This window comes from Carex rostrata, chromosome 7 (assembly GCF_964058835.1).
Source record: "Carex rostrata chromosome 7, lpCarRost1.2, whole genome shotgun sequence".
Classification (NCBI taxonomy): Eukaryota; Viridiplantae; Streptophyta; class Magnoliopsida; order Poales; family Cyperaceae; genus Carex; species Carex rostrata.
The window spans coordinates 12786786-12858354 of NC_135924.1; the positions used below are offsets into that span (position 1 = coordinate 12786786).

The 71569-nt window shown below is 35.0% G+C and overlaps 4 protein-coding genes and 2 long non-coding RNA genes across 10 annotated transcripts; 4 read left to right on the plus strand and 2 right to left on the minus strand.

Annotated features, from left to right (window-relative positions):
* Positions 1-645: 645 nt before the first annotated feature.
* Positions 646-1973, plus strand: LOC144557478 (uncharacterized). The gene is made up of 3 exons (XR_013512675.1): positions 646-990; positions 1248-1314; positions 1629-1973. It is a non-coding gene; the product is annotated as an uncharacterized LOC144557478 (long non-coding RNA).
* A 10360-nt stretch (positions 1974-12333) lies between these two features.
* On the minus strand, positions 12334-32679 carry LOC144556545 (callose synthase 3-like). The gene is made up of 44 exons (XM_078304920.1): positions 32532-32679; positions 31832-32046; positions 30948-31048; positions 30694-30818; positions 30502-30595; positions 30094-30204; positions 29766-29915; positions 29559-29651; positions 29387-29478; positions 29132-29258; positions 28902-29039; positions 28733-28809; positions 28487-28580; positions 27659-27799; positions 27302-27416; positions 26085-26419; positions 25634-25686; positions 25490-25550; positions 25294-25375; positions 25166-25215; positions 24984-25070; positions 22331-22465; positions 21813-21910; positions 21628-21715; positions 21316-21476; positions 20711-20834; positions 20085-20182; positions 19849-19978; positions 19596-19747; positions 19372-19481; positions 19087-19218; positions 18936-19004; positions 18369-18555; positions 16792-16948; positions 16583-16702; positions 16372-16490; positions 16178-16261; positions 15900-16012; positions 15453-15682; positions 14403-14673; positions 13414-13937; positions 13276-13326; positions 12988-13173; positions 12334-12799 (listed from the first exon to the last, which is right to left on the minus strand). The coding sequence occupies exons 2-44, from the start codon at positions 32019-32021 to the stop codon at positions 12551-12553; spliced, it is 5904 nt and encodes a 1967-aa protein (XP_078161046.1). The 5' UTR covers positions 32022-32046; positions 32532-32679; the 3' UTR covers positions 12334-12550.
* A 12373-nt stretch (positions 32680-45052) lies between these two features.
* Positions 45053-46112, plus strand: LOC144557021 (uncharacterized). 2 transcript variants are annotated; one of them, XR_013512533.1, is made up of 4 exons: positions 45053-45144; positions 45380-45430; positions 45701-45767; positions 45909-46112. It is a non-coding gene; the product is annotated as an uncharacterized LOC144557021 (long non-coding RNA). The 2 variants fall into 2 exon arrangements; XR_013512532.1 differs by lacking the exons at positions 45053-45144; positions 45380-45430 and having other exon boundaries at positions 45513-45767.
* Positions 46113-48568: 2456 nt separating this feature from the next.
* LOC144557538 (uncharacterized) lies at positions 48569-53545 on the plus strand. 4 transcript variants are annotated; one of them, XM_078306121.1, is made up of 9 exons: positions 48569-48961; positions 49310-49419; positions 49504-49554; positions 50445-50588; positions 50675-50764; positions 51339-51445; positions 51537-51621; positions 51715-51805; positions 51891-53226. In XM_078306121.1, exons 1-9 carry the CDS (start codon positions 48766-48768, stop codon positions 51896-51898), a joined length of 882 nt encoding a protein of 293 aa, XP_078162247.1. In that variant the 5' UTR covers positions 48569-48765; the 3' UTR covers positions 51899-53226. The 4 variants fall into 4 exon arrangements, 2 of the variants coding, with proteins under 2 accessions (XP_078162247.1, XP_078162246.1); XR_013512694.1 differs by adding an exon at positions 53257-53545 and having other exon boundaries at positions 48571-48961; positions 51715-51952; XR_013512695.1 differs by lacking the exon at positions 51891-53226 and adding an exon at positions 53257-53545 and having other exon boundaries at positions 48571-48961; positions 51715-51890.
* Positions 53546-57002: 3457 nt separating this feature from the next.
* On the minus strand, positions 57003-59285 carry LOC144557388 (histone-binding protein MSI1-like). Its single transcript, XM_078305952.1, has 5 exons — positions 58575-59285; positions 58079-58228; positions 57819-57943; positions 57596-57691; positions 57003-57394 (listed from the first exon to the last, which is right to left on the minus strand). Exons 1-5 carry the CDS (start codon positions 59136-59138, stop codon positions 57208-57210), a joined length of 1122 nt encoding a protein of 373 aa, XP_078162078.1. The 5' UTR covers positions 59139-59285; the 3' UTR covers positions 57003-57207.
* Positions 59286-64890: 5605 nt separating this feature from the next.
* LOC144557220 (outer envelope pore 21B-like protein) lies at positions 64891-67426 on the plus strand. The gene is made up of 5 exons (XM_078305762.1): positions 64891-65035; positions 65436-65510; positions 65754-65906; positions 66968-67066; positions 67176-67426. Exons 1-5 carry the CDS (start codon positions 64943-64945, stop codon positions 67257-67259), a joined length of 504 nt encoding a protein of 167 aa, XP_078161888.1. The 5' UTR covers positions 64891-64942; the 3' UTR covers positions 67260-67426.
* The last annotated feature ends 4143 nt before the right edge of the window (positions 67427-71569 follow it).

Below are 71569 nucleotides of genomic sequence, written 5' to 3' on the forward strand. Positions count from 1 at the left end.
ACGGTCCAGATTTACTCTCAGCCGGTCCTTGCTCGGGATGACAGAAGGAGGCAGTATTATTTCTGCTTCGAGATTCGTGCCAAGTTAAAAAAGGACAATTTTGGATCATCCGATTCAATTGTACTCAGTCCGGTAACTGAGGATGTGAATTCGTCAAAATGTACCCCAAATTAGGCGAAAGTCAGTCAGATCTCAGATCTAACAGATCCGATCGAAGCGCACTAATTATAGCTAATATTAGGTAATGCAAAAAGAAAAAAAAATGTGTTTTATTCTGTTTGCGGGAATCTACGGTAACACCGAGGAGCCAACGTGTTCTGTACTGGCATTGAGCTAGACTACCTTTTTTTTATCCATAGCATTAATAATAAAATAAAATAAAACCTGTAGCCCCTGTTTGGAAAACAGTGGTACATGTAGGGCTGTCAAAAAAGCTCGGAGCTCGTGGATCGCTCGTGACTCGCATGTAGCTCGCTCGCTAACAGCTCGCTCGATAGTGGACCGAGCTGTTAACGAGCCAGCTCGGCTCAGGCTCGGGCTAAAATAAACAAGCTGAGCCAGAGGTCAGCTCAGACCGAGCCAGCTCGGCTCATAACGAGCTATATACTGTATATAGCCTATTAGCCCCGCCCCCGTATAATTTAGGTTAAGTCTCATTTTCAAAGAGCGGCGATTCAAATGAAATCTCTCCTCAGTCCTCTTCCCTGCCCGACTGGCGACTCCTAGGTTAAATCCCGACTCCCGAGTACTCCACGTCTCCACCGGACAACGGACTCGCGCCCCCTCGCGCCGCCTCGCTCAGTCGCGCCTCCTCACGCAGTCGCGCCGCCTCGCGCAGTCCCACCGCCTCACGCAGTCGCGCCGCCTCGCATCTGACCCGAACTCGCGTCTTCATTGTCAGTGCTTTTCGTGGTAACTCGCGCAGCCTCGCCTCCGCCTCGCATCTGACAACCAAGCACAGACTAGGCTCTCTGCCTCTCTCTAACTGTGGTAAGTGCTCTTCGTTCTGTGTGCTAGTTTCTTTAGCTGCTTTAAATTTAGACCTGAGTTCTGTGCCAGTTTAATTTTTATAGACCTGAGTTCTAATATTTGACAAGTGACAACTAATGTTCTCAACTAATTTATTAAAACTGATACCTGATATTTACCGTATTCGTACCAGTAGAACAAAATTTTAGAGACCTTGTGTTAATCCTAATGGATCTCTACATGGAAATTGTTTTCTTATATTACAATGGATATTCCAGGCCACCGACTGATGTATCGAGTGATCTCACAGTCAAAGTGGGTACGTCAAGCTTCGCACTTCACAGGGTAATAAAATGCAAATACTTTTAATTGACTGTAGTTATTTCTTTTTATTGTTATTCAAATTGAAATAATGACTAATTAAGTAGAATATTTACTTGAGAGAAAATAACATTTAGATTCATTTGTGTTTGATTTTAGCAAGTAATGATTACTTAGATACACCACTGGCTGTGCATGCAAGTGACTAGTTAATATTATTCACATATTTACTAGTTAATATTAAAACTACAAGTGAGTTCTATATATCTTATTTCAATTTCTGTTTTTAGATTCTATTAATATGTTGAAAAGTTTGTTATTGCATTTTTCAATTTCAGCAAGCTTCAAAGGCAGAAGAGTTTGAAAAATAGAGTTGTGCCTCATGATGTTTGTTTTTATTCTAGATTAAGCATTTATTGAGTGGCTGAATTGGGTGTTTTTTTGCTTGGCTGAATTGGGGTATTTTTCCTTGGCTGTTGGGGAGGGGGTTTTCTGCTTGGTTGTTGACTTGTTGGCTGATAATTTAATTTTGGGGAATTTCAGCTTGGCTGCTGGCATGATGCCTGTTGGTTCTAACTTCTAAATTAAACATGTATCGTATGAATTTGTATGAATTTTTGTAATCTTAATCATGTATGAATTTAGTTGTATGAATTTGTATGAAGTTGTGTGCATTTCTGTTATTTTGTGTGAATTTGTATGTTTAATTGTGTTTATAATAAATTAATTGCTATATTATGTATGAATTCTATCATATTTGTGGCTTGAATTATGCAAATTGATTAATGGGCTTTTTTATTTTATATTTTTGAATTTGTATAACAGTAGCCCAATAAAGCCCAGTGAGCTAGCTCGTCAGCTCGCGAGCTAGCTCGGGCTGGCTTGTCACAAGCTGAGCCAAGACTTTTGGCTCGGGACCTCTAGGTCCAGCTCGCTCGGTCCAGGCTCGGGCCAGAATTAACAAGCTGAGCCAAGGCCCAGCTCGGCCCGAGCCAGCTCGTTTACAGCCCTAGGTACATGTTTAATTTTATTTTTTTTTAAATGCTGTGTAATAAATTAATCGGGCGCTCTACGTAGTAGCACGGATACGGACGCAGTGTTTAACGCGAGGATATCCCGAATTTTTTATTAATAGAAAATAAATTATTAAAATATCGAGATTCAATACCGTTTGAATTTTTTTTTTAAAACTAAGAAGAACGGGACTAGATAACCCGTCCCTGCGGACGGACCAACTGAACCCGTCCGGTTAAAAACAATTAACAGTAACCAACTAAACTAACTAACCAACTAAATTAATCGAAAAAAAAGAAAAAAAAAAAGCTGGACGGGGAAGTCCAACCCGTCCCAAAAAAAAACCGGGACGGGAAGGTCCAACCCATCCGAGAAATCAAAAAAAAAGGGACGGGGTTGTCAAGCCCGTCCGAGAAATCACAAAAAAAAAAAAAAAAAAAAAAGAAGAAAACACGGGACGGGGATGTCAAGCCCGTCCGAGAAAATTCTGCAAGTTTCCAAAGATCATGATCATGATCATTATATTGAAGGCCTAAAAAGTATAGAATAAAGTCGTCCTGAATGCCTAAAAAGTATAGAATAAAGTTGGGACGGGAACGTCAAACCCGTCCGAACAAGAAGTTTACCTATTAATATTCAACCATGGTCTGAATAACAGACAGAAGCGCCTGAATAACAGACAGAGACAGACAGAAGCGATAGCAAAGTCGAAAGACAGAAATAGAGATAGAGCTTAATAGCAGACTGAGACAGAGACGATAGCAAAGTGAAATTTTAAACAGGTAACTCTTCAATTAATTTTTCTGCTATGTTATTTAGTAATTGAAATGAATTATTTACAAAGATGCAAATGGAATGAAATAATTTATATTTACACTTTTTTTTACAAGTATTTGGCCTGTGTAGTTACTGTCAATTTCATAGCATTATATAGAGTATCAAATGTTTTATAATGACTACCAACAGAGACATATAACATACGATTCATACTCTGAATATGATTTTCATGACCTACCTGGTTAATTTAATTCATTATGTTGTACCGACTTTTGTAAAATAATTTAATTTAAATTAATTTTTATTATTGTAATAATAATAATATGTAATTTATTCATTATTGTGTAGGTTAATTTTAAAAAAAAATTAATCATGTTGATGCTGAGGATTTATTTTGGTGGTGAAATACGACACGGTCGTAAAGGAGTAGAGTATAGTATTAGTCCTCGATTCTCTTTGAGTGTGACTGATGAATACGGTTGGTATGATGTGAAAGGTGAAATTTATCGCCAACTTGGATATTCTGAGAATGAGTATAACCTAAAAGCACATGCACGGGTTAATGTTGGTACAACAGCCCGACGTTATTATGAGAAAATTGAAATCGTGTGCGATCAGAGTTGGAGAGGTATTTATATCCAAAGTATGCGTGCCCAAACCCAGTATACTTTTCTTGATTTATACATTGAGTTAGTTCCAATCATCGGTGAAATACAACTGCAGTTATTCGTTAATAGTATGGTACCGGAAACAAATCCAGAACCTCGACAGACCCAATATAGTGATAACTATGCGGGTCCCAGTTTCTTCGAACCGTATCAGACACAACAAACACCGAGGCAAGACCCTCGACAGACCCAATATAGTGGTAACTATGCGGGTCCCAGTTTCTTTGAACCCTATCCGACACAACAAACACCGAGGCGAGACCTTTATTTGCATCCTTATCCCAATATGAACGAGTTGTCACCGTCTGTTCAGACAGAATACAGTAATCATAATAGCCCATGGATCGATCCACCGGAGGCAGCTGATCCTAATACTGATTTTGATGATGTGCCGCAAAGTGATGATGCTGACTCATGTGAGGATGACGCCGACTCATGTGAGGATGACGCCGACTGGGATAATGAAGCTGATTCAGAATGGGGTTGTCCGGGATGATACCTCAACACAATCACACCAAACACCACGCGTTCAGGCTGAACATTTTCCCATAAGTGACCGCAGTGTAAGTCACCCTGTGGCAAGCTTCAATGACACCTCAGCATTTCAACCCGCATATGTCAACTTCTTCAGTAGGCCGAAACATGTTCATGATACACTTGCTGTAGGTAATGAGTTCTCTTCAAAAGAGGCTCTACAATTGAAAATAAATAGTTATCACATCAAAAAGAATATTGAAGTAAAAATCACATCAACTGAATTTTTTTAGAGAAATGTTCTGCAACCCCAAGTCATCATATCCTATTTAGTCTCCAAACTAATTTAATCAAAACTTTTTTAATTTTGAATAACGAATAACTGCCGATGATTTTCAGTTTTGATTGCTGAATAACATTTTAATTAGTTTCGTATTATAGTTAAAAGTGTCAAAAATGTCAGCCGTAAAAAATTAACTTATGTTTGAGATTCAAATGTTTCAACGTAATAGATTAAATGATAGAAATCATAGATTTAAATACTTAAGAATTGAAAGTGTTCATGGGCTTTACTTTAGAAAAAATGACAACTTAAAAATAACTCAAAAATATTTCTTCATGAATCTCATTTGAAAGAAAAAATTGAGTATAAAACGTTCGTATTTTTAGATTTGCAAAATTCATCACAAATTGTCAAAAAAATGAACGAGAATGGTCAGAGAAAAAAAAATAAGAGTGAATGAAAGGAATTTTTCTTCTTTTGGCTTGAAAACAAAAGTAGTTAGGAGTTAAAAATTATTCAGATTTAGAATTTAAATTCTTGTAGATAGAGTTTTAAAAGCTGCGAGTAGCATCATGAATACTTATAAGCATAGATTTAAATGCTTGAATATGAGCATTGAAAATAAAAGTTAGACATTAAATACTTGAGGGACTCGTTTGGAGATTTGTTTCCATTCTTTTATTTGTTAAATATTTATTGTATTGGACAACGCGGCTATAAATACAAATTTTATTTGCCGAATAAGAGATAAAAAATTGTTAGCTTATTAAATAAATTAAGAGTATATATAAAAGTTATTTTATATCTGCTCCTTATAGAATTATAGATAATATAAAAATTATATATTTACGAGTCTAGCTACTATAACAACAGTTTACTTCAACCATAATGACACTAATCTTAAAATTCATCAAATAGACTTCAAACAATGAATTCAAACCACTCTACCTTATAAGTGATGTGTCCACATTCAAAATTAATAAATTTTGAAATCATTATGTATGAAAATGAATTTATAAATTAATAATTTTAAGAATAATCATTTTAGTACCCGTGCTACAGTGTTGCGCTACAGTACCCGCAATATAGTAATCGTGCTACAGTATCCGCACTTAGAGAAATAATATATTATGGTCTCCACTAATTATTATTCTAAAATTCCAGCAGCATTATTTTTGTATGGTCTCCACTAATTATATAGTTTCTCTTTTACAATCTCTGCACTCATTCTCGCGTCAACCTTTCTTTAACAAAAATAGTTAACTTTATAGGAATAAATACTTCAATGCATAGATATAAATACTTTTAGTACTTAAATATTAATACTTTCAGTGTCATATGTAAAAAATACTTTCAGCGTCATATGTAAAAAATACTTAGATATGTATACCTTCACAGTTATAGATACTTAGAAGATAAGATATTAACAGTTAAAAAATATTAATACTTTGATGCGTGACTTGTTATGATTATCCTTTTTAGAGTTCTCCAATCATCCTCACGTCAGCCTTCCTCTAACAAAAATAATTGATCTTATACATATAAATACTTTCAATACTTAGATATTAATACTTTCAGTATTATATGTAAAAAATACTTGCAAGTATAGATATAAATACTTGTACGGTGAGGTATAAATACTTGCGCGATGACGAATCCGAAAGTACGTCATCATGGATCTTATTTGAAAGAAAATATTGTGTAGATATTAATAATATGGAAAAAAAATTAAAATTTTGGAGATTTTGCAGTCCCTGCGGGAAGTTACTTTTCTGCATTTAATTTTCGGTGGTCCCCCCGCGGGTACAGTGATGTGGGTACTATTATCTTTCCACTACAAAACCCGCACAATAAATAATTGTTCACCTCATAGGTATAAATACTTATGTACATAGGTATAAATATATCCGTGCATAGATATTAATACTTTAGAAAAAAAATTCAAATTGTGGAGTTTTTGCGATCCCCACAAAGTTATTTTTTCATATTTAATTTTTTATAGTCCCCCTGTGGGTACAGCGCTAGTACTGTAGCGCGGGTACTGTTATCAGCTTCTTAATTTTAATGTATTCATTTTTCATCATTTTTTACCGCTTGACTTCATACGAAATGAATTTATAAATTTTGCATGTAGAAGCATCACGCGTAATGTAAATCGGTTTGAACAGTTTAGATTCATTGTTGAACCCTATTTCATGAGTGATAGACCTAAATTATATACATATTCGATCTGATTTTTATCACGAAATAACACTAAATATCTTGTATTTTGAATATAAAGTGAATAGAATATACCTAGGATCAAGTTACTGTGTTTACTTGGTTTTAACTTGTAGGAAATGAAGAAAAATGAAGAAAATCGAAGAAAAATGCTCCGTGCCGACACACGGTTTGCGATATGACCGCAATAAGTACTTAGATGGATTTCTGGACGCGCGGTATAATAAGGTATACATCAAAATCCGTGCGGATGCACGGATATCGATGCGGATGCACGGATATCGATGCGGATGCACGGATCTCGATGTAGCCGCACTCTGGTCGCACAGAAAAAGTCCGAGCCTAGTGCGGATCTCGATGCAGCCACAGTGCGGATGGTACTATAGCAACGCATAACTGGAGCCTGATCTTAAAATAGCCATAACTTTTGACTCGTAACTCCGATTTAGGCTTGCGACCACTTTTTGGAAAGCTAGGAAGAAGATCTACAGCATGAGAAACTAAAAAAGGAAATTTGGAGTCAGTTGGATGCACTAATTCGCAAACAGCCAAAATTACACGTTTTCAACACGGTTTCTATTTTTGGCGTACCAAGGACACGTTTTTACAGCCATATGTGGACAAGGCAATCCTGAAAAAAAATCCAAATATAGCACCCACTAACTCCACTTTATAGCCTCTAAATTGGACATGGTCTTTAGTTATAAAAGAGGGGGTTCATTATCCATTCAAGACATCTCTTCGCAAAGATCAGAATCATCCATCATCTCTCACATCATCAATCAATTCTCATTCACTCCCTCCACACACACAATACTTAGCGATAAATTCTGAAGTAAGGAAAGCTTTTCTAGAAAGGAGGAGAAGGAGATTCGAGCAAGAAGTCGGCAAGATTGAGGACTTTGATCAAATAAAGGGTGTAATCATTTTTTTATTTCATTTCTTCTTACTTTGCCAATTTTTGTAATGGATCTCTCCATGAGGGAGTAGTTCTCTCTCTAGGGGTTTAGGTCAATGCATGAACTTGTTTAATTGTATCTTATTCGGTTATTTGTTTTTGTTATGATTGTTTTATGTGATTTGATGTTAATTTCTGTGATTTATCATTTGTGTTAATTACATAGTTAGTACTTGAAATCGCAGTAGTCCCGTGTTGGATTCGAAAGAACCAATATTGCTAGGATGAGAGGAGAGTACCAAATTATGAATGCAAATACCCTAGGTTTGGATTAGGATCTAACCAATTTGTAATCTAAGCCGGAACTACAGAAATTAAGGTTAGGAATTTGGTGAAAAACCTAACCGTGAAGGCAAACCCTAATTAGGACATCTCAAATCAAATCGGGTATTGGTATGAAGGACTTAATCGTGAAATATCAATATTTGAGGAGAGGAGAGACTAACGAGAGCTCAATGAGTCTAGGTAGCTAAGGTGGGGGACCTAATCGAAAGGTCTAAGTTAACTAGACACGTTATTAATTCATGAAAGTGACCCTTAATAACATATTAGGTTAGAAACCTCATCAAATCATACATGAACTTAAACAAATACCGAATAGATAGAGTTAGCAAGGGATTGTAGACCGAATGCCCCTAGATCTTCTCAAACTAGAAAGCAAACCAATCTTTATTTCTTTTATTTACAATTATTGTTTCAAACTCATTTCTTTTGGGTATTGAACCCAACCTTAGGAATTGTTAGAACAAACCCCTCATTTACTTTTATGAGAAAAGGTTCTTGTCCACTGGCTTTTGTCCACCATTTGTCCACAGCAACTTATCCAACTCCCGTTCAACTGTCGGTCTCCACCTCCACTTCGTCTTGCTATTTAAACACCCGATCTCTCTTTCCGATCTCTCTTTTCTCTCTCTTTCTCTCTTTCTCTTTCTCTCTTTCTCTCTTCTTTCTCTCTTCTTTCTGATCTCTCTTTCTCTCTTCTTTCTCTCTCTCTTCTTTCTCTCTTCGTTCGCGAATCGCCTATTCAAATCCAAATGAAATTCTCGATCGCGAATCTCATTTTTGTTTCGTTCGCGTGTCTCAGTCGCAGGAACCGAGGAGATATTCACTAATAGTGAGCTGGTTCGATTTGCTTCAATCAAGTATCTCCGATCAGGGTCACAAGGGCTTCGATTAACCTGGTTCGATTTGGTTCAATCGTGGACCGCGATCGAATAGAAGTTGTTTTTGTTGAAGAGCACGGTAAAATTCAAATCTAGTAAGTTTTCTGTTGAATTTGTTGTTTTCATTGTATGCAGTAACAGATCTAGCATTTCAAATGAAATCTGGATGAAAGAGATGATAGAGAGGCGATATGGAGTATTGATCTGTTAATTTTACTGTATTGCCCCGTTAATTTTACAGTTTTCATCTTGTGAAAATCTGGAGGAAATAGATGATAGAGAGGTGATGGAGTATTAATCTGTTAATTTTACAGTATTGCCTTGTTAATTTTACAGTATTCGTCTTGTCATTTTACAGTATTCATCTTGTGGAAATCTGGAAGAAAGAGATGATTTGTTAATTTTACAGTATTCATCTTGTAATTTTACAGTATTGGTTCGATTTGTCTCTGTCCTTCATTTGTCTCCGTCCTTCAATAAAGCCCTTCGCTCTTCATTTGTCTCTGTCCTTCATTTGCTTCAATCAAGTACTGGTTCGATTTCGGCTCGCTACTCCGAACAGTGAATGCATTGTTTCAAGCTTTGGTAAGAAATATTGTATATTTCTGATTCATTTTTTCTTTGCAATGTCGATTTTAATTGAGATTACTTACTCGATCTCATTTTTTATACATGATCGCAATGGAACCTTCAATCGTGGAGCGCGGTCGAATAGAAGTTGTTTTTGTTGAAGAGCATGGTAAAATTCAAATCTAGTAAGTTTTCTGTTGAATTTGTTGTTTTCGTTGTATGCAGTAACAGATCTAGCATTTCAAATGAAATCTGGATGAAAGAGATGATAGAGAGGCGATATGGAGTATTGATCTGTTAATTTTACTGTATTGCCCCGTTAATTTTACAGTATTCATCTTGTTATTTTACAGTATTCATCTTGTGAAAATCTGGAGGAAATAGATGATAGAGAGGTGATGGAGTATTAATCTGTTAATTTTACAGTATTGCCTTGTTAATTTTACAGTATTCATCTTGTCATTTTACAGTATTCATCTTGTGGAAATCTGGAAGAAAGAGATGATTTGTTAATTTTACAGTATTTATCTTGTAATTTTACAGTATTCATCTTGTAATTTTACAGTATTCATCTTGTGAAAATCTGGAGGAAAGAGATGATAAAGAGGCTTCTTACTCATCTGAACAATGAACACAGGAGGTTTTTAATGTAAAAGTTATTTGTCCATAGTTTTTTTGTTGTTGTTATGCTATTCTGAATGTTGCAGTGAATATTTTTATCTTGTGTTGAACAGATGTTGTTTGTGGTGAACAGATGTTGTTTGTGGTGAATATATTTTGTGTGTGATGATGGATGTATATATAGATTTAGCAATTTTATAGTATACATGGTATTATTTTATGGTTTATATTTTGCAATTTTACAGTATACATGATTGTTTGCAGATTGTAGTTTAAACTGAAATGTAGCATTTTTTCCATTTAGCTTACAGTATAGATGGTAATATTTTATGGTTTAGTTTTAGAAATTTACAATATACAAGATTCAATTGAAAATTTACAGTATTATGTAAAAATTTTACAGTATAGACGATTCAATTGTACATTTACAATATACAAGATTCATTTGTAAATTTTACTATGTAGAAGATTCAATTTTACAGTATACAAGATTCAATTTTACAGTATACAAGATTAAATTGAAAATTTTACTATATACAAGATTCAATTTTACAGTATACAAGATTCAACTCAGTGCCAATAACCGCTAATAACTAACTCTAACTGCCAATAACTTCCTATAACTGTAATTTCCGAAAGTACAGTTTGAAAGTACATTTATTTTGTCATGTTGTGCAAGTTGCAATCTTTTTCTAACTATTATGTGATCACTTAAAATAGTTGCTGAATGTATTGTAGTTAACTGATATATTTTATGTGATATATTGTATAATTATACAGCATGTAGAAGTAATTTTACAGTATTCGCGCAAGTCAAAGCTGTGGACAAATGATGGACAAAAGGCTGTGGACAATTAGACGCTTCCTACTTTTATTGCACTTTACTTTCCTTTTATTTTCTGAAATTTATTACTAAAGTTTAAACTAAGTTTTTATCATACTCCCTGTGGTTCGACACCTCAAATACTACTTTGATAGAATTGTGCACTTGCAATTTAACTCAAACGCGTGTTAAAGGTTTAAAAGGTACATCTTATTGTACTGAAACTTTGCACCATACCCTTTGGACGCATCAATGAGATTTTGGAATCAATGTCACTACGACTGAAATAACACAGATATCATAGTAGTCATACTCATATACCTATAATTATATGAATTTTTATTGATATAATTGAATTAATTTATACAATATTTATATTATTATTTTTGTTTAATAATTTATGAGAAAATTAATTTATTAAAAAATTTATATAATTTCTATCATACAACATTTTATACTATTAAAAATTAATTTCCCACATTTATATAGTCCATTTACAGAATTAATTTATAAAATATTTATATCAAAAATTATAATTATTAATATATTTATTTATTTAATTATTTGTTATATTTTTTGGTTTAAATTATATAAGCTATCAATTATTCGGTATTGATTTTAAAATATATTTTAATTAATAAACAATAAATACTTTTAACTTAAGCCTTCGTAAAAATGAATTTGATGAACTTATCTAGTCATACAACCAAATCGTACATTGAAAATGCGAAATAATTTCAGGGGAGGATTGGTGGCATAAATTAGGGAATGTGCTCAGTAGGTAACATATTCTAGTAACGCTATCTTTCGGTCTTCACAGCTAAAGTCGTCCACAGTGTGAGTGGTGTGCTCTAATGATGTATGTGAGCAACCTTTTCTTATTTGGAAATTACAACTGAAAAGTGATCACAAACATGCTAGTATGACACTGACACTAATTTTAAGATTGATTGAATAAACTTCAACGAATAATCCAAATCATTCAAACCAATTTAATTTATAAGTATGTGTTTAAATGCAAATTTTCTATATTTTCAAATTATTTCAGTATCAAATCAAGCAGTAAAAATGTTGAAAAATAAATGTATTAAAATTAACTTAAAAAGTCACACATTCGATAGCTTAACTTAATATCAAATAAATTCAAAAAGTTATAAATTTTACATGTAAAAGCACTAGTGAAATAAATCGATTTGAACGATTTGGATTCACCATTTTAGATTTTGAAATTTGTGTTATATAGACTGAAATGACACTGATATTATACGCCAACATGTTTTGTTTTAACTATTGCTTGACGATGTGGTATTTGTTAAACAACTTCCATCACACGCCTACAAGAACAAAAATTTACTTAAATACCCCTACAAAATCCCCATAGGAAATCCAACTAACGGGCGTTCACTAATCACTACTGCATAACAGATCAACAGGATATCAGCCTGACACCCACAAAAGAAAGGATACAGAGATTGAACAAAAGCATATCAAGTTAGATCATCAAGCCTTTAATAATCAGGGCACTAGTACAAAAATGGGGGTAGACTATCCTACAATGCAGGTACAGAATACCACGTAGAACATCAGCCAACAATACCCTCTCATATCAATTCACTGGTCAAACAGCATCCTACCAATGCCAAGGCCAATCCTGGTTTCCAATTATGTACAACAACACAAACAAACCCATTACTCCTTGTTGCGATTTGCTAGATCCTTCTTATGGCCACCAAGAATTCGAGAAATTTGGAGACCTCTGCTGAAGGCCTGGTTGAAGAGCATCCGGGTCTGAAATTCTGACACGAAGGGGAACCATGCCAAGAAGGCGATGGGGGTGAATAATAAGAGACCCATTAGTATTTCATATCCCCTTGCCAAGGCCTTGACTGAGCTCCATAATGAGGAGTTTCCGAGAATTGGCCTGCATGCTTGTGCAATCTGACAAAGGAAGATAAATGCAGTATTTAGAAGTAATAAATGAAAGCATCCTCTTCACATCAAAGAATTTTCTTTTTACTAAATATGCCTGCGTAAAAGTTCCCTAATTTATTTATCTTTTGGCCATTAGAGTCCAAGAGTAAATCACTTAAATCACCAAGTGCAAAAAGTTCAAGGTAATAATATACCTGGAGTATACCCCAACCAGTAGGTAGGAAAGCAAGAATGCACACAAAGATATCTTGGAGGGTCATGTGGGGGATGGCTATCAAAATTATCATAACAGAGAGAAATGTCAGAAATATTAGCCCTTTAATCAGCCGAAATACTAACTGGAACTCCGCACTGAATTTCCTCCTGCCGAGATCGACGGTCTGCACAACCAAACAACGAAGTTAGAGAAAACAGAAAAAAACATTGAATTTCTAGACAATATCCAACTATAGAGAATATTATTAAAAGAGAAAACCACATACTTTCATGACCATGAGTATTACAAAGATGACCAGCCACGATATACAATAAACCTACAACAAATTCCAATATCATTTTAAATCAATGAAAAGCCAGGTTAAATTTTTAAATGGTAATTAAAAAAAAAATGAGAGAATTACCAACACACTCTTGGTCTTCGTGATGTTCAAGTGATACACTAAACCATACTGGTAAATGAAGAACCGAAGTGAGAGCAATATTTCAACAATGGTGCCTCTTTTTCCAGAGTATTTCAAGTGCTCATGCTCCTTTTCCCACCATGACTCCCAGCTACTATCAGGATGCACACCGATACCACCTCGGTTGCCGATCCACTTGTTCCAGTCAGCCCAGTCATCAACAATCTTTTGCCACTCGAACCCTGATGGGTTGAACAAAAACGGAGCAAAGAGCCAAGTGCCAACCATGAACCACATTGAAGCGGTTATAAAGAGGTACGGTATTGCACTTCGGTACGACTGGCCAAAAATCTCATACACCACAAGGAGAATCAGGAGTTCAATTCCCTTGACAAAATGGCTGCGGGAGTATAGGCGGTAATTCTCAGCAAATTTGGCATGGAACACCACAAACCCACGACCCGTTGCACGGTACTCAGCACCACCATGGAGTAGAGTACGGCCATAGTAGTGAGTCTTTGTACCTGAAATAATTTGAGACATTAAGGTGTCGTCCAACAACAACAAAGTGCTTGTTTAGTAGTGATATAATTTTTTCTTCTTTTTCGAACAGGATTGTATTTACTTGTACCATTGTAATTCGAGTCAGTATACTTTATTCATTAGACCGTCCCATTCAGCCTGTGAATCAAGCTTGATCTGGACCATTCGATCAGGCAAAGGACAGCCCAAACCATCACAGGATGATCTAATGAAAGCCACACTATATTACATGATGTTCAGTGTGCCTTTTTAGATATAAAAGCTGTGTAATTAAGATGATATCATGATGCCTTCTCGGTTACAAAAGCAGAATGAATCTACAACAGACAGGATTGACCAAAAATGCCGGTTGTATGGATATGAAATAAGAAATAAGTTAACATTGTATATGAATTGCAAAAATGAAAAAATGCATGGAAGACTGAAACAAAGACCAACAATGATACCTAGAGAGAAAGTGAAGAAGACAGAGGCAAGTTGGAGCTGCATGAGAATGAAGTCGCTGAGAGCAGTGCGAAAACCACGCTCAAGGCCGATCTCCATCATCATGGGGAGGGCCATGAGGATGCCAAGCTGAACAAAGGACTGCGAAGCAAGTGCAACTTGGAGGGGTTGATTGTGGATGAAGCGCCGGCCTGTCGCAAGGGCCTTGTCTAGACCACTCAGCACCAGGTACAGACGCCCGTACAGGAACACGTAGACAGTCAGGACTGTTATCTGCCAAGGTGAGAGTACATACATGAATGCATGCATTAAAAGGAGTATACCAAAAAAAAATTATTATCATTTGGCTTCAAATTGCTCAGAGAGGTGCTAAGATTAGTTTCCTTCTAAAATTAAAAAGAATAAAAAAAGCTGGAACAAATACAAATAATAATAATAATAATAATAATGAATAGAACTAGGGTGTTCTTAATATCACCAAAGGATTGGCGAGCTGAACTCAAACACCTACCGGAATGATTTTAATGACAAATCCATACCGTTGAAGCCGATTTACTTTACGAGTGATTTCTTTACAAGAACAACCAAGCTTTTAGTCCCAAACAAGTTGGGGTAAGCTAGAAATGAAACCCAATCATAATTATATAATCAAGATAAGTAGTAAAAAAAAACAAGGTTTATAAGTTAATTTTAATACGTTCATTTTTCATCATTTTTTTACTGCTCGACTTTATACTAATTAATTCAAAAATTTATAGATTTGACATGTAGACGCATCCCTCGTGAAGTAGATAGATTTCAACCGTTTGAAGTCAATCCGATAAATTTTGGAGCTAAGCTCACTAAAGAGCTTGGTGAGCTTAAGAACACCCTAGTACTAAATAATAATAATAATAATAATAAAGAAATGGCCCTCACATACCATCACAAGAACACAAAGTTAAACCTATTGCCTGACCTGTATCTGCCAAAGTTTTAGTCACAAAAAATGGGGAACAGGGCAAAAACTTGGGATATTTTCCATAGTAGAAGTGATAGGATAAGAGTTGTACCATGGTGCTAAAGTAGAAGCCAACTGTGGTGAAGTAACAGGAGAGCATCCTGAAGAAATCGAAGCGATGCCCCAGACGGTAGATGTCCCGGCTGAGAGTCTGCTCACCATTACCATTCGCAATTTTTGCTTCAAAAAGCGAGATCTGGTTCAGACCCACATCACGTCCTTTCCCCACTTGCATGTATTCATGGTGTGTTACATTCCCTTCCCGCAATGTCGAGTTAAAACCTATGATAAAGCACACAAATAATTGTCTTTAGTCTGAATAATGCACGTCGAGAACGAAGCCATAATTAAACTGCGGATCAGTTGAGGCATCTTACACTCACACTTAATTGAGGCATAGATAAAGCTCGTATGCATAATTAAGGATGTGTATTAGTCTGTTAGAGGGGATAATATGCCATTCAACCATACAACAAAAACAGGTTATATTACAGCATACCAGCAAATATATCCTCGCTCAGATTAATAATCTTTGATGCCTTGCTAATGCCGCCCCTTGTTAGGTGGAAAAGTCTATCAAAGACATCAGGGTGACCATAGTGAAACCGAACCCTGTGAGTTAATACAAAAAGATTTAGAAGAAAGTCATACATATAAAAAAAATTCAGCTGCACAGTTAGCATTTGTTTGGGTTTACATTCCCACATATTATTGAAAGTTAAAAAGGAGGAATGAATCAAGAATGAAGATATAACAATAAAAAAACATAAAATAGACCTAAGAGGATTGGCAAGAACACGCTGGCCAATAGTCACAAAACTAGTCTCCTGATTTGACATAAACCACGCAAGAGAAGAAACACTGCACATGAAACAAAAGTGCAATTAAACAAGGCTATGCTATTTAGATGCAAGACTGCAACAACAAATTTATTAGTTTGGTCCTGTCACACCAGTGAAAATCAACTATACCTTCCAGTGAAAATATGTTCTCTCACACCAAGTATCGAGGGGTATCTTACACCATCATGCATCTTCAGGAATTCTTGCAGAAGATTTCTCATTTTAAATGCCTCCTCCATGTAGTGCTCCTATTTTGCTCCAATAGTTTACTCTATCAATTCAGCTCCGAGGCAACAAAGGTAACAAAAAGAAAATTATATGGAAAATGGATAAAGTTTACCTGGTTCATATCAATGGTCTGAAGACCTTCACCTCTTGTGAAAATAATAGCATGGTTTTGATTTTCAGGCTTTCCTTCGCCCAATATGGCAGGGCCAGGCAGCTTAATTTTATAAATTACCTATATACGTTTGCAAAGGAAACAAAGTTAACACTAAAATGGAAATGAAACAATAAAACTATACATAGCTAGAGAGAGAAATGGTTTACCTGATCGAGATTTTGAACCGGATCTGCTGAGTCGTCAGATTTGGAACTAACAGCAGCTTTGACAAGGCAAGAGTAATAAGCCTTCTCTATCTTTCTGGACCCAATCTCACTTGGCTCCTCCACCTCATCAATATAAGCAACACGGAGCGAAGGATATCTAGCCGGAGAAAACAATAGAATAGTTTATACATGGTCATAAGCCTCTTTAAAGAAATAATAGAAGGTTTAAAAATTTTCTGTACAAATTCCACCAACTACTTGACCTTTAAAAAAAAAACCCAATAATTATCAGATCTACCATGAACACCAATATATTCAGTGTCTCTGTGCAATTTGCAAAATAACATGAGGTATTAAAACTAGGCTTATATCAAACATAAAATCAGGCTCATTTTAGCTAATCCATTGTGCTATTCTGGCTTATTATAGAGAAGAGAACTCACTGTTACCCTGTTAGTATTGAATAGAATATATATATTTTATCCCACTGATTTCACAGTTCAGAAGTCCGTGCTGCATATAAAAAATTGATAAAGAACTTGCATGTCTTACATACAGAAATCTTGAACACTAGTTCCATATATGATATAAATTAGTTGTTATGTGCAACAAGGGCTGAAGTAGAAAAAAAAAATACATATATATATATATGTACATAGAGAGAGAGAGAGGTTGGCTAAGCTCAAAACGTTTTTTCCTAGCATCCGGAACAAAAGATTCGGTTTTCTGATTTTCAAAGTCGAAACAGTCGATAGTCGATCCAAACAGATAGGTGTTCAATCTTATATTAAAATGTGCTTGGAGACCAAATTTACATTTTTTGGAATTTTTTTACTATTTATTAAGGTGGTTTGAAAATCATTGTTTTTCAATGGTGCAGAAATTTAATAAAAACAACGATTTTCAAACCACCTTAATAAATAGTAAAAAAAATCCAAAAAATGTAAAATTTGGTCTCCAAGCACATTTTAATCTTTTAATATAGATTGAACATCTAACGGTTTGGATCGACTATTTGGACTTTAAAAATCTGCAAACCAAATCGTTTGTTCCGGGGGCTAGAAAAAAACATTTTGAGTCTCTCTCCCTCTATCTATATCTATATATATAGAGAGAGAGAGAGGGAGAGAGAGAGGTTGGCTAAGATCAAAATGGTACTTCCTGAGCCTTGGTGCTACCAATTTGTTTTTGCAATATACAAAGTTCAAATAGTCAATCTGAAGTGCGCAATGTGTTCTCCATATTAAAGTGTGCTTGGGGGCCAAATTTTACTTTTTTGAAATTTTTTTACTATTTTTATGGATTTTTAAAAATCACTTTTTTTAAAAAAAAAAATATTTATTTTTTATTATTCAAAAAATGATTTTCAAATATCCTTAAAAATAGTAAAAATATTCCAAAAAATGTAAATTTTGGTCTCCAATCACATTTTAATATGGAGAACACGTTGAGCAGATGGACTATTTGAAATTTGAAACCGCAAAAACAAATTGATAGCATCAAAGCTAAGGAACTACCACTTTGATCTTAGCCAACCTCTCTCTCTCTCTCTATATATATGGGGACAGCGGGCGTACGTGGTCATAAGCTGCAGAATATCCTGTGCCCGTTGATCACCACCACGCTTCTGGATACCATATTGTTGGCATGAAACAACATAAGTAAACTTCAAGTCAGCCACAGCATGACACTGGGCCAACAGCGACCGACCCACTTTGGGCTCTTCAGATGTCAGCTCAACAGCTTTGTACCCCTCCATTAGATCTAAAGAGAAGGAACAAAAAGTTCATCAATTCAACAATGCAATTGCGCAAGTTATTAAAAGAGGCTAATGTTTCTACCCCGATGTCACATGTGAACTACTTGTGATTTTTAAGTTCCTGATTTCCTATTCAAGAACCAAATAAACAGAAGACTTAATAACAGACCACCACAATAAAGAAAGAAAACAAGTGCACCAAGAAAAAATTGGGAATGAATTAATAATGTTCATTCCTTCCAAGGATTAAAAATGAATATCCAATGATTATTAAAGTTCGTACAGATTTTAGTTACTAAGAATTCTAAAGGAGACGCCTTTCTAAATTAAGTTGGACAAATAAGCCATTTACAAATTTTATTTTTTTATTTTTTTTAAAGGTTACCATCTTCTTTGGCCATGTCAAGAAATGCCTGAAGCATCAAAGCTTTCCTGTAGTACATCATACCTCTCACTGGAAAAATTAAACAGACAAAACAATTAATCAAATCAACATGTTGACTAAATATAATGATATACCATTGCATAAAACTTACCAGTCCTAGTAAGAGTTTGGCCTCTATAAGAAGCCCACAGGCAAAGCTCCTCTTCCAACTTGGGGTCCTCACTTTGACGTAGATCCTCTTCGCTTTTGCAGTCAACACGCTCTAGGAAGTTGTTCCATTCATCTATTACAAAGAACAAGAAAATAATAAGCTATACAAAAGTTTAATAAAATGCATACATGATACTTGAAAATAAGAAATAGCTAACGGTATGAGAACACAAGGAAAAGGAAAAAGATTAGAGCTGTTTGAATTGAGAATAAAAACAAAAATTACCGGGGTAAATTTTTTGCAAGTAGAAGAGGATAGAAACACCGTCTTCATTTTGATCTTCTAGATCTTTAAGAGAGAAAAGTACTTCTTCCTGATAATACGGGGTTAAGACACTGCACACAAGAACAGATTTAATCCTTTAGTTTTCATCATAGGGCAAAATTTTCAAGTAGAGCATTGTGTGGCATTTAGAAAAACCAATAATAAAATCAGATTGCGCAACTTACGAGAAAGAAAGCATGTGTCTGACTTTAGGCGCATAGGGCATATCCATGAAAAGTGAATTAGAAAAGAAAGATATTCGCCTCCGTGCATCTAAGTTTGCCGGCACATCCATAGCAGATTCCTTCTCGGTCAGTAAAAGGTACAGTCTATTGATCTGTATTGCTCAACAGAAAAACAAAGAACGAATGTTTTTGTAAGAATTGAAAAGCAAAGATATGATTATGTTCTCACTGAAGGAAAGCAGAAATTAGCCACCTTTTCTTTCCAAGCATCTGTGCTCTCAACAGGAAACTTGATTGCTTTCGTAAAAAGCTGATCTTGCTGGTCAAGAGGAGTTATTCCCTCGGGCCTTCTATTAGACCCGCCTTGTAGTGAATCCAGAAGGCTGTAGCCATTGAATGAACTTATCAACAGCTTCTTTTGTTTGTATAATCTCAGAAATGCAAAGTCATAATTATAACAACCAAATGTGAAACACACAAAAAAATTACCCAGGGAGTTTATCATCCATAATATCCCTTGTGACCACCTCATGCATATCTTGGAAGAGGATAATAACTTGACCCATGTCATCTTTGTTATTTGTTTTCTGCCACAACAAAGAATTGATAAACATACAATTAAACCTAAAACAAGAATACCAGTTAAAGTACCCACTAGCCAAAAAGGAATCCTTCCAGTAGTTTCGGCCATTTCCCCTACTTCCCTTCACCTTTATAAAATAGTCATGCCCAGGACAAAAACAGTCATGGATAATATTATTCACTTGTTATCAATAAAAGAAATATTTCGAAATAAAACAGCAAGGTACAAAATGAGTAATAACCCCCACTATAGAGTGCTATTCAATTCAAAATTTGTTCAGTTGGGTTTGATTGTGTCATAGCTCTCTAATTGGAGTTAGGTTTATTAGTATATATGAATTTGAATAATATGTATTGAAGTATATAATATAGGAAGTAGATTTCCTTAATTTTTCTTTCTAAATTTTTATTTCATATATCACAGCACAGCACAGAAAGAATCATCGATTATTAATGAATTTGGGAGATGAAAATACTGCTGAAAATATGAATTTGATCATGTAAGCTAGAAAAATTAATTCTGAGATTACTACCAAGAGGTCAAGCAACTTGACAAACTTGTGGTACAAGATGGGAAGGTATTTCAAATGCAGGTCCTTGATCAAAGTGTCCTCCCGGATATGATTATCAACCTCTTTAAAAATTTTACCTATGACACTGCAAATTCACATTACAGAAAAGATTTAATTAAACAATAAATAAAAATTCAAATGCACATAGTGAAACCAGTCTGGCAAAGGGGCAATGAGTCGGATCAATTTCAGGTCAGCAATTTATTTTTTAATTAGCATCTAGGATTGCGCCACAACAGGTCACATATAACAACATAGATTAAAAAAATTGAACAAAAGTGATCTAGGTCTAAATCGGGTTGGCTCAAATAAATACAAGCAACAGCAACCCACATACCAAATATAAAATGCAACTAGTGAACCTTTTGCTCCTACATTCAGTTTTCCCTTTCTTATCTAAATATTTTGAATGAGGAAATATTGGTGGATCAAACATTCGAACGCTGAACTCCTATTAGAAAAGTTAGCGGAGTACTAAACCAGGTCAAGTTGGATCACGACCAGCAGTCTGAATCGTCTGAATCCAACCTGACACATAAAAGGCAATAAAAGGTACATGTCCATACTCTCTTTCATCTGGTCCGATGACTAAACAGTTGATGATGTTTTCAAAGGATGCATAGCACTCTTTAATAGCCCAAAGCATGTATGGATCATTTTTAAGACGCTTTTTCAGATCACGGTCTTTTCCCTCACTGTCTGATGCCATGTCAAGTGCTATTGGGAGCTACAAAACATGATAGAAGTGGTCAGATCTATGTATGTGGGAGATTGTGTGCGTACAGTATTTTCTTTTTCTTTTTCTTTTTTTTGCTTTATTGTTATTCTGTAATGTTTTTTTGTAGTCATTTCATCAGCACGCAGGGCAGTGAGTTAACCTTGCTAGCAAGTAGGAAAGGCGGCCACTGGATGATGCCAGTCAAATCAGGATCTTTCGAGTATGGTACAAGTAACAAATCCCTTTCCCTACAGTCAAATTCAGACAAATAAATGCTCGTTCAACATTTTTTTATGAAATTTAAACATAACAAAGAACATAAGAAGATTGCTCTAGAGAGTATACTTGTCATTGATAAGATCTTCATTCCGGAAGCTCGTAATTATTTCATTCCAAATTTGAGCAAACCTTGCTGTTTCTTTTTTTATAACCTCAGGAGGTACCTGATAAATAAATTTAAAAGTGAGAATAAAATATATAACCCAACTGGTACTGGTTCCATTACTTTGGCGATCCATTAGAAACTCTGCTCGAACAATTTCTTTTCTTGATTAACGTGCTTGCCGATAATCAGTTTTTCTTTAATGGGAAAGGATAGATTACTTGCAATATTAATATCTCCCTAGGTCAGTTGTATGCCTGTGGATATTCCCTTTGCTTGTGATTTAACTTAATACAAAACAAACCACCAAGTGACATTTTATTTTGAAGGTCAGCAGGTATAATGCCCACTAAAAACTTGTATTAATGAATAAAAAGTTTACAAAGTAATTAAATATTACAATCTCAAACTGACATTTATTACTACATGTATTTGTTTGGGATATTGCTATAAAATCACATATAAAGGAAAAAGAACTAACATTTTCATTTTTTCCAGTGAGATTTCTAAGCCGCCATCTCTTTCCACCATCGGTCTTCTCAACTGGAATAAGCTTTGCACTGAAAGCTCGTGGTAGATCATGAAACCGAGACCGCAACATGCCCAAGGTCCGAATCTACACTTGCCAAGTCAAAAGAAATATCACACAACTAATTTGAGACCCTTACTCAAAATCATGTCCAAGAGAAGCCATTTCACATATAACCCCCAAAAGCAACTGAATAAATAGCAAATATCCAGCACAAAAAAGGTTAATTCTCTTTCTAAGATCCAAAGCACCCCCAACTCATAATATGCCACTTAATGAATAGGCAGACCTGCTTAGAGTAATTATCTGAAGAAGTTAGAAGCAAGAAGAAAATGTGATAATTTCTCCACAACATAATGTTTTCCAGATCTGAACCACTTGAAATTTTCCATAGAAAAATACAGCCTGGCTGCCAGCCAGCCAGAGAGAGAGAGATATTGCGGAGAATTTCATATCTACTCGAGAAATACTCCAACGCATATCAAACTTGGGTACAAAAGCGGTCTTTGCAAAAATCAATTTCGCTAAAGCATTTGACTCAGTTAACTGGCTATTTCTTGAGAATGTAATGGAAGCACGAGGCTTTCAGTTAAGATGGATTGAATGGATTAAAAGCCTTTTATACACGTCTGGTCTAGGGTGCTTGTAAATGGGGAGGAGACAGAATTCGTATTGCACAGTCGTTGACTGCGACAGGGTGATCCATTATCACCTATGTTGTTTATCATAGCTACAGAAGTGTTCTAGAAATTTGTGCAAAAGAACAAACTCCACTCTGTTAAAACTGCTGTCTAATAAGATAGAGGATTCCATATTAGCATTGCAATTTGCTGAGGACACCACAGTAATAGCAAATGCAAGCCAAGAGACCTTGATTACCTTGATGTTGATCTTGAGAATATTCACAAAGGTGTCAGGACTTCAAATTAATTTCGATAAAAGTAATTTTGTCCTGTTCAATTTGGAGGCTGCACAGACCCAAATTACCAAGGTGGTGTTAGAGTTTGCTCAAACTTAACTGCCGGTAACTTATTTGGGTATGCTGCTAACCGTCAAAAAGCCGGAGAAACAAGATTTGTTGCCATTGGTAGAGAAGATAGAGACCAGATTGGAGGGTTGGAAAGGGAAGGGAAGTTAATTTCTAGAGGGGGCAGATTGCAACTGGCTAAGTCAGTATTATCGGCTATTCCTATCTATTTTATGACTTGTTTCCATTTGCCAAAATGGGTCATAAATTCATAAATAGAATTTATTATGTTAGAAGAACATTCTTGTGTTGGTGGGGGGGGGGGGGGGAGGAACGGGGCAGAAAGGAGTTTCACTAATCAATTAGAGCACGGTAATCCTACCGATTGAGTGGGGACGAATGGGTTTGAAGGATCTAAACATACAAAACGTGGCCCTGTTATTGCGCTGGTTGTGGAGAGCATACAACAACCCCTGCAGCCTATGGACAACTACTATTACAATGATTCAATGGACAGGAGACTGCACAGGGACTGAGGTTTTGGTCAGTTTCAGGGTCTTTTTCTGAAAAAAATAATTGGCTTTAAAGCCCTTGTTTAACTCCTGTGTTGCATGGATTATTGGGGACGGACGGAGGATATCATATTTGTTCGATGCCTGGAAAGGGGCCCTCTAGCAAGTCTATTGAGAGAGAGGCAGAGACCAGTCCAACCTAGGCTGTCTTTAAGAGATGCGGATCCGATTAGATCAAATCTGCATGAACAAGGGCAGTAAGGGGAACAAATCACTTTCGGCAGCAAAGAGATGAGATAGAGTGGAAGGGAACCAAAGAAGGGGCATACACAGCAAAGTCAGCATATACAACAATAATAGGGGTGGGAAAAATCAGAGCACAAAACCATGATACCTGGAGTATGGTAATCCAGCCTACTGTAAGAATATTTCTATACCTACTTCTCAAAGAAAAAATATTAACTCAAGAAGTGATGAAAAGAAGAAAAATGGGAAATGACTCGGGCTGTGTTATGTGTGGGAATTGCCCTCAGTGCTGCACTTGAATTTCTTGTGCCCTGTAGCAATGGAAGTGTGGTACGAATTATCAACAAGGTTGGGGTACAGAGTAATGGTTATCCAGCCATCAGTAGTTCAAATATAGACTGAACCAAACGAACAGGCAAGAAGACACCCCGTCTAAAATGCTGTAGCAAAGAATGGAGCTCGCTCTTTGCAAGTGCTTGCTGACATATATGGAAGAGGCGACATGAAAGATCTTCACTGGCCATGCAGTCACATCTAAAATGCTGGCAGAGAGGATTGTTGATGGAAGGACGTGGATCACATTTTGTAACGCAGGGGGATGGAGACTGTTGGGCACCAACTTAATACAGAATCCGGATTGAGTGGATGTGAAGTGTAGTTTCTACTGTTTCTGTTGTATTTTCTTTCAATTTTTCTATTTGAGGTGTACTGGTAGTTATGCAGTTTCTGTTGATTGAGAGATGTACTCAGCATAGGTGACAATAGGAACTGATGTAAACTAAATTTCTAATTTAATACAAAATTACATGGCAGCTACTGCCAACATTTAAAAAAAAAAAAAAACAGAGAGAGCGGGCGGCGGGGAGGGGATTTAACAAACCTCTCCAAGACGGCGAAATGCCCCATAAACACCACCAATCAATGTGGAGAAAATAGCATACCAAATCTGGGTATCCATGAAGTAGACCTAAAAGATCCGAATTTAAAATACAGATGTAAGCATTTAATAAAATAGATGAGCATTTTTTAATAAGAAGACCGTATGAAAAGGAGAGCATATACCAGCATAATGGGAGACCACAAGGCAATGACAACTCCAATGTTGTTATGTGCTACAAACAGTAATAAATTAGAACTAGTATATTACTATATTATCAAGGAAAAGAGCGGCAAGGAAGTTAGCTACCTACCTCGAGGGAAAAACTCATGCCACTGAAATGTTGTAATAGGTTCTTTCATGATGTCTTTTGTAGGACCCACAAGGGGCTTAATCTGGGCATTCCAAAAACCAACTCCATAAGTAATATTTCTTTTGACGAGATTGATTATGTCTTACGATTGTACCAAACAAAAAGGAAAAAATAAGCGAAGGAGAAGTGCATGTACCTCCACATAGTAACTAAAAGCAAGCTTTGTAATTAGCAGAATAATCCAAAACATCGTATACCTAAAAGTTCCAAAAATTTGCAAGTCAAAGTGAGTGAAAAAAAGAGAAGAACTAATAGATTGTAGTTGGTTTAATATTCTTACTTGAAGAGAGAATATGCGCCTTCATGCATTCCTCTTCCAACAAACAGGCGAGGCTGTAAATTGATACAAGCGACACAACCAAGTTATATGTACAAGCATGGCATGTCTTTGCATTGTGTTTTACTAAAGTACATAGGTATTGAATAGTATACCACTACTGATGACATTTATGATTTATATGATTTTTTTTCTTTGCAATTCAAACTCAAACTTGCACAGGACTTGTTAATAGCACCTAAAATTTCTCAAATCAGCAACTAACACCTAATGCTTTCAGCTAATTTGAATAAAACCACCCAACAATCACAAAAAATTGCCCCTCAATTCATTACATTAATCCAACCAATATCATAAAATCATCGAACTGTAGACCCAACAAAATTGGTTGTCCAAATTCTAGTTAATATTGTAGGTGTAAAAACTCCAATTCAAATATATAACACAAAATTACCTGGGCCCACCACATCATGAAGGTAATTAGATTGTTCTCCGACCTCTCCAAAAACCTCCTTATACAAGGAAACAGAAATAGCACAGAGGCAAGAATATTTGGTGAGAGGTAAACCACCACAGCCAAGATGTAAAGAGACTGTTGACTCTGGCCATTGCCAAGCCAGCCTTTGATCATGCGGGACAGGCCCGATGGGTTCTCCCAAGAGTATGCATATGTGACAGGTAGGACCACAACCCATGCAGCTGCTGAGATTAGCTTTAGTACATATCTAAGCTTTACAGCAAGGGACATGCTTTTTCTCGCCTTCCAGCTGAGTACAATGTCAAGCATGGCTGCCATAGACAAGATTAATGGTTTAATTGTGTTGGTTGAACACTTCACAAGATTAATGGTTTAATTGTGTTGGTTGAACACTTGATATCAATGCCAACAGGAATCTTTTTCCTGATAATCAAACCATCTTAAATAATGAGTTAGTTCACTTTGCATTCCTAAAGAACTATGAGAGAAAAAAACAACAAGGACCTGGTATGGTTCTTGATTACTGATTTGCTACGATTCCAAATCTAGACCTAACAATATCGTACCAGAGAAACTGTATGCATGCTCAAATTTCGAGGGAAAAATATATTTATATATATATATATAGAGTACGGCTAACGCGCTTTCTCTAGCATATGGGCCGAAATACTTCCGGTGGAAATTTGAAATTTCAAAATCCAAAAAGTCGATCTGAACCATTCATCTTCTTCTCCATATTAATATCTGCTTGGAGACCAAATTTTACATTTTTCTGAAATTTTTTACTATTTATTAAGCCACTTTGAAAATCGTTGATCCAATGGTTTTACTGTTTTGTTAAGCCACCGTTGGATCAGCGATTTTCAAAGTGGCTTAATAAATAGTAAAAAATTTCAGAAAAATGTAAAATTTGGTCTCCAAGTAGATATTAATATGGAGAAGGAGATGAACGGTTCAGATCGACTTTTTAGATTTTGAAATTTCAAATTTCCACCGGAAGTATTTCGGCCCATATGCTAGAGGAAGCGCGTTAGCCGTACTCTATATATATATATATATATATATATATATATATATATATATATATATATATATATATATTTTTTTTTTTTTTTTTTTTTTTTTTTTTGAGAAAGAAAGCATCTAGTCAATATCCTCCTATATTTATATACACAAAACATTAAACAACACACCTCCGCCTAGCTTTAGAATGGCAGCAGTAATAAATATGCTCAAAACTTGCTTAAATACACCACTATCAAAGATATCGCTAGGGGTCCCACCATTCCAAGCAAGTATAATCATAGCCTGGAAAACAAAAACAAAAAAGATAGGCAAACTGAGAAAAAAATATTCAGGTGCAGCCCTGGATCTAAAAATGAACTTCCAAATCCCAGAAACACCAAAGATCAAATTAGGTTTGCACTGTAATAGTCAAGTATGTTACTACTACCATCTTCAGATCAGATCTCCAAACGGCTAATAGCCAAAGTTGATGCAGCATTTAGTTCAATGGAACCACAAAATAAGGAGCAAAACAAAAACAAAACCTGCAAGCTTAGGATAAAAAAGATCCACATCCTGTCAAAACTTCTGAAGATATGCCAAAAAGACCGAATCTCCACAAAATTGATCTTCCCCATCCAGCGATCACTTCTAGTAGATCTATTTTCCTGGTTTGGGTTCTGGTTCTGAATATAAAAGAAAAAATGTGTGACGAACAGCAGAGTAAACAAAATTATCATACCACCCAATACCTGTATATAATTCCACGGGTAAATTTCGCCATAGGTCACTAAACTTTGTTATTTGTCACGAATTGGTCATTCAAGTTTGATTTGTTCATTTTTAGTCACTCAACTTTGTTATTTGTCCCAATCAAGTCCCTCTATACTTTTCCATCCAAAATGCTAACGGAATATGCCCATTCCGTTAGTATTTTGGATGGAATATGCTCATTATGTTAATATTTTGGATGGAATGAGTATATTCCGTTAATATTTTGGACGGAATGGGAATATTCCGTTAAGATTTTGGATGGAAAATTATAGAGTGGCTTGATTGAAACAAATAACAAAGTTGAGTGACTAAAAATTGACAAATCAAACTTGAGTGACCAATTCGAGACAAATAACAAAGTTTAGTGACCTCCAGCGAAATTTACCCTAATTCCACATATACCAATTATGAACTTAGTGGGATCTCAACTAGGTGATATCTCAACTAGTATTCCAACAACATGGGGCCGTATTCCAACAGTATTGCATTTTTATGCTTTATTACCCAAAATTAAGCATTGGCAAACTAAAAAACTAGGTGATATCTCAACTACGCACATCAACGCATAAACTAAAAGCCAAACTAACGGAGAAGATTACCCCTTTTTTGCCACGGTTTACAATATTGGGAGGATCACAGAAGAAATCAGCATCGGCTCTCATAGGCCATCCCAAGCGAAAGCAGTCAACTGACCTACAGTTAAATGAAAGAATAAAACAAACAAGTAATCACTTCAAAAAGTGATTCTACAGACAAAATGAAAGAAAATGACTGATTATAATTATAATAGGAGCTTTTCAGTTTTTGAAATACTAATATCATGAGAATATTTGCTAGCTCATTACCAGAAATACTCATTCAAATCATCATAGTTTCTCCAATGAGAATGCTTCGATTTGATCGTCTTGCTCCTCTCAGCTTCCTACAATACTCACTTTCAAAATACTGACCACACAAGTCTTAGCACAATAGGAACAAAAACAGCACTGCTAAGCAGAAGAATTAACATGTAACCTTTTCTATAACTCTGTAAATTGGAGTTACAACTTTTTTTAGAAAGGCTTCTTTAGCACCTCCATAAGCCGGCTCGATATTCTCTCCAGTCACTGGGCTGACGTTTCCAGCTAGCATCCCATATAATTCGAATGCCATCTGTTTGACAAGGAAATTAAAAAACAAAAATACTCAACAACATAATTGTAACAGAGATAAAAGAAAATAAAAATGCTTATAAGAAGATATACATGGTGGTAGATATAGCAGAGACACTCCGGCATGAATCTCAAATTGGCCGCCTCACCCCAAATAAGTAGGTACAACCCCATGTAAAGAAGTTTGCGCTGTTGTACCTCTTGTTGAATAGTAGGCAACCTGCAAAAGGAGAAATGAGAAAAAAAAACATTCCATCAGTTTCAACTTTCAACCATACTAACCCCTGCTGGGTAAGATCAAGACATCAAGTAAAAAAGAAGCATGAGCAATTTAGACAGTGCACAAACCATAGACTACTTTTGCGATTGAGGTGCTTGCACCACTTCTTGTAGTTCTTGAACAGCTTTTTCATTACTTCATTTAATGCTCGGTCCTCCAACTAAAAAGTTGATTAGAATAAGAGACTAAACCATGCAGAAAAGTTATCAGATTATATTTTGAAAGTTCAAAATAAAAAACCTTAGGCTGCTGGTCAGGCTTGGGCAACTGTCTTATGTGAACATTGGCCAACAACAGAATTAGATGCTCCCTTTGATTGGATACGTTATCTTTCTGCAGACACATGTTTTAAGTTAGTTCAGCATCCCGGGAATATCTATAAGAATATAAATTGTATGAAGGTTACATTAGAAAAAGACCCTTAAAGTGCTTCTCAATATTTGTCACCTGAAATCCAAACACGGCTTGAAGCCAGTCGAGAAGATCTCCATTAGGCTTTTTCCCATTTGGCTTGCCAGGATCTTCATTGGCCTTCACAGGCTCCTTTGGCCAGGGCAAGCCTCGTGTATTCCGAAGAGCTAAAACAGAAGCTTGAATCTACCAAAGAATAACACAGCTAGCTAACAGAAGTTTGGGTACAAGTTTACTAACACAACTTTATGAACTTGACTTTGAGTTATTCAATTGCTTAACTGAGTCTCAAATAATGCTCACTTCTCTAGAAAGAATATCAAACAAGTGCTGTATCAAAAAAAAAAATTAGAATTGGTCTAACCTCTGGGTACCGCATGATAGCTTGGTTTTGACTGTCAGGGTCAAGAGGTAGAATATTATAAGGCACATAAATCTTTGACTTTTCCTGAACCTTGTCGTGTGTTTCCAGAATCTAGAGGGAAATGCTAAAAATTAGAAAACGTGAAAAAGAGAAAGTTTCACTTTACACCTTCCTCTAAATAAATTAAAAGGGAAATAAATCTGCTGTGATTCTAAAAGAATTGTAGGACCCTGTGATTCTAAATACACCCCTTCAGTTTTTGGAATGTACAAATCTCAAAATCACTTATTTTTTATGTACGAATCTCCAAATAGATGAATGGCTAGATTTGGAATAGTAGGGTCCTGTGATTCCAAAGAATCACAGCAGATTTGTATCCATATTAAAAGAAGTTCCTAAAGCACTTACTGATTTGTCGACATCAAGAGATTGTGTGAGATTGACAGCCTTTAAGACCTCAAATAAGACAGCAGCTGTTTGATAGGCTTTAGTAAGCTGAGCACTGGAAAGAGGTGTGTATTATATGTTAGGACAAAATCATAGAAGGTTCTTATGCCAAAGAATTTATGAGAAAAAGGGATCTTAGGCAACTGAACTCACCGATCAGCTTTGTCAGCTGCATTTTGAAGAGCTTGGATATATTTCTTGTAGTATTGCTGGTAGAAACTCTGCATTTCTCGTGCATCACTCTGCTTGACTCTTCCTTTCAATGTTGGGTCATTTTCCTAACATTTACAGACACACATATTCATATATAAATTAATGTTCAAATGTCATAGGAATAAATACCTTCAAGGACTACAATACCAGCATTGAATAATATTAGGAACAGGAAGAAGGTGCTTAATCATTACCTTTTCCAGTCTCTGCAGGAGTGCAGTTTTGAATTGTCGAACACCACGGCCACTTGACGTGGGATCAAGCCTATGAGCCTTCTCAAAGGCATAGAAACGACCTATTTTACCGATAACAATGAATTAGCAAGTGAACGAACCAGTTCAATAAGAGAAATGAAGCAGGGGCTCCTTATGCTTTCTTCTTCAAGTAAAATACCCAATAGTAATTATAAACCAAGGAATCTTTAAGACTAATTTTGTGCCTTTTGGGGCAAATGCACCATGTATGTTTCTTCTTATGATACACCTTTATAATATGTATTAATACACAACAAAAATTCTGGCTAAACTAAATAGTGGATATTTTATTAGGGCAAAATTATTATAAAAAAAAAAAGATTACTTGATTACATGCACATAGCATAAAGGCCATTAGACAATTAAGTTAATTGACAGGTGTACAAAATTCAAGGGAAGAACATCACAATTCAAATGAGATTTTAGGCATTCATTTTCTACCATATTTGCTTGCATATACTAGCAACTAAAAGTAAAAAATTAACAACAGTCAAACAATTTGTACAAAACATACTAGAATCCAGTTAAGATGCCTATGAACCCAGTTATTAAGTAAAACAAATTCTTAATCTTATTGGATAGCGCAGTCATGCTCATACAGGCTGCCAATAATTTCAGAACCACAAAATTACAATTTGCCGCATTGCTTTCACAGCAATAGAAATTTTAGAATTTGAATTATTGACCTTTCCAAATTCCAATAGTTATCGCACCAAAAATAGTATAGACAAAATTACAATTTGTTGCATTGCTTTCACATCTCTAATATAACTACAGAACCATAAGACAACAAATCAAGTGAAACAAAAAAAATAAAAACTTACAGAGATAAGCAACACGTGGATTACTTGATTCAACCTCATTGGCAACACGTAGGATTGGCGCAATTTCAACAAGAGAAGACGGGACCACCTCACTGTCAAATATAGACTCTCCAAGGTTATGGGCAGTCTGTGTACGGAGAAGGCTCCTGCGTTGCGGGCCCGAAGCCCCCTGCCTCGATGACGAGGCCATCTCTAAGATCAGCCAAAATCTAAAACTGAGAGACCAAAGCTTCAATGAGGAACGAAGAAGTTTATACAGTTATCGAAATCAAAATTCACAAAATAAAACCCCCCAAAAACCCTACACAAATTAGTATCAGCTTAAAATAAAGGAAGAATAATTAGGCAATATTTCCCCTAGAAAAATAGTGATTGCTCCCCAACATGTACAGACTCATAAAGCAACATGTTAATAAAGAAATTGTTATCTCAGCTGAATTTCGAGTCAAAAGAACTCCATTCCTTGCACGTATGCCCCCAAAGGACCGCGTAATCGGATCAATACCCTCTAAAATTTTTACAAAAAATACTGTTTTCACTTATTAAACAAGAAAAATTGTTCGAATAAAAACCTCCAAACTAAAAGTTTCCTCAATAAACAGGGGCTGATGATACCAACTGCGCGATTGTTCTCAGAACAGGCAAAGTATTCAGAAATGGCGATCTGAACTTACTGGAGGAGAGAAAAAGGATTATTTACCTTGAGAAACCCTAGATCGGGTGGCAAAGAAGAGGCACGGCTGCACGGGTTGAGTGGTACACACTAGTAAGGTGGTACAGCTCTTTGCTTAAAGCGAGAGAGAGAGAGAGAGAGAGAGAGAGAGAGAGGGGGACTGAGCAACCAAAACGAGAATGTGGTTACGGTGTGGTTTTATTTAAAAGTTACAATTGGATAATTCTCAAATCAAACCCTGTTATTTATCGAATACTGATAAATAACCTTCTTTGTCAAGAGAAGTGACGTTCGTTGTGAAGTGGGCAGTGGGCACCAAGTCTCTTTCAAATTAAATTAAGTCATAGGATCTTTAGGTAAATTACCCAGTAAATATAGTTCTATTTTGCTATTTCAAAGTTGATGGAAAAAAACAGTGAAAGGGAATCTGAGACCGAGGTTTTGCTGAGCAATTGGGCTGGATTTTGTGTATTATTACCGTTTCGCCACTGAAGCGGCAGACAGTGATTCATCAGTGAACACCGTAGTAGGGACTAGGGACGCTTTTATGCGGACTTATGTCTCTTGATTTGGTTGATAGATTTTTTTTTTTTTGGGTTGGATTAGTTGATAGATTGATATCTGAAAAAGAATTTTACCTGCCAGAAATATTTTAAATGGTAAGTGGGGGTAAAAAAAACAAAATTAATTTTGTCTGCCAATCTGAAAAGGAATTTTACCTGCAAGAAATATTTTAAATAGGACGTGGATGGGAAAAAAATTTGATTTTGTTCAAAAGACTTTCGACAAATTTTATATAAAATCAAGTCCAAAACGTCCGATTTGCATTGAAGTTTGTGCGAATAATTTAGAACTTACTAAATTCAAACAGTCTCGTAAATTTAAATCGTTCACGTAAATTTTAAGAATTTGAATCTCATGTCTCAATTATTGAATTTCTCACAAACCATTGAAGTGGATTTGAGATTGTTAGAAAGATAATTTAAGTTTAAGCACAAGCAACGATTGACTAGACTAAACCTCTCAAAGAATTCAAAGGGTTATTGTATTTTTCTGTGAGGAGAATTCTCTCATTTAAGGAGACAACTGAGACCTCTATTTATAATGGAGTATGGCTAATATAATATTAGTGTCATTTAAGTCTATATAACATCAACTCTAAAACCTATCAAATCGAGTTCAAATGGTGAATCCAAACCGTTTAAACTGATCTACTTCATTAGTTGTGCATTTACATGTAAAATTTATAAGTTTTTGAGTTTATTTTATATCAAGTCAAGCGGTCAAATATTTGAGTTTTTAAGTTAATTTTTATACATTCATTTTTTAATTTTTTTTGCCACTTGATTTGATACTAAAATAACTTGAAAATATAAAAAATTTGCATGTAAACGCATCACTCATAAAGTAAATTGGTTTGAACGGTTTGGATTCACCATTTGAACTCGATTTGATAATTTTTGGAGTTGGTGTTATATAGACTGAAATGATACTGATGTTATACTAGCCATACTCTTTATAATGGGATTCAAAGAATAGCCAACGCTTGATGCGTATCTCGAGATCCACATAATTAGGAATTAGCCTAGTTTGCTTGTCCTTAGTTTCCACTAATGTTCAAACAACGTAAAAGGTTACTTACAACAACAGATATTTCATTTCACCGTAACACCATCTCTCATTTACTCCATTAATTAGATATTTCACAAATAAACCTTTGTTAATATAAGATAATTCACAGACTAAGCAATTATGTAAAACTAGTGAAATGAACAGCACAATTATTACTTGTTGTTTTTGTTTGTAGAACAAAAGTGAATGTGTAGTATCTAGCATTTATTCTTAACATATGTCACTCTAGTGTGTTTGAATAAAGTAAATAAATCTTCACCGCTAAAAAAAAATTCAATGGTTGAGATGGAAGAAAAGAAGGATGCTGCAGCAGTTCTCTTCATTACTGTAAAAGATTCCCTTCACTTTACGGTTTGAGATTAACTCTCATCTGTTTTGGAATTCGGACTAGCACAGGGGTAATATTATTGGGCTTTGAGATTCGTGCCAGGTTAAAATAACGGTCCAAATCTAGTAACTGTAAAAGATTCTCTATTACGGTACCGGAAGGATGTGAATTCAATTTTAACACCGATTAGCCGATTTAAGTTCGACTTTGTTCAAAAACTCTTTGGACAGAAAATATATATTCAGTATTAATTACAAGACTTCAATTTCATAATTAAGCATAACTGTGGATTGGTCACTTGTATCAATAATTACAAAATAACAAGTACGTGTGTGTTTGGTTTAGGAGATAAAATATTACATGTGGGGGCAAAATGCAGGATCTAACAGGGTATAAAATATGCGATGGGTACGTGGGTTTGCAAGATCGAGACAAAGTCTCTTTGTTGGTTGGTGATTAAACTATAGTTAATGAGTTTCAAAAAACAACATAACTTTAGTCCTGTATGTTAATTCCCTTTTAAGTTTTAACAAAAACATTTTACAGATAATAAGAATAAAACGGTGCCCAACGGCGGTGTGATAAGAAAAGCGATATGAGCCGATCAGGAAAGAAAAAAGCTTCGCTTCTATCTCTTCTTGATGTGTATCGGACTGAAGTAACATTGGATCTCCCGTCTGTATATAGTAGGTATATCTTATATTTTCTCAATTTTGGCGGGGTTAAAATAAGCCAAGCTATGCTCTGGTGACAAGTGCCACTACCTCATAAAATCCATATTTTTATGTGGCTTATGACACATAGAAAAATTCTGACCGAAGTAAACTTGAGTCATAAAGGGTGGTCTGGTTCACTCAAATGCCAATTATGCACAGCAGATGAAACCATAAATCATTTGTTCCTTAAATGCCCTTTGGCACAACATATTTGGTTTTGGATGGGTAGTACTATCCATCACTTCAAGGAATGGAATACTATACAAGATATAGTTTCCTTTGCTTGTACCTAGTGGTTTGCTAACGGGTTACCCGTGACCCGTTCCGGGTAACCCGTTAGGGGTAACGGGTAGGGCGGGTAGACGGGTAGGGCGGGTACGGGTACAACCCGCAACGGGTAGACGGGTAGTTTTCCCAAAACCACTACCCTACCCGTTTATTACCCGTACCCGTTGCGGGTTGACGGGTACGGGTATCCCGGGTACGGGCGGGTTTTTTTTTTTTTTTTTTTTTCTTTTCTGTTTTTTTCTGAATTTTTATGCTTTGAGATTCGTGCCAAGTTAAAAGACATCCCAGATGGAGTTTAGATATAGGGGTCCGTTTTGAGATTCATGCCAAATTAAAATTGATGACTCAGATCTCATTCTACAAAGTCAGGTATTGCACTGGATCTGAATTTTATAGGGTGCCGCCAAAAAAATTTTGAAATTCAAATTTTGTAACGGATCAGGTACGGGTACGGGTAGACGGGTACGGGTAGGCGGGTACGGGTTGGCGGGTAGACGGGTACGGGTTGGCGGGTAGACGGGTACGGGTACAACGGGTTTTTTTCAAAATTATGTTGTCCGGTCCGTTTATTACCCGTACCCGTCTACCCGTCTACCCGTTTGTACCCGGGCAACGGGTACGGGTACCACGGGTAACGGGTACGGGCCGGGCAAAACGGGTTCAACCCCTAACGGGTTTAGCAAACCACTACTTGTACCCTAGATAAACACTCTCAATTAGCCTTCATAGTAGTCTTTAGTGCGGTTAGTTGGACAATTTGGAAATTGCGGAATGAAATGTGTTTTCAAAATAGAACATGTAAGACTTTTCGTTCTATCATTTTGATGATCATTGCTCTATCTAATTATTGGACAGGTTTGCTCAAGCGTCCAGCCAAAGAGTTAGTTCCCTGTTGGTTGCCAACTGAGGTGGAGGCGATTCCACTGAGGGTGTGGGACCCAGAAGACACTCAATTGGTGCTATTTCAACCATCTGGCGCCGGTTCCTCTTCCAACAATGTTGATCGATCCTGATTCATATATTTAGAGTACTTAGATTTATTCACCTATGTTGCAAATTATATGTGTGAGGGTGAGATGAGAACCTCCTAGCAGTAGTTTATCTTTTGCAGTTTGCTTTTACATATCCCAGTAGGGGAGACAGTTCTTTTATTTTGTTTTCTTAAGCCTGTGAGTTTGTGAACTTTGGTTTCTGGAAAGAAACGGGCTTTAAGCCTTTTATCAAAAAAAAAAAAATCTTATATTTTCAGTTTAATGTTTGTGTGTTGTTTTGTGATATTTTCTGTCTCTTTCTCTGTCTTTCTTTCTTCTTTTCTTTTTGTTTAAAGGTGACTGTTATGGACTAGTTGATTTAGTTTCCAATCTGATTTGATTCAGTGCCTCTCAGTTGATGGGTGATTGTCCTAGTTCGATTGATTCAGTTCCCGGTCTGATTTGGATTCAGTGCCTTCTCAGCTATGATATGTGTACAGAGGAAACCATCACTAGGCTTCTATCACTTCAATCAAGCAAGGATAATCAAATTTGCGTCCACATGATACATATACCCCTGTGCGCTTTTAGTTTTGTTTTGCTGTATGTTTTCACAGACATACATTGTCTAATCTTATGTAACAGTTACTTTGTAATTTTTTCTATCAATATAATTGCCTACAAATTTTTAACTAACAAAAAAAAACATCTATTAACATCAAATTTTGAACATTTATAAGAGATTTCTTAATTTTAAATCTACGATCTCTTACACTGAAATTATTAATTTATTTACTAAAGCAAAAACTGAACTTAGTGACATTTATCCACTACAACAAAACGGATATTCTGCAACCGGTATCAGCGACCGGCGCCAATACTAGTCGCAGAAAATATATTTTTTCCAAAAAAAAATATAACAAAAATCGGATGCGATCAGGATTTTCTACGACCGTATCAGTGACCGGCACCAACAACCGGTCGCAGAAAGTTTTTTTTCTGTAGTGTTAGGTGCACACGCACTTGTGTGCATAAATTTATTCGCTAAAGCAAAAACTATGTACTATACACAAGCAGATGCGGTCAGTTGTATTTTATAAAACATTTGATTAATCGAATAGTATATATAAAATATAAGCATGATAGCCCAATTAAAGAATATATTAGTTCTATGAAAATAAAGTTAAATTTCAATTGATACTACGCATATTTCATAGAATAGAGATCCACTGCTCGTGGTTCTCTATTCGTGTATAAGTTAACAATTGTAACTGTTAGATATATTTAAAATCACTTAAATTATTCAGACAATAGAAGTTATGAAAATTTAAATTGATTTTGTTTGTTTTTTATTCACTGAAATAAAATTAAAATGATGTACATTTTGTATATGCATGATGCATTTAACATAATATAAAAATTTAATAACTTCATTTTTTAAAACATAATTTTATCGATCCCGATTCCCGATACAATGACTTTATTTTTTTTTAGTTGAAGCTCATAGACGCGATTAGTGTTGTAAAAAACGTCCGTTTAAGTCGATTTTAATCAGCTGATTAGTCGTTGGCTGTGACTAAACTATTATGGAATTCTTTGACTAATCAACCGATTATTGATGATTATAGCCAATTATTTATAATTAATCTCTTGATAGTATCATGTCCGTCTAACGATCGCATACCGTTATTTACAACACTGGACGCTATACAACGACTCGGAGAGCTGTAATTCTGTAAGCCTACAGACGGGCCGCAATTGTGCTGCCGTTCGGGGGTCATTTCTGTCATTTTGCATCCGATTCGAATTTATTCGAATTCCTAAATAAAGGACCAAAGTGAAACAAAAAAGGAAACAAAAACCCGAATTGCGTGAAATGTCCGCGCTGTTATCGAGTAAATAAATGTAGATGGCCGTTTTGATTTCACAACTAACAGACAAAAGACAAATTCCTATTTGCCCTCTGACATTGAAAAAAATACCACTTTATCGATAAAAGGCGTCGTTGCCTTTTAAGCGAGTCACTGACTTACGGGTAGAGAGTGTAATTTAAGCAAGATTTCGGTGGCATTTTGCTTTTGGCGTTGAAGCAAAATTTAATGCGGGAGCTCTGTAAAAGGTTCTGTCATTTGTCTACCCTACCCCATGCGTGCTGCTCTTCTCCAGTGAAACCAAACAAAGAGAGCACGTCAGCTTTTTTGAGAGCTCGTATCCTCTGCATTAACTCAAAAAGGAATCTTTGGAGTTAATGTTTATGGACCATCAGATCAGCTATAAGATTCGTGTAGATTAAATCCGCACTGATATTAAAGACCCTACATTTGCAATCAGACGGCCCAAATACATTAACTCAAAAGATTCTCCTTTGAGTTAATGCTGACGATGCGAAGTCCTTTTTTGACCGATCGTTAACAAGAGCGACATTTTTTTATATAGAGAAAATTAGAATTTCAATGATATCTCTACCTTACAATACATGGAAATTATTACCTTTATTGCCATATTCTGTTACAAATAATCATCTTTGACATATAATTATACACTGAAAAGCAGATCTTAAATTCATTTCGGAAGTACATTTTGCTGACATGTCATCATTTGTTACTTTAATCGGATAAGACCACCGAAAGTCCTTTAGACACCATTTCTCCGAATTGTGCCTTTTCTTAGCTGCCAAGTTTTTTTATTTATTTATTTTCCCTTCTAATTCTCACAGACGATTAGAAAAAAGATTTTTTTATAAAACTGATATGATTACTTTTAAAAAAAAATAATAATAATAAGAACCGAAATAGCCATTTCGGTTCCGATTTTTTTTTATATTTTTTTGGAACTGAAATGGCAATTCGATCTTAGATATTTTTACAATTCTTCAACGTATTTTTTTTCTCAAAATCTGTGAAAACGGTTCCAAAAAAGGTAATAATTCCGCCACAATCAACAACTCGTTATAATGTTTTATTAGTTCAATGGCTCCAATGTTTTATTTTTAAAAATTAAAAGTAAAATTATTGAGAACACGATTGATTTTTTTTTCTTTCGAATTAAATTATTAGTTCAGTCTTGTACTAATTCTCACAATTTACAACACTAACGATCGATGACGTGGAAAATTAATGGGACCGAATCAATTGTATCAATTGTTTAGTCCTAGTAACATTCAATTTTTTATGACGAAGACATGCTGCAACTTACGAAAACTATTGGAACCGAATTATTGATTCGATTTCGGTGGATACTATAATAAAATCGAATTATTGTTGTGCATTTGTTTATGAGATCCCAAAAAATAATCTATATTGTTTATGATAATTTGATTTTTTAATAAAAAAATGGCAATGGGTGGGGAAATTTTTTATTCATAGAAATTATGAAAAAGTTAGAGAGAGAAACAGAAAGAGTGCATAGTTTATAATATTGGTAGAAAGATCGGTACAAATTCTATCTGTTTTTATATCTTCCATCTGTTCGCAGCAAATTGCTAGAGTTTTATTTGAAATGTAGTTTAAAAAGGTAGAATTTCTACCTATCCTAACTGTTTGACAGTTTAAATCGGTAAAATCTATACCGGTCTTTCTACTAATATTATAAATTATGCACACTTTCTGTTTCTCTCTACCTTTTTCATAATTTCTGTGAATAAAAAATTTCCAATGGGTGGGTGGGTGGGTGGATGCAAGAGTAAAAGGCGAGAATCCTTCAACAGGTGGCTATTCACTTGCATGTACCGTTTTCTAAATACAAATCATTGATACAAGTTAGTGAGTTACCAACAGGGGACCTCGGCCTCAGTTATTGGTACCAGAAATGAACATTTATGTAAAATGAAAAAAACAAAGGGAGCTAAAATTGATTTTTGAACGCGATGACAATAACAATTGACCTCCGTATCAATTAATGTTTAATATATTTTTTATTAAATTGATTTCTGAGCACGACGACAGTAACAATTATCCTGCATCAATTAAATTCATGCTGCCTAGTAGGCACAAACATGGTCATAATATTCGCGAATTATTCATGAATTAAATTCTAATAATTTTTTTTTTGGTGTTGTCGAACCGAACGTCAGAGTATTCGGTTGACCAAATTTTGACTGAATTAAATTTGAATAATTCGGGAATTTTTCCCTTTACATTTTTTTTTTTGCTCTCTTGCAGGACTGAGATCTCTTATCCGGATAACCCCAAATATTCCCGAATTATACCCGAATTATTTTCAAATAATGAACTTTTAACCTCGCTGAACCGAATCCGAATAATTCAATTTTCACTATGGGCACAAGCAGAGTTAATATTTATTAAACAATAGATGTTACAATTCAATTTTATCTTTTTTGAGAAAACTTGCACGGTACTATTTTGAGTTAACGTGTCCTTTTTTTTACAACCTAAATGATTTTGACATCACTTTGTATAGAAAAATGGGTAACGAATTAACAGAGCCGTTTTTACTTCCAGCAGTATATGTACCATTTGCAACACTGTTTTGATTTTATAGTTCGTACGCTGATAGAGCTAAAACTGCTTTGTTAAATCCTTGCAGCATTATTGCATCTCTTTTGGCTCGGACTCTCTGCTGCATTATTGCGCTTGATATTAAATGATAGACAAAGAAAGAATAGATAGCTGTGATAATTTCAAATGTGAAATTAATTTTTTGGTCGGGACGGAGTCGTCAATAAATGAAGCAATCCGGATTAATTAAAATAGTACTTCATCTTACTTCAAATTTATTTCTAGTTTGACTCTTTCGGATATGATTGGGTGTAGCGAGAACAGCGAGGATAGTGCTGTTCTGATCCATCCAAACATACTGATCAGAAACAGCGAGAATAGCGTTATTCTCGCTATTCTTGCTATTCCTACAAAAAAGTTGGAATAGCAAACGTACTATCTTAAATGTTCAATCCCTGCATTGCTATTCTAAATGTTCAATCCAAACAATATTCCGAATAGCTTTGAGTTAGCGCTATTCTTAAATAGTAGCTATTCTAGCTATTCTAACTATTTTCAACAGTAGCTATTCTCTAGTGCATCCAAACGTACCTTAAGGTGGAGTAGAGGATTTACTTCACCACTTGCTCCACAACCAAACATGACCTAGAGAAAGAAGGTTCAACTGCAACATATTTTTTATGCCTAATGATGTCTCATATCTTTTATCTCTATTCAGAGTTTAACCAGTTGACCAAAATTACATGATATCTATATTAAAATGCACTTGGAGACCAAATTTTATATATCTTTCTTGAAATGCTTTATTTTTTTAGATAGATATAAAATCACTATTTTTGAAAAAATAAACGACAAATTGTCTCTGAACACATTTTAATACAGAAATTATGTTTTTCGGTTCAAATTAACTGTTTATATTTTGAAATCGGTTTTGACATGAAACATGAAGTATTTGAACCCTTTTCTATTTATTTAAATAGACATCAAATTAATTCCGACTCACTCTTACTTGCAACCTTCCTCTTCACTGATCCGTCAATGTAGTCATAATCTGAGCAATTAATTCACTGTTGCCATCCATGGATATACCTCAGTTATTTAAAAAAAAAATGATAAATAAAAAACAATATTTTACCAAACCAACTTGATTGTTTTGATTTTTATAAAACCATAAGAACTGAAATGTCATTTCGGTCCAATTTTTTTTTTCGGAACTGAAATGTAATTTCGGTCCGAGGTGTTTTCACAAGTTTTATCATTATTTTTTATCGAAATCTATGAAAACACTTCTGACTGAAATGTCATTTCGGTCCCGAAAAAAAAAATTCAGACTGAAATAACATTTCGGTTCTTATAAATTCTGTAAAAACCAAAGCAATCGAGTTGGTTTCATAAAATATTATTTTTATTTAAGGTTTTTAAAAAAAAAATCTATACCTCATATATGACATATTTTTTTCCCTTGGCTTGGCATGCACACCACCACATGTCTACAGTCTACTTGTCAAAGTAGGACCCCATAGTTTGTTCAAGTTTGGTATGTTAGAATTACATCAATCTGTTACATTCTAATTTAATTATTTTAAATTCAATTTCATGTATTTCTTTTACGTACTGAATTTACTGCTCACATGAAAATAAAAAACCCTGCTCATCCATTTTTCATTCAATTAATGTGTTTAAACAGTGTTAATCTTAAAAGGTTGATGCCACGTGTCAATTAGAAATTGATTAAATATTATTTTTCTGTCCACAAATGGACAGGAGATTCGGTTTCGTTCTTTTATTTTTTTTTCAAAAGATATCTGATATGGAAACTGAAAGAAGAAATTAGTATACTTAATTAATTGTGGCACTGACTGCGTAATGCCAAAAAAAAAAGTATATACCATACAAAAATTATATGAGCATGCACATTACTAAAATTTTCTAATATATATATATATATATAGAGGTTGGCTAAGATCAAAGTGGTAGTTTATGAGTTTTAGTGCTACCAATTCGTTTTTTAATTTTCAAAATTCAAAATGTTGATCCGAACCGTTCAAGTTGTTCTTCATATCAAATTGTGCTTGGAGACCAAATTTTATATTTTTCTGAAGTTTTTTACTATTTATCAAGTCACTTTGAAAATCGCTGATCCAACGGTGACTTAACAAAACAGTAAAATCAGAAACCACCGTTGGATCAGCTGTTTTCAAAGTGGCTTAATAAATAGTAAACAAATTCAGAAAAATGTAAAATTTGGTCTCCAAGCACAATTTAATATGGAGAACAACTTGAATGGTTCGGATCGTCATTTTGAACTTTAAAATTTGAAAAACGAATTGGTAGCACCAAAGCTCAGGAACTACCACTTTGATCTTAGCCAACCTCTATATATATATTAAATTGATACGGAGATTGCACTATCGTAATTTTAATATGGAAAGAAAATTAGTAAGATATTAATAATGGTAATTATGACCGCTCACGCGCGGGTTTATAACTAAATTATAAAAGAGTATATTTGGGCCGGATTTAAATGGGCCGGGCTTCTTTTTTTGTTTCAAGTTTCAACATGTAAACCTTGCGAGGGTTTTTGCCTCTTCTCTCTTATCTACGATCCTTCCACAAGCCCGGATTCTCTGCATTACCGTACCGTTTGAGTTTGAATCGGGACCAAACCTGCAGTCCTGCTTAAGCCTGTAATACAGGGATTCCTTTACGATTCGTGCAAATGAATACTGAACGGATAGTATTTAATTTCAATATTGGGGTTATTCAGGTGATATTGAAAAATCCTCTCCAAATTTCCTAATATATTTATCTTCTCAATTATTTGATAGTGAAAGAAGGGAGAAGACACTCAAAATTCTGTATAAAATAACTTATCTTTAGAAATCTGAGCTGTGTTGGTTATCTTGTGTCTTGAGGACCCATCCTTATATAGTGTTACACATCTGGCACTGCGCGTGTAGCCTCATCAAAATCCGTATGGCCGCACGAATGTACTGACGCGTCCAATAATTGCTTTTCCTTCAGCCTAGATTTGCAAATACAAAAGTTGAGTACTAACGCGTCCAATAATTGCTTTTCCTTCGGCCTAGATTTTCAAATACAAAAGTTGAGTGCATCCGCACTAGGGTTGAGTGCGTTCGTACTTCTCTCGGATTTTTGTTTGGTGTTGTTATGAAGTTCTTAAAAATCACCTAAATACTATGTGCGTCCGCATTGAGCTCTGAAAAGCAGTTTTCTGATTTTGCAAACTTGAATATTGAGATCATGTTGAACGGTTTAGATCGACCTTTAAGATTTTAACAACTCGAATATTGAGCCGTTGCATAGAGGCTCTCTATGAAATTCATAGCACCGTAGCCTCACTCCTCTACCTTATAGGGCTGCAAATGAATCGAATCGAATCGAATCGAATCGAATCGAATCGAATCGAATCGAATGGAACTTACTTCTGTTTGAGTAGTCTATTAGACTCCTTCAAATTTTGAGATTAATGGATATCTCCAGTTTTATTGTACCCAGATGCGTGTCAGATATCTCAAATACCTCATTGTCATCTATTATTGACTCTTTATGTCAATGATGGCAATTGCAAGGCTTTATGATTTCTAAGTCGATCCATCTTTATCTTTCTACCAAATCTCTAAAGAAATAAGGAACTGATGAATTAAAAAAATAGTGCTTTTAAGCAAAACAAACTGATTCAAAAACTTTTCTGTTGAACCCCTGATGTTGCCTGGCCTTGGTATAGCAATTTGATGCTGTTCTGAGCACTGGTACCAGTCTGTACCAGTCTATCCTGTGCACTCGTACACAGATTAAACTGCCAGAATCAGAGACTTGATTGTATAAGAAATAAGGAATAGGTCTAAATTGCAGTTTACTGAAATTAGTTAATTAAACTTGTCAGAGGATTAATTAGTAAAGTGATTTAGCCCCTTGGGTTCGGCTGAGAAATTAATTGAAAACGAATTTGGAAGCTTACTTGGTATGGGCCTTTGGGCTTGATTAATAAATAAAATGGGCCCCGGTTGAATTGGGCTTGGATGAAATATTAATTTTTTTCCCTGCTGCTGCTGTGTTGTAGAGTTTGCTATTAAGATGTTCAGTTTCTTATAGTCCAGAGATATTTTTATTTTATTTTACTATTTATTTAGATAGCTAGAAAATAACTTGATTTGAGAATTCTGGACCATCTAAAAGTATTAATCTCACCTGAGTTGCTTCTACCGGTACGAATTGCTTCCGCTGGTATGAATTGCTGAGAAATTTACCCATTTTGTTATTTTTTCTATTAAAAATTATTTTTCACTTACGAGGTACCCATTTTACTTTACCAAAAAGAATCTGTTTATTAATCTTTCTTCCCTCTTTGTGAACCTCACGTGGGTTCCTCCCCACAAAAGAATATGAAACAGACGATTTGATTTTTCACTAATTAAAACTTAATTTATTTTGCTTTCTCCCATTTCTTTAATCCAAACAGATTGTTCGTAGTGAGAAAGACATTGTTGGCTTCAACAATTTCGCATACAAGGTGAAGTTATCGGTTGCCTTACATTTTTCCGTTGTCAATTCTTGGTCGGTAGCATGAGACATGCTTTTCTGGTACTGGTATTATTTACCAATAATATGGTTTGCCCTTTTTTTGTAGACTTTGGTTTCTGTTGATATGAACAGATAATACTGTGTTGCTGAGAGGGGATTTAGATCAGAAATTATACTGTCTCTACAGTGGTTTTCATCTTTGCAGATTTCCATTTCACACGCTAATCTATTTTTCTTTGAAAAATTTCAATACACGCAGTCATCAAGAATTATGTTGGTCGGTGCAGGAAACATGACTTGAATCAAAGAGGAAAACTCTAGGGAAGGTAAAAAATCTACATTCTAAACCAAACATTTTCTTAAATTTTAAGCTATACATGAACAAGAGACTAATAGGGCACAATTGACAATATCTAATGCACTGCATGTTTTCCACCACAAAAGTCTATGACAATTATCATTTTCAGATATGGAACAAGAAGTAGCTGGTACCAGCACAGGTACCAGATCAGTCAACACAAAGGAAAAGAAAAAGGCCTGGTACCAGCACCCGATCTCAAAGAATGATTCTCCTGCCTTTTCCAAAATCTGGTGCGTCAATTTCTACCCCTTGTCAAAATTTGTTCTTTATGATGAACAATTTAGGATTTATATTGCCCGCCAGTGCTATATTCTACTGTCCATTTTTAATGCTATATTCATCAAGTTCAAACAAATAATGCTCAAATCCATCAGTCAAAGTGTAAACCCAACTTTTGAGTTTTATAATTCATTTTCGGATCAGATCTCAATCGGATCATGTTAGCCATCAATTTTATTTCCCCTTTGAAATTTACAGATCTAGGTAGAGTAACCCAAATTCTATTTATAATTATTTTTTGTTTTCAACCGATCCCTAAACTGAAACAAATTATTTTACTTTTAATTAGTATATCTGATTTATGTTTCATTATATTCATTGCATTTATATATAGAAACAATTTAGATGATTTACCATTAAAAATATTTTTTGCATGCTATTAGGTAGTACATAGGAAATACTTTGGTTGGTATAATTTGATTTAAAGGGTTGTTTTATCATGCAATCCGTGCTAAATATTTGGATGTAGTTTTGTTTTGTCATATAAAATGTTCTTATCGGACTGTTAGAATCCAGTTGTTCAATACTGTCATGTTACTGGTAAAGTTCAAGATTTATTTTTTTAGTCTTCATTGCATCATGTAATTAAGAAAAGTTGGGTGATTTTTACTTAGGTGCATGTACTCTCCATATAGTGTGGTATTTGAATATGAACTTTTTAAATTACCGTGCCCAGCAAGTGTGATTTCTGATTATGGGAGCATTATTTTTCTTCTTTACAATTAAATTTTACCCCTCCCTTTAGGTTATTGCTTCCAGTTAGGGATGGGTATTTAAGGCCCCTTTTTTAAATTTAATTGCCTATTATTCCTATTCCCTGTTTTTGAAGAAATCATACCTATCAACCTATTATCATGTGCAAATGAGAGATCATACCTAGATACGGTATGTGCAAATGAGAGATCCAATGATGAGCTAATAAAAATATGAGAATTAGCACACTAATTAATGTTTATAGTTGGTCTGTACCAGTACATAAAAGGTACATGATAAAGATCTCATGTAGATGTTTGTAAAAAAAATGTTCCTTTGCCATTTATTTTAAATGTCGAAAGAATTTGCCATTTCCATCCTGACGAGCTTCTGTCAGTTATGACGTCTCCCAAAGATTTTGTTGTGATGTAAGTATCAGGAGTTTCCTTCTTTTTATTATATTTGAATAATTATTATTAGAAATTGTTCATTTTGATTTTATTTGTTAATATCAGCAGTTATAGTTCTATACTTCCATGGATGATATTTTTTTTCTCGTATTTCTACTAATTGAGCATATTACTTATTGTACTGCCAGATGATTATCTTTACTCAATCATGCTGCTTTAGCCAGTAAATATAAATTATTGTAAACCCTAAATTTAAATGCTCTTTTGTTTTTATTTTAGCTTTATCTGGAGAAATGACTAACTGTGCACAATTGTCAATATTTAATGCCATACATGTTTTCCATCACTAAGGTCTTAAGACAAGTATTATTTGCACAAATTGAAAACAAGTTCAAAATTTACAAAAAAATTACTAACAAATATACATTTTCATTCTGATTATTGATTGATACTTTTCATGTTTTCAAAGTACCAACACAAGTCCTAATAGGGAAGAACTACACACAATGCATGATGTACATACATGTATTGAACATACTCGAAAAAAGTTAAATTTTGGGAAAAAAAAAAGAAGGTGAAAAAATCTTGTACGCCAACATATGGTACATGCAAGTTTTTATGAAAATTTTGCAGCGTAGCCGCAATTATGGAACTAGTTTATGTAAAATGAGATAAATTAGATTGTCATGTTTAAGTATCTGCGAATTTTTGATAAAATGATTTTTGAGATATGATGTCCCCTGATGTTTCATAAAACTTTATGATTAAAATTGATTTTTGAACGTGATGACAATAACAATTGACCTCCATATCAATTAATGTTTAATAATTTGTTTATTAAATTAATTTCTTAGCGCGATGATAATAACAATTGTCCTACATTAATTAAATTCATGCTTGTCTCATAGACACTAGTCACAAGATTCGTGAATTAAACACGAATTAAACCCGAATTAAACCCGAATAATTCATTTTTTTGGTGATGCCGAACGAACGTCAAATTATTCGGTTGACCAAATTAAACCTGAATAATTCGTAAATTTTACAATTTTTTTTCAGAATTTTTTTTTGCTCTGTTGCAGCGTTGTTTGGATTGTATAGTCCATGCGCTGCATGGCACAAAAACTGCTCTGTCAAAATCTTTACCCACATTCCAGCTCAAATGGGTTAGATTAAGCCCGATTTTTTTTTTTTTTTTTTCAAGTTAGGAATCCTAATGCATATAACGGCACGAATTGCTTCTGTATTGAGCCGGATGAAGGCTTGTTTATGGAAGGACTTTAGATCGGTCTCCGGGTAGCATGAATTCAAATTCTCTAAGATATCTCAAACTTTGCGTGACTTTATGGTAAATCCCAACCGTTTAAATACGTTCTGCACGAATCTCAAAGCACACATAATTTCTGACCCCACATCACCCCCGAATAGGCACCAGACACGTCGGTCACGCAAAAGTTGAGATATCTCAGAGGATACGCACCCGGGTAGAAATTAATTGAGGAATCCTCGAGTACCAGAGACCGAGCCGCTAGGGTTTCGAAGAAAGAGAGGAGAGGATTGAGCGAGACTTGAGCGAGAGAGATGTTGAGAAGATACACGAGGCTGAAGAAAGAGTACATCTACAGGAAGAGCTTGGAAGGGAAGGAGAGAGAACACTATGAGAAAAAGCGCAAGGTTAGGCAGGCTCTAGAGGAGGGAAAACCAATCCCCACCGAGCTTCGCAATGTGGAGTCCGAACTCCGCCGCGAGATTGATTTAGAAGATGAAAACACTGCTAGTCAGTTCTCTCTTCTTAATTTTTTATTTCAAATATTTGCTAGCAATATTATATCTGTACTTAGACAATTCAGTTTGGTTGAGGACTGGTAGCACCATCAGTAAATGATGATACTTTGGGAATTGTGTTGATTTATTATTATAATTTTTTTTTTTTTTTATTCGTTAGTGGTTCTTGAGGTTTATCTGTTTGGCCTATCATCACCAATACTGTATGTACACATTTATAGCTACATCAAATTGGAAACTTAATGATGCAAACTACAAGTAGCAAATAGGAGTGCTGTATTTCTATATGATATACTTGAATATTGTGCTTAATTATTATTTATTAATTGTGTGAGAGAAGTCCCAAGAAGCTTGATAGATGATGAATATGCCAGTGCTACTGTGAGTGACCCCAAGATAATGTTGACCACATCTCGAAACCCTAGTGCCCCTTTGACTCAATTTGTTAAGGTAGCCTATCTGTTTTACATTATATTTCTGTAATTTTGTGTGAGTTGTTGCGCTTTTACATAGCTCACTTTGCTTTATAATCAGGAGCTGAAGATAGTTTTCCCCAACTCAATCAGGATGAATCGTGGTGGTCAGGTATGGATTATCGCTCTCTTGGTTTCTGGCATTTGTTATTGTGGTTTTTTTTTTTTTTTTTTTACTGTAATCGGTTTTATTTTGCGTGCATTGGTTTATGCATACTCGGGTTTCATCTTTTGTGTTCATTGGATCTGGTTTATTTAGTTTAAACCAAACTGAGAGAGTTCGGGTTGAACAGTTCGGTTTTCTGGTTAAATGGATGGGTTTGGTTCATTTATAAAACCGGTTTACTTGTTTGGTTTAGTTCAGTTTAGAATTGTTTAAAACCGGTTAGATCAAACCGACCAAAAAGAGGAGTATAATTCTTTTGAGTCTATAATTTTTTTTTTATGAATGTTTTCTTTCTCCTTGAGTATGAAAATTACTAAATCCTAATTCAATCCTGTATTGAAATAAATTATTCTTTTGAGCCTTTAAAATAATTCAAAAAATTAACAAAAAATGTTTATTTTTTTATTAATCTTCTTATTTCAGTTCAAGCGAACTAATCGATATTTAGTTCGGTTTGTTTGGTTCGGTTTTTAATTTGGTTGGTAAGTTTATTTCGGTTGGTTTGGTTGTATTTTTTAAAACCGAATAAAATTTTGGTTTGCCTATTTTATTTCGGTTTTAACTGAACTGAACCGATGAAAACCCCTATTTGTGGTAGTGGTGGTGTTGTGTGTTTTTGTGTTGGTGTTTTGTAGGGCTGTAGTTATCGAATTGAAGTAACAAGTTAGTCAGTCCTGTAATGATCTTTTTCATCATGAAACAATAAATTTTATATTTATATGGTGGATTTTAAACCTCTATGTCACCTGGTAATACAAATTTGTTGTTTTCATATTTCACTGTGTTATTTGCTTGGTTATGATGTTACACTAATAAAATTTCATCTTTGCCTGTAGGTGCTTTCAGAGATAGTAGAGTCTTGCCGTGCACATGAGTATACTGATGTAATATTGGTGCATGAGCATCGTGGTGTTCCTGATGGTTTGATAGTTTCTCATTTGCCATTTGGTCCCACAGCTTATTTTAGTTTGCTCAATGTGGTATGTAGACTATTTTGTTATAATTATGTTATGGTGTAGTCCTCTGGTGTTTTTTAATTGATCGATTAGTTACCTTTTTTTTATAGGTAACAAGGCATGATATAAAGGACAGGAAGGCAATGGGGACAATGTCAGAGGCTTATCCACATTTCATAATTAACAACTTCAGCACTAAGGTCATCCTTTTTTTTTTTTCCTTATAAGATCTTAAATGGATATCTTATGTATAGCAATTGAAACATTTTAACAGTAAAGATATCACAAATTATTATGTATTAACTGCTAAATGCACTGCACAACCACTATTTGAAGAGCAAGTAAAGGTCTCTGGATTAATTGAATCAACATTTACTGAACCAACAAATGGAGCCTATCCAATGACCGTCAAATGAGAAATTCTAAACCCTTGAAATGTTCAGAGTTTCACTGTCTTTCCCAAATTAACCTACACCTATGTGTGAGTCACAAGGTGCACTAATATGAGACTCAATCATGTCTGTGAAATGTCCTTAAAGAGCCCCAAAACCAATGTAAGATATCTGAACAGGTCCTTAAAGTTCACAGTTACAAAAGAAACCTGTACCCAGATGCGTGTCAGATATCTCAAATACTTCATTGTCATCTATTATTGACTCTTATGTCAATGATGGCAATTGCATGGCTTTATGATTTCTAAGTCGATCCATCTTTATCTTTCTACCAAATCTCTAGGGTATTTCTTTGTGTTTTAAGTCAAATTATAAATTGTAGGTTGGAGAAAGGACAGCAAATATTCTTAAACATTTATTTCCAGTTCCAAAGCCTGATTCCAAGCGAATAATCACTTTTGCAAATCAATCAGATTACATCTCCTTCAGGTGTGTATTTTACTTTTATTCTTTTCGTAAACATCTCTTGTATTTTGAACACTGTGTGCACATTTTGATGTTCTAATTTGTAAATTGGAAGGCACCATGTATATGAAAAGCATGGAGGTCCAAAATCCATCGAGTTGAAGGAGGTGGGTCCTCGTTTTGAGTTGCAGCTTTTTCAGGTATAAAACTAGATCCATTTTTCTCACTCTTGGTTGTAATTATTATACACAGATTATGAATTAACATCACACTGCCAATCATGCCAATTTCAGATAAAGCTCGGGACACTAGATCAGAAAGAAGCACAGAATGAATATGTGATACGGCCCTACATGAACACAGCTAAGAAAAGAAAAGCACTAGGTGATTGAGGGTGGTTGGTGATAAGCACAGAATGAATATGTGATACGGCCCTACATGAACACAGCTAAGAAAAGAAAAGCACTAGGTGATTGAGGGTGGTTGGTGATAATTTATAAAGATGCATTCCTTCTTCATATTCAAAATTAGGTGTGCCAGTAGAAACTATTACATCTAGGGTTTTGGTCGCATGCTTAGTAAAATAAACAACTATTGTTGAGTTTGCTTTTACTTAATCTTGAAAATTACATAATTCTCTAGCTTTTAGTATTATTTTTGGCAGGAAGATTATATTTAATGGGTCTTGAGAGATTGTTTATATATCAGTGTTTACACTGACATCAGTAGGTCTGTCTCTGTTACCAACATAAATGACCTATTAGGCTGTAAATGCAAGGAACTAGCAAATTGTTCCTCTCATACAGGTGTCAACAGAGCTTTTTGAGTAAGCTTTTCATGTTTGTAATTTGTAGGATTGGGAAATTAGCATTATAAAACACAAAATTTTACCCACTACTGATAAATTACGCTTGTTTTGTCTGATTATTTGACTGTGCTGAAGTTAGAGTTTCATGTTTGTCATGATATTCGGGTGTAGCTTGTATTAACTTTAGTCCTCTTTTGAGGCAAATATTTGTTCGTGTCCTACCGAGACATGAAAATTTTGGATTTTAAGCTGTGCTGATGTACAAGAGTGCCTTCTTGTGGAATCCTACTTTGGATAGGTGTACTGATTTTTCCGTTGAACCGTATAAGATTTGAATTTCTAAACATTTGTTGTGATTTAAAAATAGAAGTGACTCTGTTGTCTTTTGATATAGTTCCTGTCAAGATCGTTCAATTGTCCCCTGAGATTGTTTGTTGAAATTTTAGAAGTGTCCACAATATAATCATTTTGATTTGTGGTTATGTTATAGGCAGTCTTGCTTCTTTTTTCATTTTGTGACATGTGCCTTTTTTGTGGAATTCTGGTACGACTGCTTGCTGACATAAGTCCAGTTTAATTCTTTCCTTCTTTCTCAGATTAGGGCTCATACCTTAAACGGGTGTGTCCTTGCAAAGTCAGAAATGTTGATAATAATTAATTCAGTTTTCAAATTCTTAAATGCTGAAAAGTTAGGAGTTCTTCAAGAATAGATTTATAGTTGCAATTTTCAAAACTATCTATTTGTAATTGCTTATATGGTTGTTTATCCTAAGACCTTGCTGCAGGCAGGTTCCTATTTTGTGGTTTCACAGCTCTAAGGAAAAGCTTTAAGTGTAAAAATGTAAGAAAATGCCTGAATGTACCAAAGAAATAACGAGGAACAGTTTTTAAATAAAAATCATTCCATTTAATTATACTGTGGTGGTATCATCTTGTTTGAATATTTAAAAATATGATTAGATACATTGATTTTATATTAGCTCGGTTGGTACTCAGTTTCCTAACTCATTTCTTTGTATGGATGCAGGTTTGGATGGTACTTGTCTCCAAAATTAGCTATCTAGGCAAAGGACAAGTCAATGATGGTTTCATTTTCATCTCTTTTTCAAAAGACTAGGTGATGTTTTACTGGCGGCTTCTGTGTATCAATTTAATTGGTTGAATATGTTTTTTAGGCTTAAAAGAAATGTCTACTGGATCTATGTACGGTCAAACTATGAACCAATTTGGTGATGGGATCATATAAATATATTTAGTGATAGTCAAGTTTTATGTGCTTTAGTTGTATATTATCAAATCATCGCATTGTTTCATCAGCGTCTTATGTCTTTTTATTTTATTTCGGCCAAGAGAAAAATCATAATTAAAATCTGGAGCCACAGAAAGTATCATATCATTATTCAAATTTATTGTGCATTAACTTTCAGACTTTATCTTTTGTTGACGTGCTTTGTTTTTTCTTTTATTTTCTGGTACTTGTTAGTTGTTACCCAGCCTCTTTGCTATTTTGAGTACAGATTCTTGTTTTGGTTCAAACTTCTTTTGGTATATGATTTTTTCATGCACTGATCATTATCATTTTTTTTTCTTTGTGAAAATTCTCCGATTGTTTTAGTAGCTCTTGAGAGCGCTAAAGCTCAATGTTCTTTTTCCTATTGCACAGAGTCAGGAGCTCTTTTGTATGTCACAGTTCGCATTACACATCGTTTCCTTGCTTTTTTGTTCTTTTGTTCTTCTTTCAATCCCAGAAGCAACGAAAGGGTTGTTTTTTGTGTTGGCAAGGGACCATGTGTCCACGTACCTTAAGAAATGACTCAGACGACAGAATTCACAGTATTGCAAATTCCTCACTGAAAGGTTTTTTCCTTTATTACCATAAATAATATTAACCAATTGAAATAAAAAGGCATGAGATAGTAACGCCTTCATGGCCTCATCTTAAGCTCTCCTTAAAACCTCAACCATGAAATAAGATCAGAGTTAATTCACAGTTTCACACGCAAGTCTTATTGGAAGCAGAGAAGGAGAGTAAAAGAGTAAATTAATGATGAGATTTCAAGGGGTTGAATTGCGTCGCCAGATTTCACATGGATAGTACATGCTTGGCAAGATTTTAATTGCCACAGTAACATGACTCTTTTACTATATTGCTCATCTGCGCCTGAGAAAATAAAACCCGCCTACGGCCAAGATAACTAAAAAAAATAACAGCTGTGCCTTATAATAGTTAGCTTCTGACAAAAGCAAAAGGTTGTTCGCTTTCAATATCTGTATTTTGTTTTTGGCATTTCAAATCTTTGAGTTCAAAATATATCAAATCCTAATTAGGGTTCTAAGTGGCAAAGTTTTGAAAATTAGAAGAACAATTTGATTTTTTATGATCTTTCTTAGATGAATTCTCATTGAGAAAAAATTCTCTTGATGTGAAATTTTTGGTCGGTATGGTATATTTGTGTTCTTTGAATTATGTTCCTACTCTTATAAAAATAATTCTATTTCCTTCTTACTTCACCAGAAGGCACCATGTATTCTTGTTCAATCGGTGTATATTTAGAGTGAACCTATGTTAATATGCATATTACGGATTGACCCGTGCTATGGATCCATGTCTATTTTTAAAATTCAAAAAGTCAATCCTGTTCTTCATATCAAAATGTACTTGTAGACCAAATTTTATATTTTTGAGATTTTTTTACTATTTTTGTAGATAGGTAGAAAATCAAATTTTAAAAACGGGATATGAGTCCATGGCGTGGTCCTTTGTGTAATATGCATATTACCGTAGTTTCACTCTATTTTTATTTTATCTTACTCTCACGTTCTGGATCTAGATGGATGATCTGAGCCTCTTAATTCAACAAACTATGAAGGTTTACTCGTGAACATGTTTTAGTAAATTTTGATTCAGATATGGTTTGTTTTGTTTCTTTAGTAAATTTGGAATAATTTGGACATTGTTTAAATCCAATAACGGAAATGTTATTATCAATTATATATTCACTCGGCTGCTGCATGTTTTGGCATCTATATCACAAAACCCAATCATAATTGTTTGAATTGCTCAAAAGTCAAAATATATGTAATGCACAAATGTTACATTAAATTTGTTTAGGCCGCCATGTTGAAAGAGCTTGTATTGTCTTCCCCTTCCATCCCAGTAAAAGCCATTGATGATCCTCTTCAATAAAGAAATCCTTGTTGAAAACCTCACTCTATTTTTAATGTTAATTGTTACAGGATTTAATGGCAGTTGTTCAAACCCCGCTGTCAAATTCCTGTGATGCCATTTCTTGTACGTCTCTGGTCTTTCAATCCTTTCTGAACCCTCGCATGCTATGACATTAATAGCTTCGTGGGTCCATATTACGCTTTCTATGAACTGCCTCTGCTTGTTTACCTTTGGAACAACACTGTCGAGAAAATCAAACATTGCTTAGTTAAGCAGCGCTTGTCTAAAGCGGGTGACGGAAAGGGAACCACTAAATGACCCGTTTATAATTCCATGAATGAAAATATGTGGCCTCATCTTTCTAATAATATCAATAAAATTATTTCTAGAGCATATTGTGGTATTAGTTTTGCTGCCTAAATTCTCAAACCTGTACAGGCTGTTAACTACAAGCACTTCATCACTCTCAAATCTCAATACTGAAATCCTCAATGCAAATGGAATCCCATTTGACAACTAAAATACCATTATACTGGAAGGGAATGTTGAAGCTCTTAGCGTAATCTTCCAACCTTTGTCCCGTCTCTTCAATTTGTTGGGCAGTGCTAAAGCCTGATCGGGGAATATCAATAGCTGTGATACGAAGCTTTGGGGTGTCTCCTTTCAACTGTTAAAGACATTGCATCAGACATGGCCAGTGAAAGCCAAAATCAATGATATGCATTTTTGATGCCTTACCCACTGCATCGACTATTGCTTTGTGGGAAAAATAGAAAGAAACCCTTGTGAAAGGGCTTGCCAACATATAAAATGTCTATGGTAGGAGAGCAAGAAAGTGCTAGCTGATTATAGAGCTTATTACCAGTTCCAGCTAAGTGAGCATCGAGCTCACTGACAAATATGTGGGCCATCCTTTGTGCACCATCTCCATCAGGAGAAGAATGCTTTATTATCTCTTTAACAAGTCCTTTCTGTGTCATGTGTAATGAACAACAAAATGAGTCAGCAGCTCATTTACTGTTCACATGCCCCTATGCTTTGTCTGTGTGGAATTTTACACAAAATTCACTAAGAAAAAAGCTACTGGTATGCAATTTGGTACAGGGACAGTCGATATCAGATATTTGGGAGGCATCATGGAATGAAGTCAAAAGATGGGGAGAGATGCAAAAAGGGGAATGGATGACAAGATTTCTATGCACATGCTGGTTGATATGGCAACAGAGAAATGAAGTAGTTTTTAATAATAAGAGAGTTAGATGTGATATTTTAGGAAGTAAAATTTTGCATGAAGAGGAGCTATGGTAAACATTTTGTTGAATAAGTAAAGATGTAGGGTCCTGCATGTAAATGTAATTTTACTGTGATTCAATATAACACACTTGGCAGTCACTGCCAAGATTTTCAAAAAAAAAAAAAACAAGTCCTTTCGCTCTCTGATATTCATAGCTATTGCTTCTGAACATTGGATAAGGAGAGCCCTAAGATGGACAGATTCATCATTTATCACCTTATCAATTTTCTTACAACTTACGCATTCAAATTTATCTCTATGCCAAAGCAACACTTTGTCAAACATCTCGTCTCTGATGAGATTTCTAAAATTTGTTTGCACGAAGTAACAAATCAATTGAAATTTTAAAAAGAGAAGCTTACATCACCATCAACTGCAAGAAGTGGGAAAGCTCAAATGCTGGTCTTGATCATATATCACCCCCTCTCATGAATTAGAAAGATCCAAAAAAAAAAAATGAAATAACTATTTCTAAATTACACGACCAAATGTCTCAGACAATAGAAATATAATAATCACGAATAAATGCTCTTGGCCATCTGCCATATATGCACAATGTTATCCTCTGCTACACTAGCAATAACCCATTTCTCGTTAGGGTTCCAAGAAAACTCCGAGATCTTTGCCGTATGGCCCCCATGTGCAAATAGTAACTCCGGTGGACCATCATCTGCATCTTCTTCCCATTGCTCATCTCCAATCCTTTAACCAAATTGTAAGAGAAAACTTAGGGGTCATCTTGTAAATTTGAAAGTGTATGTCAGATTGGTAGAAGTAGAAAATATATAAAACATGTAAGCCAACTTGCTTAATGTAATACAAAAGAAGCTATGTACAGGGGCAACGTGTCAATCAGAAATCTTACAAAATAATAAAAAGAGTGAACTCATTTTGAAAATGTACCTAGTTAGGTCCCAGATATTGACACGCCTATCAGCAGAAGAGGAAGCCAAAATAGTCTCATGATTCGGGCTCCATTCTACCTGAAAAACCTCATCCCTACAAAATCACATCCAAGACAAATAACATTATTTTTTGCTAACACAAAGGAATAACACTAAAATGCAAGACTATTTGACTATTGGTGGTAGCTGGGTTTAGAGAGATTGAGAGAGAGAGATCTCACGTATGAGTGGAAAAGGTGTGCAAGCTGGTGCCAAGCTTTCTGAGATCAAATAGTTTAACTGTTGTATCTTTCGAAGCTGTAGCCAATATCCATTCATTGAATGGGTTGAACGATAAGGAATTCACCTGCACAGATTTTACAACAAATACAAATAAATAATAGAACCTCTACAAGTGCAATCAGAAAACCAAATGCATGGGCAGTTACACCAACTGTATACTACAATTATTAAATTCAGATCATAGCAGAAAGTATTTGACCTCTGCTTCATGTGCAATAATAGACTGTTGAGGTTTATCAGAAGAAGAGCGCATGTCCCAAATCATAAGCTTGTGATCATCTCCCACAGATCCAAACATGTTCTCATTTTTTATATGCCATGCCACATCTTCTACCACATCTTCATGACCCTGCGGCCACAAAAATAATTTAAGCACAAAGTGAATGAGCATATCAGACTACAAACTTTAATAGTACAAATAAATAAATAATAAATACACATCAATCAACTCTCTTGTATATAGTTTTGAGACTGCTTTAATATATCTCTAGCCAAATAATACAAACTGGTGCTGAATATCTCAATTCGATTTGTGGCATTAACCGGATATACTTTCCTCCGCACAAACAAGAAATTTAAGGCCCAAAATGTTTGATCCCACTGAGTAGTACTTAGCTCAGTCATGAAATTTTGGCATTTATTGAGGCACCGATTAAACAATTGTAATATGGACCAGTATATCGTTGAGACATTACCTCGAACACCTGGTGTGCATCAAGAACCTTCTCCCCATTTGCTGCTCCCAAATCCCACAAACAAATCTTGAAATCATAGGACCCACTTAACAGGAACCCCTCCTTCAACCTGTTCCATGAAAGCCCATAGCCCTCTGTATCATGCCCTTTAAGCACCACCTCAACCCCACCACTGCTGTCTAATCCCATATCAAACAAATTAACCTCTGAGTGACAACTCTTCGTGGCCACCTTCAGTGGATTCTGTGGCATGTACCTTGCTCGGTTGACCTCTCCTTCATGCGGGACCGTTTTACTGAGCTGGATGCTTGGGATGGGGATATTGGGTGGTGAAGGAGAGAGGTAGGTGTGAGCTAGCATCAGGGTATTGGGAGTCTCGTCTGATGTGTGGGTCCCCAATAGCAGGGAGTTGGGGTGAGTCAGAAGAGGGGCCCACTGAACAGTAAGGGATGGCCATTCGAGGGCATGGGAGATGACGAGATCGTACAAGAAAGGCGTGTTCTTCTTCCACACGAGATATTCCTCCTCTTGGGAAGCCAGGGTTTGAACCTCCGATGGATCCATTGTTCGACGGAACTGGAGAGGTTTGCGTTTTGGTTGAAACAACGATTAGGGTTTCGAATTGTAGGCGGTGGCCGGAAATAAAAAGGAGGGAAGAAAATGAAATGATTCGCGGCAATTTGCAATCCAAACTATAACGAGGCACATTCCGAGTAAGATTTTAAAAGAGTAGTTTCTGCTTCATGCAGCGCAATAACCATATGTAGCATTGTTTGGATTGTATAGTCCATGCGCTGCATGGCACAAAAACTGCTCTGTCAAAATCTTTACCCACATTCCAGCTCAAATGGGCAAGATTAAGCCCGATTCATTTTTTTTTTTTCAAGTCAGGAATCCTAATGCATATAACGGCCTTATTAAGTACGAATTGCTTCCGTATTGGGCCGGATGAAGGCTCGTTTATGGAAGGACTTTAGACCGGTCCCCGGGTTGCATTCGGGTCGAATTAATCGAGGAATCCTCGAGTACTAGAGACCCGAGCTGCTAGGGTTTTGGAGAAAGAGAGGAGAGAAGGACACAAAAGCAGGGGCAACAGCAAGGTTTAAACTTGAGCGAGAGAGATGTTGAGAAGATATACGAGACTGAAGAAGGAGTACATCTAAGGAAGAGTGATCATAGTCGTCGAAAGCGAGAGGTGAAAGTCGTCTAGAATTTTAGAACTGAGAGCGAAGATTACGACTTATGAGTTATGACTTATGACTGGGCAGTCTTATATTTTAACTTTTAAGTCATCAGCGAACATAAGTAATCAGTGGAAATCAACGGTTCACATTACTTTGAGATTCGAATTAGAATAGTCCACGAACCTATTTCGAACGAACCAGGTCCAGTTTGAATTAATTTCAAACTATGTCGAATCGGTTTTTTTATGAAATTTTTCGAATCGAATCACAAACTACGATTTTTTTTATACAGCCCTACTACCTTATATCGATATTATTACTTTTATTGCTATATTATGTTGCAAATAATCAAAGTACATTTTGCTGACATGTCATCATTGATCGGATAAGACCACCGAAAGAAGAACAGCTTGGGTCCGATGGTCATTGGACCCAAAGTGGTTCCAATGGGTTCGCTCACCATCGGACCCAAGCTGAAGTACACCGAAAGTCATTTTGACACCATTTCTCCGAAATTGTGCCTTTTCTCACCAGCCAAGTTTTTTATTTATTTATTTTCCCTTCTAATTCTTACCGACGAAATATAGAGATCCCTTGAAGAATCAAGATTTCCAACGGCCGGCGACACATGTCAAGACCTGTTGCGGGTTACTGACAGTGACAAGAAGTACTCCTTGGGTCATGTTTGGTTGTGGAGTAAAGTTAATGAGGATTAAATTGCTTACTCTATTTTACTTCATATATTTTACATCTCATTTAGTAGTTTAGCTAATGGTTTAAATTAATCTCCTTACTTCACACTTAAGGAGTCAAATAAAGAGTAAAATAAAAGTAGTAACATGGAGTAAGAGGTGAGCTAATCCGGAATAAGTTACTCTATCTTTCTAGGTAGATTAACTTACTCCATTTGCATGGTTCACTATTATAGATTCGGGTTCATTTTCTAATATCTTACTCTTTCATGTGGATTAATTTAATCCATGATATAAACTACCATACAAGGTGTAAAATATAAGAAGTAAGATGAAACAGTTTAATTCTCATTAACTTTACTCCACAACCAAACATGACCTTAGAAGAGTAAGATAGATGACGTGAAAAATTAATGGGGACCAAATCGTTAGTGGAGGCCATGATGGAAGAGAGAAAATAAAGGAGAGAAAAGAGACTGCTGATTTGAAAAATTTTAATGGAATCGAATCAATTGTATCAATTGTTTAGTCTTAGTAATATTCAATTTTTTTGTGACGAAAACACGCTGCAACTTATGAAAATTATCGGAACCGAGCTATTGGTTCGATTTTTAGAACGTATCATTTTATTAGGTGGCTGGCTATTCACTGGCATGTATCATTTTCTGAATGCAAATCATTGATACAAGTTACCAACAGAGGACCTCAGCCTCAGTTATTGGTACCAGAAATGAACATTTATGTAAAATGAGATAAATTAGATTGTCATGTTTAAGTATCTGCGAATTTTTGATAAAATTGATTTTTGAACGAATTGACAATAACAATTGACCTCCGTATCAATTAATGTTTAATAATTTGTTTATTAAATTAATTTCTTAGCGCGATGATAATAACAATTGTCCTACATTAATTAAATTTATGCTTGTCTCATAAACACTTGTCACAAGATTAGTGAATTAAACACGAATTAAACCCGAATAATTCATTTTTTTGGTGATGCCGAATGAACGCCGAATTATTCGGTTGACCAAACTTTGACCAAATTAAACTTGAATAATTTGTGAATTTTACAAATTTTTCTCAGAATTTTTTTTTTTGCTCTATTGCAAGACTGAGATCTTTAATCCGAATAATTTCGCATCATTTCCGAATTATATTCGAATTATTCCCGAATCACGAATTTTTAACCTCGCTGAACAGAACCCGAATAATTCATTTGTCACTGCGGGCACAAGTAGAGTTAATATTTGTTAAACAATGGATGTTACAATTCAATTTTATCTTTTTTAAGAAAACTTGCATGGTACTATTTTGAGTTAACATGTCTTTTTTTTTACAACCTAAGTGATTTTGACATCCAGTTGTTCAGAAAAACTGGATGATGAAAACTCCATCCCTAAATGATTTTGACATCACTTTGTTTAGAAAAATGGGTAAAGAATTAACAGAGTAGTTTTGACTTCCAGCAGTATATGTACCATATGCAACACTGTTTTGATTTTATAGTTCGTACGCTGATAGAGCTAAAACTGCTTTGTTAAATCTTAATCGAGAAAAATTAAAGAGAAATAAGGATTGCTCGGACTCTTTGCTGCATTATTGCGCCTGACATTAAATGATGACAAAGAGAGAATAGATGGCTGTGATAATTTCAAATGTGATAATTTCCAACCTTTGCACTCGTTTATTTTTTTTCTCTTCACTCCATTAATGTAGTCATAATTGAGCAATTAATTCACTGTTGCCATCCATGGGTATATCTCAGAATTTTTTGAAAAACCATAAAATATAAATAATATTTTATCAAACCAACTTGATTTTTTTGTTTTTTATGGAAACTATAAGAACTGAAATGTCATTTCGGTCCGATTTTTTTTTTTTTTGGGTGCGGAAATGCCATTTCAGTCCGAGATGTTTTCACAAGTCCTTATCAAAATCTGTAAAAACACCTTGGACGGAAATGACATTTTGGTCCCTAAAAAGAAAAAATTTCGGACCGAAATGACATTTCAGTTCTTATGGTTTCTGTAAAAATCAAAGCAATCAAATTAATTTGATAAAATATTTATTTTATTTATGGTTTTTTAAAAAAATTCTATACCTCACATATTTCTTTCCCTTGGCTTGGCATGCACACCACCACATGTTTACTTGTCCAAAGTAGGACCCCCTAGTTTGTTCAAGTTTGGTATGTTCGAATTACATCAATCTTTTACATTCTTATTTAATTATTTCAAATTTCAATTTCATGTATTTCTTTTACGTACTGAATTTACTGCTCACATGAAAATTAAAAAAAAAAATACCTGCTCATCATTAATTTTAGCCAATCATTAACACATGACATCCGTTTTTTCAATTAATGTGTTTAAACAGTGTTAATCCTAAAAAAATGATGCCACATGTAAATTAGAAATTGACTAAATATGATTTTTCTGTTCACAAATGAGCAGGAGATTTGTTTTCTTTCTTTTATTATTTTTTCAAAAGATATCTGATATGGAAACTGAAAGAATGAATGAGTATATTTAATTAATCGTGGCAATGACTGCGTAATGCCAAAAAAAAAAAGAATTTACGACCATAAAAAAATTAAAGAGTAAAGATACTGTCCCTCCTTTCCAGTCCCCTGTCTATCTCCTCCGATTAATGGTTTATGATAGTTAATTAATGCAATCATTAGTAGTCCCCCGCTAACTATAATTGAAAATCCCTCGCTGAATTTGCTGAACTTCAAATTTTCCTTCTCCACGGCTTCCTTCTCCGAGTCTCTTTCTCGGCGTGGTGCACCGTCGAGATCTGGCGAGGAGAGTGTGGTGCACCGTCGAGATCTAGCGAGGATAGCGTGGTGCACCTTTGAGATTCGACGAGGAGGGCGTGATGCACCATCGAGATCCGACGAGAAGAGTGCAGTGCACCATCGAGATCCGGGCGGGAGAGCGTGGTGCACCATTGGAGGGGTCCATGCTAGCCCAGCGAAGGTTGTCAAAGTGGAACATATGAATACTTTATTAGTTAGATATGAATACTTCATTTGTTAGATATGCATACTTCATGTTAGATATGAATACTTTTTGGAAGAGGTGGTGTGAGAGAGATGAATCTGACAATGAATTTTGAACTGTATAAATTATTTCGAACATGTATGAATACTTCGTAATCGTCAGTATGAATACTTCTTGGAAGAGGTGGGGTGAGAGAGATGAATCTGACTTTGAATTTTGAATTGTATAAATTATTTTGAACATGTATGAATATTTCGTAATCGTCAGTATGAATACTTCTTGGAAAAGGTGGGGTGAGAGAGATGAATCTGACTTTGAATTTTGAATTGTATAAATTATTTCAAGCATGTATGAATACTTCGTAATCGTCAGTATGAATACTTCTTGGAAGAGGTGGGGTGAGAGAGATGAATCTGACTTTGAATTTTGAACTGTATAAATTATTTCAAACATGTATGAATACTTCATTTGTATAGATATGAATACTTCTTTATTTAGATATGAATAATATATAGATTCGTTGTAGTGGTCCCCAATCTTGGCAAATGTTACTTTCAGACGGTTGCGGTCCCCAATCCAGGCTGTCACAAGACGTCAGCGGTCCCCCTGGTCGTTACTAGTCCCCTCCAGCTTGTGTTTACATATGACGAATGGTTCTGATAATAAGTATGAATACTATAAATTCGTAGGTATGAATACTATACGTTTTGACTATTAATAAAATAACATTAATCTTGCTCTTTAGTGGTAGTTAGCACGTTTTAACTATTTTTTTTGTCTTTTATAAGAGACTGAAGTAGGGGGACTGTTAGTTGATCCAAAATTAAATGAGCATGGATATTACTAAATTTTTTAAATTGATACGGAGATTGCACTATCGTAATTTTAATCTCGAAAGCAAATTAATAAGATACTATGGTAATTATGACCGCTCACGCGCGGGTTTATAACTAAATTATGTAAAGTATATTTGGGCCGGGCTTCTTTTTTGTTTCAAGTTTCAACACGTAAACCTTGCGAGGGTTTTTGCCTCCTCTCTCTCATCTACGATCCTTCCACAAGCCCGGATTCTCTGCATTACCTTACCGTTTGAGTTTGAATCGGACCAAACCTGTAATGCAGGGATGACTTTAAGATTCGTGCAAATGAATACTGAACGGATAGGATATAAATTCAATATTGGAGGTACCTCCAGGTGAATTAATTCATCATTTCATCCTTCCATCTCTTACCTCTTCCAATCATTGAGAGTAGATATCCTCTGAGATATCTCATATTTTGCGTGACCGACGTGTCCGGTGTCTATTCGATGATAGCGTGGGGGCAGTATTATTTTAGCTTTGAGATTCGTGTAGAAAGTATTTGAACGGTTCATATTTTCCAAAAGGTCATGCAAAATATGAGATATCTCAGAGGATGTGAATTCAATCATTTACTCCTCTTTTTCACTGTTCAAATTTCAAACAGAGAGAGAGAGAGGAAACATGGAAACTTCTCTTAGATTAGGAGGTGAATCCAAGAGCCTCAGAATCCATGCGAAAGAGAAGTTTCCTCTCAGTTCAAACTTCCTCTTTCAGGTACGCCTCGTTACTCTTCTCTCTTTGCATCTTTGCGCTCGCGCTCTATTTCTTCTCCCTTGCTTTCTTTTGATATTACGGTTTACAACATCGCAACTGTTGAAATCTGGCAAGCTGGATTGGAAAATGCAAATTCCGGGGTAGTTCTTTCTGCGGAACTGATTGTCTCTCAATAATTGTTCTTGCTTAAATGTAAATTATTGTAATTCCAAATTAACACTCTTCTTCGAGAGGATGCTTTATAGTGCTATAACCAACCAAGTAGTATTAAGATCATGCTTTTTCACTGATTGGGTATTGCATGAGGGTTGATGTAGAATCAATTCTACCTAAAATGTAACTTGAGACACGATCTCATGCTTTAGGTGCTAATAACAGTTACTGATATGCGGTCTTTTAGGCTCATGGTGAAATTGATACTAGCATTGCAGCTCCAAGTTATCTTGCCATTCTCATGAGGGGATACTTCCCTGAGGTAAATTCTCATTCTTTCATTGTCTACCATTAGTTTCAGGACCTTGTACCACAGTACTGGTACCTAACCTGTCATTACTTGTATGTACCAGTTTATATACTTGGGGTTGCTATTACTGGCACAAATCTTCTTTGATTGTTATCTTTGTAACTGAATTTTCACACCCCAATTGTAGTGCCGGGATTTGCCCAAGATATTATTATCAGTATGAAAATTTATTGTACCTTGACTACTTTGGTGCAGTTGTCGGCTAAAATAGGAGTAGGGGTTCATTATGACGATAAGAAACAGTTGGGGTACACACTGCGGGGAAAGAAGTCATTTCCACTCACATCAAATGGTCTGGTGGGAGTTAACATCAAGGGCTTGTTGCTTACTGATCAAGAATATGATGTGGTGAGTTTTTTTTCCCCTTCTATTGATTTATAGTTCTAGATGTTATTAGCATTATGAGGAAAGTTTTGTATTACATTTACACCCATGAAATCTCAAAGTTATGTCAGAACCCATGTAACCGAGAAGTGTATGAATCTTCCCCACCTACATTTGGGCTCACTCCTCCATATAGAGTCCGGCTAGTATGACATTGGTGTCATATGACACTACCTTCAAAATTGATGGAATAGACTTCAAACGATTAATCCAAACCGTTCAAACCAATTTACTTTATGAGTGATGCGTTTACATGTAAATTTTTTATATTTTCGAGTTATTTTAGTATCAAATCAAGCGGTAAAAATGTTGAAAAATGAATGTATTACAATTAACTTAAAAACTCACTCATTTGACCGCTTGACTTGATACTAAATAAATTCGAAAATTTATAAATTTGCATGTAAACGCATAACTAATGAAGTAGATCGGATTGAACGGTTTGGATTCACCATTTTAAGTCGATTCGATAGATTTTGGAGTTGGTGTTATATAGGGTTAAATGACACTGGTGTTATATTAGCCATACTCCATATATCTCCATGAATTCCAAAATTACCCTTGCCCTTACCTTAAGAGTTCTGGTAAATGAGGCAAATGTTGGGAATCTTTTTGAATAAAATAGATAAATGGGCAGTAGCAAACATAATTGTAATGGGATTTGGGAGCATAGGAAATACTTGTGTATTTAAGTCAGATAGTTTCAGGACCTTTTGAGAGATTAAACATGAAATCATTACTTAATTTGGCATAATATGCACTCCCAAGTTTAAATCAGAATCTCAATTAAAAATTATTATTAAGATGTATAAATTAATCCCAATAATGACAATACAAATTTAATAGAAGGAAACAAAGAAGTTTTACTGGTTTTGGTCTGGTAGTAACTAGCACTAAACTATGGTACAGAAGAAGATCAGCACTGTTTCCTTAGAAAGCACCAATTAAATTTTAATTCCGTTAACACTAGATAATCTTTTAAGGACTGAAAATAATAAATTTGTTGGTGCTCTGGTATATCGTAGAAGGAGAAATTGGGGGCAGTTGAGTTGTCTTGGAGTATTTTCAATTTTCGCAGGAACCAAGATGTGAGGCTTAAAGTTGGTTATGAAATGCTTCATAAGGTACTAGTTTTTCTCGGTTCAATAGTTTACATTGATCTTTGTACCCGAGAAACATGCTCTTTGAACGTCTTTCTGATATATACTAAAAGTTGGTTCGATTAAATTGCAGATGCCTTATTTCCAGGTGAGGGAAAATAATTGGACAATAAATGCATTCTTGGATGGCAAATGGAACCTGAGATATGATTTATGATTTTTAAATGTGCTGTCTAGCAGCTAGGAACCTGTTATGAATCATCTTTTAATTCAAAATTTAACATGGCATGTTCTATTCCAAAACACCCTGTTGTTTTTGATAATAAGTTCTAGATGGTATCCTTTTCTATCCAAATAAAATGTGTAAATTTTTTCTTCGATAAAGAGATAGCACCTTAAATGTGGTTGTCAATCAGTTTTATCAGCTGTTGTGTCCCATGAGAGGAAGTTTATGCAGTGTCCTAAACTACTAGGATATTGTTAACTTTACGGTTTTTTAAAATGAGTCCCTCGACTTATTTTTTATTTTATCAAGTCCAGATTTTTTGTTATCGGGTCTTTGATTATCTTTTATATGTACCCAAAATCATGAAAGTATTGCAATTATGTTCTCAAAATATATTACGCTACAGTCCTTGCACTGCTAAGACGAGAAACAGTTCCATTTCATGTTTCTTTAAAAACTTTTCAATTTAGAAGTTGAGCCCTACCAATCTATTATTTCTAAATGTTATCTCAACAGAGTTGATGCTACATTGATTAGGGTTGAGAAATTGTATGGATCTAACCCTACGCATTGTTTATTGAGATGTTAATAGTAGCATCATTACAAAATTTATCAAGTAGAAAAGTTTAATTGGATAAAGGCAAATTTATACTCTTATTTGGGAAATAAATCTGCTGTGATTCTTCAGGAATCACAAGACCTTGCTATTCCAAATCCAACCCTTTACTTTATAAAATGTACAAATATCAAAATAAGTAGTTTCTGTGCATGAATCTTGAAATAAATGAAGAGATGGATTTGGAATAGCAGGGTCATGTGATTCACAGCGGATTTATTTCCTCTTATTTGAGCAAAAGTTGTTTATAGAAAATATCAAGCCGTAAAGTGAAGGAAATCTTTTACAATATTGGTCCCTACTCACTGCCCCTCCTATTTTTCTAAAAACAAAAGGTAAAAATATATCAAAATTTTCTTTTATAAACAAGCAATAATTGGGGCCTACTTTATCCTGTAATAATGGAAACTTTGACAAAGGCCCAATCCATATACTATAATTCTCTACATCCTGCACTAATGCTCAACACATAGGTTGGGTAGCCCACAGCTTGAGCCGTGTAACCAAGCAGCTACCTCTTCCTAGGGCAGTTGGTAAGACACCCCACTCTCCCACGAGAGAAGTGGGTTCGACCCCTGCTAAAGGGAGTTCAGATCTAGTAAAGTAATTCAAATATTGGGTTTTAAATCGGGACCATCCGATAAGAATCTGAGATAATCTATCCGAAGTGGAGCGCACACATCCCGAGAGATCAATTCGAATTGCGAAGCAATCTCGAGCAACATATTCGAATCGGACAGTCCCGATCCAAAACTCAAAGATTGGATTACTTTAGAGGATCCAGACTTTGCTAAAGATAGAAAAAAGTGTGTGTATGTGTGGGGCAACAGTGTGTTTAATTTCAAGCTGGCTATAAAAAAGTAAAGCAAATATATATATATATATATATATATCCTTGGCTATTTGTTTCTTAAGAAATGTTTTTGACTGCCAAAATCACAATCAACTAAATTTACCAATTTTGGCACTTAGGCTGAAATGATAATTTTTTTTTAATTGCTCTGCATTGGTTAAATTTTTTTAATGGTGTGCTGTGCAATTTGCATTTTTCAGTTCAACCGAATATGATGCATACAATTTGTACTTTGAAACTTTTTTATTTGCTCCTGACGCGGAAGGGTTTAATGTCTTTTCACTGACAATTCAAATCTCTTGACTGATATGACTTATAATGTGGCCTTTTACATCATGTTCTCATAATAACTAGATAAATTTCAGGAAGACTTTATACATATTCAAGATGGAAACATGAATATTCAATTCTAGGCTTGCACACAAATTTTGAAAGTTATTGCTTTTATGTAGGTATGGTGCTATCTCATATATACAACAAGAATGAGACACTTTTCGCGAGGATAAAAAAATGACTTTTCGTGACGGAGTACCGTTATTGTTCAGCTTTTTCTTTTCGCAACGATACTTTTCACAAGGGAGTTCCGTCATAAATACGTTTTTTTTCTCGCAAAAAGTGTCTACTCTGTTGTTGTATATTCTCATATAATAATTTGTAAGTAGCTGCAAACACACATACTAATAATCAATATTATCTGAAAAAGAATCATAATTAAAGCATTAATTTATTAGACTATATGATTGGCTATGATGGAAATATCTCACACAACTAGGAAGACTAGGATAGAGACAGATGGCAGACAAAACTGTATATAAAACTAGTTTGTGGTATATGCTATCTCATAAAATTTGGAAGTAGCTAAAAAACCATATACTAATAATCAATATTATCTGAGAAAGATCCTAATTATTAAAAGCCTTAATTTATTAGACTAGTTTAATTGATTGGACGTGATGGAAATATCTCACACAACTTGGAAGACTAGGATAGCAGAGATAACATAGAAAACTGTATACAAAACTAGCTAGTTTATGATGTTATTATCTCATAAAATTTGGAAGTAGCTAAAAAACCATATACTAATAATCAATATTATCTGAAAAAGAATCCTAATTAAATCCTTAATTTATTAGACTAGGTTGATTGGCCATGATGGAAATATCTCACACCAACTAGGAAAACTATATGATACAAGATAATAGAGAGAACTGTATAAAAAACCAATTTAGTATGACATTGGTGTCATATGACATCAATTCCAAAGTTTATTGGATAGATTTCAAACGATAAATTCAAATCATTCAAACCAATTTAATATATGAATGATGTGTTTACATGCCAATTTTATATAATTTCGAGTTATTTTAGTATCAAATTAAGCGGTCAAAAATATGGAAAAATGAATGCATTAAAATTAGCTTAAAAACTCCCACATTTGACCGCTTGACTTGATACTAAATAAACTCCAAACATTATAAATTTTGCATGCAAATGCACAACTAATGAAGTAGATCGGTTTGAACGGTTTGAACGGTTTGAATTTTTCGCTTGAAGTTGATTTAATAGATTTTGGTGTCAGTGTTATATAAATTGAAATGACACTAATGTCATATTAGCCGGACTCACTTATGATGCTATCTCATAAAATTTGGAAGTAGCTAAAAAACCATATACTAATAATCAATATTATCTGAAAAAGAATTCTAATTAAAGCCTTCATTTATTAGACAATATGATTGGCCATGATGGAAATATCTCACACAACTAGGAAAATTTGAAAAATATATCTATTTAAATATGAATGTTTATAAAATTAATAATTGTATGTTCAATTCAAATCCTACACGAATCCAACCACATAATGCGAATGCCAAGATTTATATGAATTAAATAAGTTCTTTTTGACAAAATTTAGTTAATAATTTAAAAATATGAGCCGGCTTGTGAGCCGAGTTAAGCCGAACCGAGCTTTTTCTTTCAAAATCGAGCCGAGTTAGAGCCGAATCATTTTGCTTCTCTCATGGAGCTGAGCCGAGTTTGAACCGAATCTTAATCATTAGCGGCACTATATACTAATAATCAAATTATCTGAGAAAAAAATCCTAGTTAAAAGCCTTGATTAATTTTTAAGACTTTTGATTGGCCATGAAGGAAATATCTCACACAACTGACAACTAGGATAGAGATATACAGAGATAACTGTATAAAAAGGTTGATGCTGAGTAGGAAGATGAAAAAAAGGAAGAAATATTAGCACCTTTTCAAAGTTCTTTTGGCATGATCTTGAGATAAGTATAGTGGAAAAAGTTTAACGATTGTAACCCTACCAAGAAAGCAAGGTTTCCGTACTGTTCAATGGTTCTAAATCTAAAGTTTCGGCCATGCTTGCTTTACTTGGATATGAATCTGCTGCTATTCTTAGAAGAATAGCAGCTTGCTACTCTTCGTTTATGTGTCTATCTCTCTCTTTAAAAGAGGAAGAGAGAGAGGGGAAGAAAAAGATAGAGAGAGAAAGAAGAGAGATAGAGAGGATAGCACGGAGAGCAGCAAAATTGAATAACAGCAGATTTCGTTCCCTTTACTTCTTAGAGTAGAGCAAGAGTCAGAAATTCTCTCTGCAATATTTTTCTTTTCACTCATATTTTATGATTTTAAAGTTTAAATAGTTGATTTGAACGGTTCAATGTGATTTTCATATTAAAATGGACTGGAAATCAAATTTTATAATTTTTGAAAATTATCTACTATTTTTAGAATTTTTTAGAATTTTTATTTTAAAAAAACTGTAATTTTCAAAATTTCTAAAAAAATGATAAAAAAATGCCCCCCTGC

What these genes read in the sequence shown, in the direction of transcription:
- LOC144556545 (XM_078304920.1), bottom strand. Translation starts at nt 32,021, where the DNA reads ATGGCCTCGTCATCGAGGCAGGGGGCTTCGGGCCCGCAACGCAGGAGC. An exon ending in TAAACCGTGGCAAAAAAGGG is followed by an intron (nt 27,800 to 28,486) that starts GTAATCTTCTCC and finishes TTTTATATTCAG; the next exon opens with AACCAGAACCCAAACCAGGA. An exon ending in TCAAGTTGCTTGACCTCTTG is followed by an intron (nt 20,183 to 20,710) that starts GTAGTAATCTCA and finishes TTGTTGTGGCAG; the next exon opens with AAAACAAATAACAAAGATGA.
- LOC144557388 (XM_078305952.1), bottom strand. Translation starts at nt 59,138, where the DNA reads ATGGATCCATCGGAGGTTCAAACCCTGGCTTCCCAAGAGGAGGAATAT. An exon ending in ATGCACACCAGGTGTTCGAG is followed by an intron (nt 58,229 to 58,574) that starts GTAATGTCTCAA and finishes TTGTGGCCGCAG; the next exon opens with GGTCATGAAGATGTGGTAGA. An exon ending in CACACCTTTTCCACTCATAC is followed by an intron (nt 57,692 to 57,818) that starts GTGAGATCTCTC and finishes GTGATTTTGTAG; the next exon opens with GGATGAGGTTTTTCAGGTAG.
- LOC144557538 (XM_078306121.1), top strand. Translation starts at nt 48,766, where the DNA reads ATGTTGAGAAGATACACGAGGCTGAAGAAAGAGTACATCTACAGGAAG. An exon ending in AGAAGATGAAAACACTGCTA is followed by an intron (nt 48,962 to 49,309) that starts GTCAGTTCTCTC and finishes GTGTGAGAGAAG; the next exon opens with TCCCAAGAAGCTTGATAGAT. An exon ending in TTGAGTTGCAGCTTTTTCAG is followed by an intron (nt 51,622 to 51,714) that starts GTATAAAACTAG and finishes TGCCAATTTCAG; the next exon opens with ATAAAGCTCGGGACACTAGA.
- LOC144557220 (XM_078305762.1), top strand. Translation starts at nt 64,943, where the DNA reads ATGGAAACTTCTCTTAGATTAGGAGGTGAATCCAAGAGCCTCAGAATC. An exon ending in TGAGGGGATACTTCCCTGAG is followed by an intron (nt 65,511 to 65,753) that starts GTAAATTCTCAT and finishes ACTTTGGTGCAG; the next exon opens with TTGTCGGCTAAAATAGGAGT. An exon ending in GTTATGAAATGCTTCATAAG is followed by an intron (nt 67,067 to 67,175) that starts GTACTAGTTTTT and finishes ATTAAATTGCAG; the next exon opens with ATGCCTTATTTCCAGGTGAG.